At 56.4% G+C, this 58,689-nt stretch overlaps 2 protein-coding genes across 2 annotated transcripts; both read right to left on the bottom strand.

The window, feature by feature from the left end:
• Positions 1 to 2,078: 2,078 nt before the first annotated feature.
• On the bottom strand, positions 2,079 to 32,959 carry LOC137307722 (maestro heat-like repeat-containing protein family member 1; the record flags this gene model as incomplete). Its single annotated transcript, XM_067976902.1, has 6 exons — positions 32,857 to 32,959; positions 29,048 to 29,167; positions 15,426 to 15,548; positions 11,834 to 11,980; positions 5,724 to 5,846; positions 2,079 to 2,192 (listed from the first exon to the last, which is right to left on the bottom strand). Coding segments are annotated over exons 1-6 (672 nt in total), but the record flags the coding sequence as incomplete, so codon positions are not given.
• Positions 32,960 to 37,588: 4,629 nt separating this feature from the next.
• Positions 37,589 to 55,308, bottom strand: LOC137307723 (maestro heat-like repeat-containing protein family member 1). The gene is made up of 6 exons (XM_067976903.1): positions 55,240 to 55,308; positions 45,750 to 45,872; positions 44,927 to 45,037; positions 44,156 to 44,300; positions 39,690 to 39,727; positions 37,589 to 37,723 (listed from the first exon to the last, which is right to left on the bottom strand). Exons 1-6 carry the CDS (start codon positions 55,270 to 55,272, stop codon positions 37,673 to 37,675), a joined length of 501 nt encoding a protein of 166 aa, XP_067833004.1. The 5' UTR covers positions 55,273 to 55,308; the 3' UTR covers positions 37,589 to 37,672.
• Between the last annotated feature and the right edge of the window lie 3,381 nt (positions 55,309 to 58,689).

Below are 58,689 nucleotides of genomic sequence, written 5' to 3'. Positions count from 1 at the left end.
TGGGGGGGGGAAGAGAGAGAGACGCGGGGGGGGGGGGAAGAGAGAGAGACGCGGGGGGGGGGGGAAGAGAGAGAGACGCGGGGGGGGGGAAGAGAGAGAGACGCGGGGGGGGGGGAAGAGAGAGAGACGCGGGGGGGGGGGGAAGAGAGAGAGACGCGGGGGGGGGGAAGAGAGAGAGACGCGGGGGGGGGAAGAGAGAGAGACGCGGGGGGGGGGAAGAGAGAGAGACGCGGGGGGGGGGAAGAGAGATAGACGCGGGGGGGGGGAAGAGAGAGAGACGCGGGGGGGGGAAGAGAGAGAGACGCGGGGGGGGGGGGGGGAGAGAGAGACGCGGGGGGGGGGGGGGAAGAGAGAGAGACGCGGGGGGGGGGGGAGAGAGAGAGACGCGGGGGGGGGAGAGAGAGACGCGGGGGGGGGGGGGAGAGAGAGACGCGGGGGGGGGGAAGAGAGAGAGACGCGGGGGGGGGGGGGAGAGAGAGAGACGCGGGGGGGGGAGAGAGAGACGCGGGGGGGGGGGGGAGAGAGAGACGCGGGGGGGGGGAAGAGAGAGAGACGCGGGGGGGGGGGGGAGAGAGAGAGACGCGGGGGGGGGGGGAAGAGAGAGAACGCGGGGGGGGGGGGAAGAGAGAGAGACGCGGGGGGGGGGGAAGAGAGAGAGACGCGGGGGGGGGGGAAGAGAGAGAGACGCGGGGGGGGGGGGAAGAGAGAGAGACGCGGGGGGGGGGGAAGAGAGAGAGACGCGGGGGGGGGGGAAGAGAGAGACGCGGGGGGGGGGGGGGGAGAGAGAGACGCGGGGGGGGGGAAGAGAGAGAGACGCGGGGGGGGGGGGAGAGAGAGAGACGCGGGGGGGGGGGGGGAGAGAGACGCGGGGGGGGGGGGGAAGAGAGAGAGACGCGGGGGGGGGGGGGGAAGAGAGAGAGACGCGGGGGGGGGGGGAAGAGAGAGAGACGCGGGGGGGGGAAGAGAGAGAGACGCGGGGGGGGGAAGAGAGAGAGACGCGGGGGGGGGGAAGAGAGAGAGACGCGGGGGGGGGAAGAGAGAGAGACGCGGGGGGGGGAAAAGAGAGAGACGCGGGGGGGGGGGGGGGAAGAGAGAGAGACGCGGGGGGGGGGGGAGGAGAGAGAGACGCGGGGGGGGGGGGAGGAGAGAGAGACGCGGGGGGGGGGGAGAGGAGAGAGAGACGCGGGGGGGGGGAGAGGAGAGAGAGACGCGGGGGGGGGGGGGGGAGGAGAGAGAGACGCGGGGGGGGGGGAGGAGAGAGAGACGCGGGGGGGGGGGGAGGAGAGAGAGACGCGGGGGGGGGGGGGGGGGAGGAGAGAGAGACGCGGGGGGGGGGGGGAGGGAGAGAGACGCGGGGGGGGGGGGAAGAGAGAGAGACGCGGGGGGGGGGGAAGAGAGAGAGACGCGGGGGGGGGGGAGGAGAGAGAGACGCGGGGGGGGGGGGGGGGGGGAAGAGAGAGAGACGCGGGGGGGGGGGGGGGGGGGAAGAGAGAGAGAGACGCGGGGGGGGGGGGGGGGGGGGGGGAGTGCCCCCCCTCCGTTCCCGGAACCGGGGAGGGGGAGTGCCCCCAATCCCGGATCCAGTGGGGAGGGGGGGGGGGGGGGTGGGCTGGGGCGGGGCGGGGAGAGAAACAGTCCAGTGGAGACCGGGCAATGGACGGGGCACCTCACGCTGTGGGGGGCTGTCTGGGAGCCAGCCTGGAACACAGCCAAGAAAAAAGGGCCAATGGGATCCAGTCAGAGAACTGAAACCCGGCACATCGTTCCAGGGTATCGGTCTAGAGGAATGCTCCATCCTGCCCACGGCACCCAGGACGGCATGAACCAAGACTCCTCACCCCCATCTGCCGTCGTCTTAAACACCAAGTCAATCGCAGAGCACGAGGAGATTCTCTCCCCTTCCCCGGACTGACTGCCCTCCCCTCCAGGCCAGAGACCAGGCTCTTTCTGCACTCACCAATCTGGGAGGGCGTCAAATCCACGTCCCATTCTCCAAACCACCATCTGCATTTCAACGCAAGAGGAAACTACCTTCCACTCGCTGGGGTTCGGTTGGGTTTCACACACCCCCCACCCACCCCCCTCCCGGACAGGACTGGATTGAAAGGATACAGCAGGTGAGTGCAGGTATTCATGGCGTGCTGCCTGATGGGAGTCCTCAGCATGTCCATCGGCTCGGACTTGATCACGTCCTGCATTGCAAACAAATTGGGAAGATTAAAGGCCATTGAATAACGGAAAAATCGGTTGAGTCCGTTTTTACTGCGGGGAAAAATTGCACCACAGGGATCGGTGCTGGGACCACTGCTGTTCACCATTTACATACACGATTGGACTCGGGAATCGGAAGGACAATTTCAAATTTTGTGGATGACACAAAATTGGGGGGTAATACCGAGGAGGACTGTGACAAAATACAGGAAAACATTAATAAACTTCAGAATGGGCGTGTAATTGGCAAATGAATTTCGATATAGATAAGTGTGAGGTATTACATTTTGGTAGGAAAAATAAGGGGGTCACTTACTGCTTGGATAATAAGAGTCCAAATGGGGGAGAGGAGCAGAGGGATCTGGGGATACAGATACACAAATCACTAAAAGTAGTGACGCAGGTTAATAAGGCCATAAAAAAACAAACCAAACACTGGGGTTCATTTCTAGAGGGATAGAATTGAAAAGCAGAGAAGTTATGTTAAACTTGTATAGAATCTTGGTTAGACCACACTTGGAGTATTGTGAACAGTTCTGGTCTCCATATTATAAAAAGGATGTAGAGGCATTGGAGAAGGTGCAAAAAAGATTTTTACTAGGATGATACCAGACCTGAGAGATTATACCTATCAGGAAAGACTGAGCAGGCTGGGGCTCTTTTCTCTAGAAAAGACTGAGAGGTGACCTGATAGAGGTCTTTAAGATTATGAAAGGGTTTGATAGGGTAAACGTAGAGATGATATTTCTAATTGTGGGAGAGACCAGAACTAGAGGTCATAAATATAAGATAGTCACCAATAAATCCAATTGGGAATTCAGGAGAAACTTCTTTACCCAGACAGTGGTGAGAATGTGGAACTCACTAACACAAAGAGTAGTTGAGGCGAATAGTATAGATACATTTAAGGGGAAGCTAGATAAACACGAGGGAGAAAAGAATAGAAGGATATGCTGATAGGGTGAGATGAAGTAGGGAGGGAGGAGGCTCGTGTGGAGCATAAACACCAGCATGGACCTGTTGGGCCGAATGGCCTGTTTTTGTGCTGTACATTCTATGTAATGCAAGCACAGCACTGAGTCCGGTTTGTACAGTATAACCCAGACCCAGAGAGTCCGGTTTGTACAGTATAACCCAGACCCAGTGAGTCCAGTTTGTACAGTATAACCCAGACCCGAGTCCGGTTTGTACAGTATAACCCAGACCCACTGAGTCCGGTTTGTACAGTATAACCCAGACCCAGTGAGTCCGGTTTGTACAGTATAACCCAGACCCAGTGAGTCCGGTTTGTACAGTATAACCCAGACCCACTGAGTCCGGTTTGTACAGTATAACCCAGACCCACTGAGTCCGGTTTGTACAGTATAACCCAGACCCAGTGAGTCCGGTTTGTACAGTATAACCCAGACCCAGTGAGTCCGGTTTGTACAGTATAACCCAGACCCCAGCACTGAGTCCGGTTTGTACAGTATAACCCAGACCCAGCACTGAGTCCGGTTTGTACAGTATAACCCAGACCCACCGAGTCCGGTTTGTACAGTATAACCCAGACCCACCGAGTCCGGTTTGTACAGTATAACCCAGACCCACCGAGTCCGGTTTGTACAGTATAACCCAGACCCAGTGAGTCCGGTTTGTACAGTATAACCCAGACCCACCGAGTCCAGTTTGTACAGTATAACCCAGACCCAGTGAGTCCGGTTTGTACAGTATAACCCAGACCCCAGCACTGAGTCCGGTTTGTACAGTATAACCCAGACCCCAGCACTGAGTCCGGTTTGTACAGTATTACCCAGACCCCAGCACTGAGTCCGGTTTATACAGTATAACCCAGACCCCAGCACTGAGTCCGGTTTGTACAGTATAACCCAGACCCACCGAGTCCGGTTTGTACAGTATAACCCAGACCCCAGCACTGAGTCCGGTTTGTACAGTATAACCCAGACCCCAGCACTGAGTCCGGTTTGTACAGTATAACCCAGACCCAGTGAGTCCGGTTTGTACAGTATAACCCAGACCCACCGAGTCCGGTTTGTACAGTATAACCCAGACCCCAGCACTGAGTCCGGTTTGTACAGTATAACCTAGACCCCAGCACTGAGTCCGGTTTGTACAGTATAACCCAGACCCACCGAGTCCGGTTTGTGCAGAATAACCCAGACCCAGTGAGTCCGGTTTGTACAGTATAACCCAGACCCACCGAGTCCGGTTTGTACAGTATAACCCAGACCCCAGCACTGTGTCCGGTTTGTACAGTATAACCCAGACCCCAGCACTGAGTCCGGTTTGTACAGTATAACCCAGACCCCAGCACTGAGTCCGGTTTGTACAGTATAACCCAGACCCCAGCACTGAGTCCGGTTTGTACAGTATAACCCAGACCCAGAGAGTCCGGTTTGTACAGTATAACCCAGACCCACTGAGTCTGGTTTGTACAGTATAACCCAGACCCACCGAGTCCGGTTTGTACAGTATAACCCAGACCCACTGAGTCCGGTTTGTACAGTATAACCCAGACCCCAGCACTGAGTCCGGTTTGTACAGTATAACCCAGACCCCAGCACTGAGTCCGGTTTGTACAGTATAACCCAGACCCCAGCACTGTGTCCGGTTTGTACAGTATAACCCAGACCCACTGAGTCCGGTTTGTACAGTATAACCCAGACCCAGCACTGAGTCCGGTTTGTACAGTATAACAGACCCCAGCACTGAGTCCGGTTTGTACAGTATAATCCAGACCCACCGAGTCCGGTTTGTACAGTATAATCCAGACCCACCGAGTCCGGTTTGTACAGTATAACCCAGACCCAGCACTGAGTCCGGTTTGTACAGTATAACCCAGACCCACTGAGTCCGGTTTGTACAGTATAACCCAGACCCCAGCACTGAGTCCGGTTTGTACAGTATAACCCAGACCCAGCACTGAGTCTGGTTTGTACAGTATAACCCAGACCCACTGAGTCCGGTTTGTACAGTATAACCCAGACCCACTGTGTCCGGTTTGTACAGTATAACCCAGACCCACTGTGTCCGGTTTGTTCAGTATAACAGACCCAGCACTGAGTCTGGTTTGTACTGTACAACCCAGACCCCAGCACTGTGTCCGGTTTGTACAGTATAATCCAGACCCACCGAGTCCGGTTTGTACAGTATAATCCAGACCCACCGAGTCCGGTTTGTACAGTATAACAGACCCAGCACTGTGTCCGGTTTGTACAGTATAATCCAGACCCACCGAGTCTGGTTTGTACAGTATAATCCAGACCCACCGAGTCCAGTTTGTACAGTATAACCCAGACCCAGCACTGAGTCCGGTTTGTACAGTATAACAGACCCAGCACTGAGTCTGGTTTGTACTGTATAACCCAGACCCCAGCACTGTGTCCGGTTTGCACAGTATAACCCAGACCCACTGAGTCCGGTTTGTACAGTGTAACCCAGACCCAGCTCCGTGTTAGCCTGACATTACCCCACTATACTTAGAATGGCTGTTGACTGTGTTTATTACTGACCTGCATGTATGTCAGCAGCTCTCCCTTTCGAGCGAAGTTGTAGGAATGGTTCTTTTCATTGGCGTAGATGGCCCTGGCAATCAGGGTGACAGTCTTCATCAGACTGATCTTCATCGTCAAATCCTGGGGAGGGAGATAAATCACAACCCAGGAACTAAACAAACACGAGCAAACGGCTACAGCGGCAGGATTAGCGAGAAGGAGAGGTGTTACCAGCAGGAAGTACACAAGATACAACCTGCCAAGACAAGGAGGAGAGTCAGTGCACACGGAGCATGGCAGATAAGACAGATACCGGAGTCACACGTCAACAGGGAGTCGGCCGTGGCCCAGCGGGTCGCACTCTCGCCTCGGAGTCAGGAGGCCGTGGGTTCGAGCCCCACTCCAGCGACTTGAGCCCCACAACCCAGGCAGACGCTCCCAGTGCAGTGCTGAGGGGGTGCTGCACTGTCGGAGGTGCCGTCCTTTCGGATGAGATGTTAAACCGAGGCCCCGTCTGCCCCCTCAGGTGGTAGTAAAAGATCCCACGGCCACTATTTCGAAGAAGAGCAGGGGAGTTCTCCCCGGTGTCCTGGACCATTATTTACCCCTCAACCAATATCACTAAAAACAGATTATTTGGTCATTTATCTCATTGCTGTTTGTGGGATCTTGCTGTGCGTGAATTGGCTGTCGCATTTCCTACATTCCAACAGTCACTATACTTCAAAAGTACTTTGGGATGTCCTGAGGTCCTGAAAGGCGCTGTATAAATGCAAGTATTTCTTTCTTTACCCACTCCATCAAAACCTCTCATAATTTTGAATGCCTCTATAAGTACCTTTTGTAAAAAAATTTGGAGAGCTATGGGGAAAGGGCGGGAGAGTGGGACTAGCTGGATTGCTCTTGCACAGAGCTGGCCCGGACTCGATGGGCCGAATGGCCTCCTTCCGCGCTGTAACCTTTCGACGATTCTATTAAATCTCCCCTGAGCCTTCTCTGCTCCAAGGAGAACAATCCCAGCTTCTCCAATCTCTCCACGCAACTGAATTTCGCACGGGACACTGAGCCAGCAAACAAAGCAGACTTCCCAGCCTGGGCCGGATTAGGTCCCAGAAGAGAAAGGTCAGAGTGTCTAAACCCACCCAGGCCCCCCAGGCATGTCAGGTCAGAGTGTCTAAACCCACCCAGGCCCCCCAGGCATGTCAGGTCAGAGTTTAATCCAACACACTACCTGTTCAGGTTTACCTTCTAACACAGGCTTCACTGAGCCAGACTCATTACAAGCGCCAGGAGAGCCGGACTCGGGGGGGGGTGGGGAGGGGTTAGTCAGAGAGGCAGCACCACCACGAGCTTCAGGACAAAAAAGGACATCAGCCGACACTCGGAACGGGTTTCAATCCCCGGTCGCGACCCCTTCAGGGGCATCTCAACCTCGAATCGAAGAGGGATCTGAACAGCTCTGCCGCAACGCCGGAATTAAAAAAACGGAAGCTGCTGGAAACGCACAGCGAGTCCGCCGGGATCTGAGAGCGGGTTCATCCTGCAAGCTCAAGTCTTCAGAGGGGGGTCTCCGGCCAAACGATTAACCTGGCGCCTTCAGAGGTTTTATTCGTTCTCGGGGTGTGGGCGATGCTGGCTAGGCCCATCCCTCCCCTCCCTCGAGTTTAGTTGGTTGAGGAGTGATCTGGTCGAGATGATTATAGGAGTTTTATAGGGTCGATACGGAGAAACTATTTCCCTCTGGTGGGGGGGGGTCCAGAACAAGGTGGGGGGGCAGAACCTTAAAATTAGAGCCGGGCCGTTCGGGGGTGATGTCAGGAAACACTTCTTCACACAAAGGGGAGTGGGAATCTGGAACTCTCTCCCCCCCAAAAAAAGCTGTGGATGCTGGGGATCGATTGGAGCTCCCAAGACAGAGGTGGATAGATTTTTGTTGGGTAAGGGTATCGGGGGACGTGGAGCAAAGGCGGGTAAATGGGGTCAAGATACCGATCAGCCGTGATCTGACTGAATAGCGGGCCAGACTCGAGGGGCTGAACGGCCTTCCTCCTCGAGAGTGGGGTAGTGGGCCGTATCCTCGCGGTCCCCGCGGCGACGGCTCTCCCACCGTGCTGGTGGGTACGGGACTGACGCGGACACACTTGCCGTGTAATTCCAGAATGTTCTGTTATGAATCGGGAGGGGTGGGGGGGGTGGGTACAGGTCGTGCGGGGGTCGGGGGTCAGACCACGACTCACGCTACAGTGACCGAGAGGATGATCCAGGCCTAGCCGCCCAATGCCAAGCTTCGCGAGTTCCCATCGGGAGCAGAGCGACCGGAATTTTAGACAGTGCGACCGGATTAGCTGGATTTTTAAAAAAAGAGTGAAAGAACGAGCCCCTCCACCAAGAGACAGACGGAGAGGGAGAGCAGGCTAAGCAAACCAGTTGGTTCGGGTCACACTGTACCTTGGTCTCAACTTTAATCCCAGAACCTGTGAGACAAGCGAAAGCAAATCAGAAAATCCCACGGAAACATCAACTCAACAAGACAACATTCTGCACTCACCTCCGTAACAGAATGGGCCACCCAGGGCAGGTACAGCACGGGTTAGATACAGAGTAAAGCTCCCTCTACACTGTCCCATCAAACACTCCCAGGGCAGGTACAGCACGGGTTAGATACAGAGTAAAGCTCCCTCTACACTGTCCCATCAAACACTCCAGGGCAGGTACAGCACGGGTTAGATACAGAGTAAAGCTCCCTCTACACTGTCCCCATCAAACACTCCCAGGGCAGGTACAGGGTTAGATACAGAGTAAAGCTCCCTCTACACTGTCCCATCAAACACTCCCAGGGCAGGTACAGCACGGGTTAGATACAGAGTAAAGCTCCCTCTACACTGTCCCATCAAACACTCCCAGGGCAGGTACAGCACGGGTTAGATACAGAGTAAAGCTCCCTCTACACTGTCCCATCAAACACTCCCAGGACAGGTACAGCACGGGTTAGATACAGAGTAAAGCTCCCTCTACACTGTCCCATCAAACACTCCCAGGGCAGGTGCAGCACAGGTTAGATATTTATTTTAATCGTTCACGGGATGTGGGCGTCGCTGGCGAGGCCAGCATTTATTGCCCATCCCTAATTGCCCTTGAGAAGGTGGTGGTGAGCCGCCTTCTTGAACCGCTGCAGTCCGTGTGGTGACGGTTCTCCCACAGTGCTGTTGGGAAGGGAGTTCCAGGATTTTGACCCAGCGACGATGAAGGAATGGCGATATATTTCCAAGTCGGGATGGTGTGTGACTTGGAGGGGAACGTGCAGGTGGTGTTGTTCCCATGTGCCTGCTGCTCTTGTCCTTCTAGGTGGTAGAGGTCGCGGGTTTGGGAGGTGCTGTTGAAGAAGCCTTGGCGAGTTGCTGCAGTGCATCCTGTGGATGGTACACACTGCAGCCACTGTGCGCCAGTGGTGAAGGGAGTGAATGTTTAGGGTGGTGGATGGGGTGCCAATCAAGCAGCTGCCTTGTCCTGGATGGTGTCGAGCTTCTTGAGTGTTGTTGGAGCTGCAATCATCCAGGCAAGTGGAGAGTATTCCATCACACTCCTGACTTGTGCCTTGTAGATGGTGGAAAGGCTTTGGGGAGTCAGGAGGTGAGTCACTCGCCGCAGAATACCCAGCCTCTGACCTGCTCTTGTAGCCACAGTATTTATACGGCTGGTCCAGTTAAGTTTCTGGTCAATGGTGACCCCCAGGATGTTGATGGTGGGGGATTCGGCGATGGTAATGCCGTTGAATGTCAAGGGGAGGTGGTTAGACTCTCTCTTGTTGGAGATGGGTCATTGCCTGGCACTTGTGTGGCATGAATGTTACTTGCCACTTATCAGCCCAAGCCTGGGGTAACATCTACTGATCATGTCCATTAAACACCTCCCCACAGGCAGATAATGCAACCAGTACACGGTATGCATGATCTGAGAGTGGGGGAGACACGATGCTGTCTATATATAGGAATATTAGTGAGGTTTGAGCCTGGACAGAGTGGACAGGCTATTTGACCATGGGTGCTATCGGGTGGGTGGTGTCGAGGCAGATCCGCTCCTCAGACAAGAATGTTATTTCGGGCGAGGTTTGTTGGAGACCCTGCTTTACACCAATCCCCCACCTCCTTCACCTCGCTAGCCCAGGGGCGCTCAGGCCAGTAGCAGCTCCTGCGTCGCTGAGATCAGCTGACACGGCCCACCAAAGGGACTGACCCCGGGGCCTCCCTGGTGAGTAACACACCGGGAGGTGCCAGTACCACCGTGGGGGGAGAACCGGGGGAGCGTGTTTCAGAGCAAGTCTCACTCGCAGGCACAGACAAGGGCTGACGGCAGCTTTTAGCCCTTGAGGTAATGAAGCACATTTTGGGGGGTGGGGAAAGAGGGACGTGGGGGGGGAAAGAGGGACGTGGGGGGGGGAAAGAGGGACGTGGGGGGGGGAAAGAGGGACGTGGGGGGGGAAAGAGGGACGTGGGGGGGGGAAAGAGGGACGTGGGGGGGGGAAAGAGGGACGTGGGGGGGGGAAAGAGGGACGTGGGGGGGGGAAAGAGGGACGTGGGGGGGGGAAAGAGGGACGTGGGGGGGGGAAAGAGGGACGTGGGGGGGGGAAAGAGGGACGTGGGGGGGGGGAAAGAGGGACGTGGGGGGGGGAAAGAGGGACGTGGGGGGGGGAAAGAGAGACGTGGGGGGGGGAAAGAGAGACGTGGGGGGGGGAAAGAGAGACGTGGGGGGGGGAAAGAGAGACGTGGGGGGGGGAAAGAGAGACGTGGGGGGGGGAAAGAGAGACGTGGGGGGGGGAAAGAGAGACGTGGGGGGGGGAAAGAGAGACGTGGGGGGGGGAAAGAGAGACGTGGGGGGGGGAAAGAGAGACGTGGGGGGGGAAAGAGAGACGTGGGGGGGGAAAGAGAGACGTGGGGGGGGAAAGAGAGACGTGGGGGAGGAAAGAGAGACGTGGGGGGGGGAAAGAGAGACGTGGGGGGGGGAAAGAGAGACGTGGGGGGGGAAAGAGAGACGTGGGGGGGGGAAAGAGAGACGTGGGGGGGGAAAGAGGGACGTGGGGGGGGAAAGAGGGACGTGGGGGGGGAAAGAGGGACGTGGGGGGGGGAAAGTGGGACGTGGGGGGGGGAAAGTGGGACGTGGGGGGGGGAAAGTGGGACGTGGGGGGGGGAAAGAGGGACGTGGGGGGGGGAAAGAGGGACGTGGGGGGGGGAAAGAGGGACGTGGGGGGGGGAAAGAGAGACGTGGGGGGGGGAAAGAGAGACGTGGGGGGGGGAAAGAGAGACGTGGGGGGGGGGAAAGAGAGACGTGGGGGGGGGAAAGAGAGACGTGGGGGGGGGGAAAGAGAGACGTGGGGGGGGGGAAAGAGAGACGTGGGGGGGGGAAAGAGAGACGTGGGGGGGGGAAAGAGAGACGTGGGGGGGGGAAAGAGAGACGTGGGGGGGGGAAAGAGAGACGTGGGGGGGGGAAAGAGAGACGTGGGGGGGGGAAAGAGAGACGTGGGGGGGGGAAAGAGAGACGTGGGGGGGGGGAAAGAGAGACGTGGGGGGGGGAAAGAGAGACGTGGGGGGGGGAAAGAGAGACGTGGGGGGGGGAAAGAGAGACGTGGGGGGGGAAAGAGAGACGTGGGGGGGGGAAAGAGAGACGTGGGGGGGGGAAAGAGAGACGTGGGGGGGGGAAAGAGAGACGTGGGGGGGGGAAAGAGAGACGTGGGGGGGGGGAAAGAGAGACGTGGGGGGGGGAAAGAGAGACGTGGGGGGGGGAAAGAGAGACGTGGGGGGGGAAAGAGAGACGTGGGGGGGGGAAAGAGAGACGTGGGGGGGGGAAAGAGAGACGTGGGGGGGGGGAAGAGGGAGTAGGGAGTGTCTAGTCAGGATGCTCCAGGCATCGTAGGGGGCAGACTAGATGGACGGACCAGCTGGTCTTCCCCTGCCCCTCATTTTCGAACGATCCTGAGACAGCAGGTCCCGTGTTTCCCCGGGACATGTCTGCACGGCAAGTGGAGCGCGATCCAGCCCAATGGCGGCGGTGCAGCCCCCGTTATCTGCGAGTGGGTTGGGGAGGAGGGGATGCGCGAGAGGTGGTCTCCCGCCTCTGTGGTCCTGGCTTCCTACCTTTGTGTTGAAGTGGCTAAGGACCTGCCTGATGACGTCCTTCTCGATCTTGGCCAGGATCAGCTCCGCAGGTGCGTGCAGCGTCACGTACCCGTAACACAGGATCAGAGTGCTCTTCACCTTCTCCACATCCACATCCGACTTGTCCTGGGGTGGGGGGGGGGGGGAATACAAGCAATTGTGTCAGCCGTGGCTCAGTGGGTAACACTCTCACCTCCGAGTCAGAAGGTCGCAGGGTCGAGCCCCACTCCAGAGACCGATACCTCCCAACGCAGTAACGAGGGAGTGCTGCACTGTTGGAGGTGCCGTCTTTCGGATCAGACTTCGCACCGAGGCCCCATCTGTCCTCCCAGGCGGACGTAAAAGATCCCTCGGCCACTATTTTGAAGAAGAGCTGGAGGAGTTCTCACCGGTGTCCTGACCTCAGGTACTGTCCCCCTCCCCTTCAAATCTGCCGTCATCACCCCACTCCTCAAAAAACCCACCCCGACCTTGCAAACTACCGCCAACTCCAACCTCCATTTCCAAAGTCCTTGAACGTGTTGTAGCCTCCCAAATCCGTGCCCATCTTTCCCGCAACTCCATGTTTGAATCCCTCCAATCGGGTTTCCGCCCTGCCACAGTACTGAATCAGCCCCTATCACAGTCACAAATGACATCCTGTGTGACTGTGACCGTGGTAAACTATCCCTCCTCATCCTGCTCCACCTGTCTGCAGCCTTTGACACGTTGACCACACCATCCGCCTCCAACGCCTCCTCCGTTGTCCAGCTGGGTGGGACTGCGCTCGCCTGGCTCCATTCTTATCCAGTCGTAGCCAGAGAATCACCTGCAATGGCTTCTCTTCCCTCTCCCGCACCATTACCTCTGGAGTCCCCCAAGGATCTATCCTTGGCCCCCTCCCATTTCTCATCTACAGGCTGCCCATTGGCGACATCATCCGAAAACACAACGTCAGATTCCACGTGTACGCTGACGACACCCAGCTCTACCTCACCGCCACCTCCCTCGACCCCTCCACTGCCTTTGATTTGTCACTGCTTGTCCGACTGGATAAGCAAAAATTTCCTCCAACTAAATATTGGGAAGACCGAAGCAATTTTCTTCGGTCCCCGCCACAAACTCCGTTCCCTCGCCACCGACTCCATCCCTCTCCCTGGCCACTGTCTGAGGCTGAACCAGACTGTTCACAACCTCGGTGTCCTATTTGACCCTGAGATGAGCTTCCAACCACATATCCGCTCAATCACCAAGACCGCCTACTTCCACCTCCGTCACATCGCCCGTCTCCGCCCTGCCTCATCTCATCTGCTGCTGAAACCCTCATCCATGCCTTTGTTACCTCTAGGCTGGACTATTCCATCGCTCTCCCGGCCTCCTATCTTCCACCCTCCATAAACTTGAGCTCATCCAAAACTCTGCTGCCCGTATCGAAACTCGCACCAAGTCCCGTTCACCCATCACCCCTGTGCGCGCTGACCTACACTGGCTCCAGGTCTGGGAACGCCTCGATTTTAAAATTCTCATCCTTGTTTTCAAATCCCTCCATGGCCTCTCCCCCTCCCTATCTTTGTAACCTCCTCCAGCCCTACAACCCTCCGAGATCTCTGCGCTCCTCCAATTCTGGCCTCTCACGGTTCCCAGATATTAATCACTCCACCTTCAGCTGCCCAGGCCTTAAGTTCTGGAATTCCCTCCCTAAACCTCTCCCCCTCTCTCCCCTCCTTTAAGACCCTTCTTAAAGCCTACCTCTTTGACCAAGCTTTTGGTCACCTGTCCTAATATCTCCTTATGGGGCTCGGTGTCAAATTTTGTTTGATAATCGCTCCTGTGAAACACCTTGGGACAAAGGCACGAAATAAATACAAGTTGTTGTTGAAAGTCAGCACGGATTTGTTAAAGGAAAATCATGTTTGACTAACTTGATTGAGTTCTTTGATGAAGTAACGGAGAGGGTTGATGAGGGTAGTACGGTTGATGTTGTGTATATGGACTTTCAAAAGGCGTTTGATAAAGTGCCACATAATAGACTTGTTAGCAAAATTAAAGGCCATGGGATTAAAGGGACAGTGGCAGCGTGGATACAAAATTGGCTAAGGGACAGAAAACAGAGAGCAGTGGTGAATGGTGGTTTTTCAGACTGGAGGGAAGTTTACAGTGGCGTCCCCCAGGGGTCAGTATTAGGACCACTGCTCTTTTTGATATATATTAATGACCTGGACTTGGGGATAGAGGGTATAATTTCAAAGTTTGCAGATGGCACAAAACTCAAATATAATAAACAATATGGAGGATAGTAACAGACTTCAGGAGGACAGAGACAGACTGGCGAAATGGGCAGACACATGGCAGAGGAAATTTAACGCAGAGAAGTGTAAAGTGATGTATTTTGGTAGGAAGAATGAGGAGAGGCAATATAAACTAAATGGTACAATTCTAAAGGGGGTGCAGGAACAGAGAGACCTGGGGGTGAATGTACACAAATCTTTGAAGGGGGCAGGAGAAGTTGAGAAAGCGGTTAAAAAAGCATATGGGATCCTGGGCTTTAATAAGAGGCATAGGGTACAAAAGCAAGGAAGTTATGCTAAACATTTATCAAACACTGGTTCGGCCGCAGCTGGAGTATTGTATCTAATTTTGTGCACCACGTTTTAAGGAAGATGTTAAGGCCTTAAGAAAGGGCACAGAAAGAGATTTACTAGAATGATTCCAGGGATGAGGGACTTCAGTTATGTGGAGAGACTGGAGAAGCTGGGGTTGTTCTCCTTAGAACAGAGAAGGTTAAGGGGAGATTTGATAGAGGTTTTCAAAATCAAATGGTTTTGATAGAGTAAATAAGGAGAAACTGTTTCCAGTGGCAGAAGAGTTGGTAACCAGAGGACACGGATTTAAGGTGAGCGGCAAAAGAGCCAGAGGGGGGAGATGAGGAAACATTTTTTTTAACGCAGCGAGTTGTAATGATCTGGAATTCACTGCCTGAAAGGGAAGCAGATTCAATAGTAACTTTCAAAAGGGAATTGGATAAATACTTGAAGGGAAAAAAAATTACAGGGCTAGGGACTAATTGGATAACTCTTTCAAAGAGCTGGCACAGGCACAATGGGACGAATGGCCTCCTCCTGTGCTGTACCTACGTGGTGAAAAGCTGAGGCCCCAGTACAGATCCCTGGGGGACACCACCAGTCACATCCTGCCAATTGCAGCACGTACCCATTTTGTCGACTCTCTGTCTCCTGCCCGAGAGCCAATTACCTCCCATTGGCCTATTGTTGGGGAAGGGGAGAACAGAGATGAGCCAGGAGTCCCACACATGATCACTAGCCAGTGACTCCCGCCCGAAACTGCACGTTCACGTCGGACTTGGTTGTGGGTCCTGCTATCCCCCTCCCCACCCCCACGGTCAAATAGCCGGTCAAAACTCCCTGTCCGGGCTCACGTGTGAAGAACGACCCAGTCGTGGGAGGGGGACGGGGTCAGCTCTCCCGCACGAATCAGCGCCTTCCAGAAAGGGGGGGGGAGGGGGGGGAAACACTAGGGAACGACAATGATGAGAAGACCCCAGCGAACCAGGAGGGGCTCTGGCAGCGCTTACCTTAAGAATGTGGAAGAGGCTTGGTGACTTCTTCAGGATATCCGACTTGCCAAAGTCCTCCAGTTTAGAGAGAGTCTTGTCCAGGTGAGTCGTGGCACAGAAACCAACGCCAACTGCAACACCCTACAAGGGAGAACCAAACTCCATTTAGCACCAAGAGCCAGCGAGCCAGCCAGCCAGCCTGCATTTATATGGCACCTTTCACATCCTCAGGACTTCCCAAAACGCTTCACAGCCAATGAAGTACTTTTTGAAGTGTAATCACTGTTGTCATGCAGGGAAACACGGCAGCCAGTTTGCGCACAGCAAGATCCCACAGACAGCAATGTGATAATGACCAGATAATCTGTTTTCGTGACGTTGGTCGAGGGGTAAATACTGACCCCAGGACACTGGGGGAGAACTCCCCTGCTCTCCTTCGAAATTATGGCCGTGGGATCTTTTACGTCCACCTGAGACGGGGCCTTGATTTAACGTCTGATCTAAGAGATAGCACCTCCATCAGTGCAGCACTCCCTCTTGAAGGGGAAAAATTTGCAGGGCTATGGGGAAAGGGCAGGGGTGCAGGACTAATCAGATAGCTCTTTCAAAGAGCCGGCACAGGGACGGTGAGTCGAATTGTCTCCTTCTGTGCTGTATCATTCGATAAATCGAAGATTCAGTACTGCACTGGAGCGTCAGTCTGATGATGTGTTAAGTCTCCACGCGTCCCTCACTTACGTCAGTGTCAGTCACGGCTCAGTGGGAAGCACTTTCGCCTCAGTGTCAGAAAGTTGCATCTTCAAGCCCCACTCTGGGACCAGAGTGACTCACCTCCTGACTCCCCAAAGCCTTTCCACCATCCACAAGGCACAAGTCAGGAGTGTGATGGAATACTCTCCACTTGCCTGGATGAGTGCAGCTCCAACAACACTCAAGAAGCTCGACTCCATCCAGGACAAAGCAGTTTCTTTGATCAGTACCCCTACCACTGGACTCAATATCCATTCCCTTCACCACCGGTGCACAGTGGCTGCAGTGTGCACCATCCACAGGATGCACTGCAGCAACTCGCCAAGGCTTCTTCAACAGCACCTCCCAAACCCGCGACCTCTACCATCTAGAAGGACAAGGGCAGCAGGCACATGGGAACAACACCACCTGCACGTTCCCCTCCAAGTCACACACCATCCCGACTTGGAAATATATCGCCGTTCCTTCATCGTCGCTGGGTCAAAATCCTGGAACTCCCTTCCTAACAGCACTGTGGGAGAACCTTCACCACACGGACTGCAGCGGTTCAAGAAGGCGGCTCACCACCACCTTCTCAAGAGCAATTAGGGATGGGCAATAAATGCCGGCCTCGCCAGCGACGCCCACATCCGTCAACACCTCCCTCAACCCGCACCCCCACTTCACCTTCATTACCCTGGACCTGATCTCAAGGGTTTGATCCCCGATCTCAGCCTGGGCTCCTGCCAGGCATCTGCACTGTCGCAGAGAAGCCTCTCTCTCCCCCGCACACCGCACACTCGCGGGAACACGACACTGCCCCGGGGACTCACCTCTCTCTCTCTCCCGCACACCGTACACTCGCGGGAACACGACACTGCCCCGGGGACTCACCTCTCTCTCTCCCCGCACACCGTACACTCGCGGGAACGCGACACTGCCCCGGGGACTCACCTCTCTCTCTCACACACCGTACACTCGCGGGAACGCTACACTGCCCCGGGGACTCACCTCTCTCCCCCACACCGTACACTCGCGGGAACGCTACACTGCCCCGGGGACTCACCTCTCTCTCCCCCACACACCGTACACTCGCGGGAACGCTACACTGCCCCGGGGACTCACCTCTCTCTCCCCCACACACCGCACACTCGCGGGAACGTTACACTGCCCCGGGGACTCACCTCTCTCTCTCCCGCACACCGTACACTCGCGGGAACGCTACACTGCCCCGGGGACTCACCTCTCTCTCTCACACACCGTACACTCGCGGGAACGCTACACTGCCCCGGGGACTCACCTCTCTCTCCCCCGCACACCGTACACTCGCGGGAACGCTACACTGCCCCGGGGACTCACCTCTCTCTCTCTCACACACACCGTACACTCGCGGGAACGCTACACTGCCCCGGGGACTCACCTCTCTCTCTCTCCCGCACACCGTACACTCGCGGGAACACGACACTGCCCCGGGGACTCACCTCTCTCTCTCTCCCCGCACACCGTACACTCGCGGGAACGCTACACTGCCCCGGGGACTCACCTCTCTCTCTCCCCCACACACCGCACACTCGCGGGAACGCTACACTGCCCCGGGGACTCACCTCTCTCTCCCCCGCACACCGTACACTCGCGGGAACGCGACACTGCCCCGGGGACTCACCTCTCTCTCTCCCCCGCACACCGTACACTCGCGGGAACGCTACACTGCCCCGGGGACTCACCTCTCTCTCCCCGCACACACCGTACACTCGCGGGAACGCGACACTGCCCCGGGGACTCACCTCTCTCTCTCCCCCGCACACCGTACACTCGCGGGAACGCTGCACTGCCCCGGGGACTCACCTCTCTCTCTCCCCCACACACCGCACACTCGCGGGAACGTTACACTGCCCCGGGGACTCACCTCTCTCTCTCTCCCCCACACAGTACACTCGCGGGAACGCAACACTGCCCCGGGGACTCACCTCTCTCTCTCCCCCGCACACCGTACACTCGCGGGAACGCTACACTGCCCCGGGGACTCACCTCTCTCTCTCCCCCCGCACACCGTACACTCGCGGGAACGCTACACTGCCCCGGGGACTCACCTCTCTCTCTCTCCCCACACACCGTACACTCGCGGGAACGCTACACTGCCCCGGGGACTCACCTCTCTCTCTCCCCGCACACCGTACACTCGCGGGAACGCTACACTGCCCCGGGGACTCACCTCTCTCTCTCCCCCGCACACCGTACACTCGCGGGAACACTACACTGCCCCGGGGACTCACCTCTCTCTCCCCCACACACCGTACACTCGCGGGAACGCTACACTGCCCCGGGGACTCACCTCTCTCTCTCCCCCGCACACCGTACACTCGCGGGAACGCTACACTGCCCCGGGGACTCACCTCTCTCTCTCCCCCACACACCGTACACTCGCGGGAACGCTACACTGCCCCGGGGACTCACCTCTCTCTCTCCCCCCACACACCGTACACTCGCGGGAACACGACACTGCCCCGGGGACTCACCTCTCTCTCTCCCCCACACACCGTACACTCGCGGGAACGCTACACTGCCCCGGGGACTCACCTCTCTCTCTCTCCCCCGCACACCGTACACTCGCGGGAACGCTACACTGCCCCGGGGACTCACCTCTCTCTCTCCCCCGCACACCGTACACTCGCGGGAACGCTACACTGCCCCGGGGACTCACCTCTCTCCCCCGCACACCGTACACTCGCGGGAACGCTACACTGCCCCGGGGACTCACCTCTCTCTCTCTCCCCCGCACACCGTACACTCGCGGGAACGCTACACTGCCCCGGGGACTCACCTCTCTCCCCTCCGCACACCGTACACTCGCGGGAACGCTACACTGCCCCGGGGACTCACCTCTCTCTCCCCACACACCGTACACTCGCGGGAACGCTACACTGCCCCGGGGACTCACCTCTCTCTCTCCCCCCGCACACCGTACACTCGCGGGAACGCGACACTGCCCCGGGGACTCACCTCTCTCTCCCCCGCACACCGTACACTCGCGGGAACGCTACACTGCCCCGGGGACTCACCTCTCTCTCCCCGCACACCGTACACTCGCGGGAACGCTGCACTGCCCCGGGGACTCACCTCTCTCTCCCCGCACACCGTACACTCGCGGGAACGCTACACTGCCCCGGGGACTCACCTCTCTCTCCCCCCGCACACCGTACACTCGCGGGAACGCTACACTGCCCCGGGGAATCACCTCTCTCTCCCCCGCACACCGTACACTCGCGGGAACGCTACACTGCCCCGGGGACTCACCTCTCTCTCTCCCCCACACACCGTACACTCGCGGGAACGCTACACTGCCCCGGGGACTCACCTCTCTCCCCCCGCACACCGTACACTCGCGGGAACGCTACACTGCCCCGGGGACTCACCTCTCTCTCTCTCCCCGCACACCGTACACTCGCGGGAACGCTACACTGCCCCGGGGACTCACCTCTCTCTCCCCCACACACCGTACACTCGCGGGAACGCTACACTGCCCCGGGGACTCACCTCTCTCTCTCCCACACACACCGCACACTCGCGGGAACGCTACACTGCCCCGGGGACTCACCTCTCTCTCCCCCCCCGCACACACCGTACACTCGCGGGAACGCTACACTGCCCCGGGGACTCACCTCTCTCTCCCCCACACACCGTACACTCGCGGGAACACTACACTGCCCCGGGGACTCACCTCTCTCTCCCCCACACACCGTACACTCGCGGGAACGCTACACTGCCCCGGGGACTCACCTCTCTCCCCCCGCACACCGTACACTCGCGGGAACACTACACTGCCCCGGGGACTCACCTCTCTCTCTCCCCCACACACCGTACACTCGCGGGAACGCTACACTGCCCCGGGGACTCACCTCTCTCTCCCCCCGCACACCGTACACTCGCGGGAACGCTACACTGCCCCGGGGAATCACCTCTCTCTCCCCCCGCACACCGTACACTCGCGGGAACGCTACACTGCCCCGGGGACTCACCTCTCTCTCTCCCCCACACACCGTACACTCGCGGGAACGCTACACTGCCCCGGGGACTCACCCTCTCTCCCCCCGCACACCGTACACTCGCGGGAACGCTACACTGCCCCGGGGACTCACCTCTCTCTCTCTCCCCGCACACCGTACACTCGCGGGAACGCTACACTGCCCCGGGGACTCACCTCTCTCTCTCCCACACACACCGCACACTCGCGGGGAACGCTACACTGCCCCGGGGACTCACCTCTCTCCCCCCGCACACCGTACACTCGCGGGAACGCTACACTGCCCCGGGGACTCACCTCTCTCTCTCTCCCCCGCACACCGTACACTCGCGGGAACGCTACACTGCCCCGGGGACTCACCTCTCTCTCCCCCACACACCGTACACTCGCGGGAACGCTACACTGCCCCGGGGACTCACCTCTCTCTCTCCCCGCACACCGTACACTCGCGGGAACGCTACACTGCCCCGGGGACTCACCTCTCTCTCTCCCCCACACACCGTACACTCGCGGGAACGCTACACTGCCCCGGGGACTCACCTCTCTCTCTCTCCCCTCACACCGTACACTCGCGGGAACGCTACACTGCCCCGGGGACTCACCTCTCTCTCTCTCCCCTCACACCGTACACTCGCGGGAACGCTACACTGCCCCGGGGACTCACCTCTCTCTCTCCCCCGCACACCGTACACTCGCGGGAACGCTACACTGCCCCGGGGACTCACCTCTCTCTCTCCCCCGCACACCGTACACTCGCGGGAACGCTACACTGCCCCGGGGACTCACCTCTCTCTCTCCCCCGCACACCGTACACTCGCGGGAACGCTACACTGCCCCGGGGACTCACCTCTCTCTCTCCCCCACACCGTACACTCGCGGGAACGCTACACTGCCCCCGGGGACTCACCTCTCTCTCCCCCACACACCGTACACTCGCGGGAACGCTACACTGCCCCGGGGACTCACCTCTCTCTCCCCCGCACACCGTACACTCGCGGGAACGCTACACTGCCCCGGGGACTCACCTCTCTCTCTCTCCCCCACACACCGTACACTCGCGGGAACGCTACACTGCCCCGGGGACTCACCTCTCTCTCCCCCGCACACCGTACACTCGCGGGAACGCGACACTGCCCCGGGGACTCACCTCTCTCTCTCCCACACACCGTACACTCGCGGGAACGCTACACTGCCCCGGGGACTCACCTCTCTCTCCCCCACACACCGTACACTCGCGGGAACGCTACACTGCCCCGGGGACTCACCTCTCTCTCCCCCGCACACCGTACACTCGCGGGAACGCGACACTGCCCCCGGGGACTCACCTCTCTCTCCCCAGCACACCGTACACTCGCGGGAACGCTACACTGCCCCGGGGACTCACCTCTCTCTCTCCCACACACCGTACACTCGCGGGAACGCTACACTGCCCCGGGGACTCACCTCTCTCTCCCCCACACACCGTACACTCGCGGGAACGCTACACTGCCCCGGGGACTCACCTCTCTCTCCCCCGCACACCGTACACTCGCGGGAACGCTACACTGCCCCGGGGACTCACCTCTCTCTCCCCCCACACACCGTACACTCGCGGGAACGCTACACTGCCCCGGGGACTCACCTCTCTCTCCCCCGCACACCGCACACTCGCGGGAACGCTACACTGCCCCGGGGACTCACCTCTCTCTCCCCCGCACACCGTACACTCGCGGGAACGCTACACTGCCCCGGGGACTCAGCTCTCTCTCTCCCCCGCACACCGTACACTCGCGGGAACGCTACACTGCCCCGGGGACTCACCTCTCTCTCTCCCCCACACACCGTACACTCGCGGGAACGCTACACTGCCCCGGGGACTCACCTCTCTCTCTCCCCCACACACCGTACACTCGCGGGAACGCTACACTGCCCCGGGGACTCACCTCTCTCCCCCGCACACCGTACACTCGCGGGAACGCTACACTGCCCCGGGGACTCACCTCTCTCTCTCCCCCGCACACCGTACACTCGCGGGAACGCTACACTGCCCCGGAGACTCACCTCTCTCTCTCCCCCACACACCGTACACTCGCGGGAACGCTACACTGCCCCGGGGACTCACCTCTCTCTCCCCCACACACCGTACACTCGCGGGAACGCTACACTGCCCCGGGGACTCACCTCTCTCTCCCCCGCACACCGTACACTCGCGGGAACGCTACACTGCCCCGGGGACTCACCTCTCTCTCCCCACACACCGTACACTCGCGGGAACGCGACACTGCCCCGGGGACTCACCTCTCTCTCTCCCCCACACACCGTACACTCGCGGGAACGCGACACTGCCCCGGGGACTCACCTCTCTCTCCCCCGCACACCGTACACTCACGGGAACGCTACACTGCCCCGGGGACTCACCTCTCTCCCCCACACACCGTACACTCGCGGGAACGCGACACTGCCCCGGGGACTCACCTCTCTCTCTCCCCCACACACCGTACACTCGCGGGAACGCGACACTGCCCCGGGGACTCACCTCTCTCTCCCCCGCACACCGTACACTCACGGGAACGCTACACTGCCCCGGGGACTCACCTCTCTCTCCCCCACACACCGTACACTCGCGGGAACGCTACACTGCCCCGGGGACTCACCTCTCTCTCCCCCACACACCGTACACTCGCGGGAACGCTACACTGCCCCGGAGACTCACCTCTCTCTCTCCCCCACACACCGTACACTCGCGGGAACGCTACACTGCCCCGGGGACTCACCTCTCTCTCCCCCACACACCGTACACTCGCGGGAACGCTACACTGCCCCGGGGACTCACCTCTCTCTCCCCCGCACACCGTACACTCGCGGGAACGCTACACTGCCCCGGGGACTCACCTCTCTCCCCCACACACCGTACACTCGCGGGAACGCGACACTGCCCCGGGGACTCACCTCTCTCTCTCCCCCACACACCGTACACTCGCGGGAACGCGACACTGCCCCGGGGACTCACCTCTCTCTCCCCCGCACACCGTACACTCACGGGAACGCTACACTGCCCCGGGGACTCACCTCTCTCTCCCCCACACACCGTACACTCGCGGGAACGCTACACTGCCCCGGGGACTCACCTCTCTCTCCCCCACACACCGTACACTCGCGGGAACGCTACACTGCCCCGGGGACGCACCTCCCTCTCCCCCACACACCGTACACTCGCGGGAACGCTACACTGCCCCGGGGACTCACCACTCTCTCTCCCCCCACACCGTACACTCGCGGGAACGCTACACTGCCCCGGGGACTCACCTCTCTCTCTCCCCCGCACACCGTACACTCACGGGAACGCTACACTGCCCCGGGGACTCACCTCTCTCTCCCCCACACACCGTACACTCGCGGGAACGCTACACTGCCCCGGGGACTCACCTCTCTCTCCCCCACACACCGTACACTCGCGGGAACGCTACACTGCCCCGGGGACTCACCTCTCTCTCTCCCCCACACCGTACACTCGCGGGAACGCTACACTGCCCCGGGGACTCACCTCTCTCTCCCCGCACACCGTACACTCGCGGGAACGCTGCACTGCCCCGGGGACTCACCTCTCTCTCTCTCCCCCACACACCGTACACTCGCGGGAACGCTACACTGCCCCGGGGACTCACCTCTCTCTCTCTCCCCCACACACCGTACACTCGCGGGAACGCTACACTGCCCCGGGGACTCACCTCTCTCTCCCCCCACACACCGTACACTCGCGGGAACGCTACACTGCCCCGGGGACTCACCTCTCTCTCTCCCCCGCACACCGTACACTCGCGGGAACGCTACACTGCCCCGGGGACTCACCTCTCTCTCCCCCCCCGCACACACCGTACACTCGCGGGAACGCTACACTGCCCCGGGGACTCACCTCTCTCCCCCCGCACACCGTACACTCGCGGGAACGCTACACTGCCCCGGGGACTCACCTCTCTCCCCCCGCACACCGTACACTCGCGGGAACGCTACACTGCCCCGGGGACTCACCTCTCTCTCCCCGCACACACCGTACACTCGCGGGAACGCTACACTGCCCCGGGGACTCACCTCTCTCCCCCCGCACACCGTACACTCACGGGAACGCTACACTGCCCCGGGGACTCACCTCTCTCTCTCCCCCACACCGTACACTCGCGGGAACGCTACACTGCCCCGGGGACTCACCTCTCTCTCTCCCCCACACACCGTACACTCGCGGGAACGCTACACTGCCCCGGGGACTCACCTCTCTCTCTCCCCCACACCGTACACTCGCGGGAACGCGACACTGCCCCGGGGACTCACCTCTCTCTCTCCCCCACACACCGTACACTCGCGGGAACGCGACACTGCCCCGGGGACTCACCTCTCTCTCTCCCCCACACACCGTACACTCGCGGGAACGCAACACTGCCCCGGGGACTCACCTCTCTCTCTCCCCCGCACACCGTACACTCGCGGGAACGCTACACTGCCCCGGGGACTCACCTCTCTCTCCCCCACACACCGTACACTCGCGGGAACGCTACACTGCCCCGGGGACTCACCTCTCTCTCCCCCACACACCGTACACTCGCGGGAACGCTACACTGCCCCGGGGACTCACCTCTCTCTCTCCCCCACACCGTACACTCGCGGGAACGCTACACTGCCCCGGGGACTCACCTCTCTCTCTCCCACACACCGTACACTCGCGGGAACGCCACACTGCCCCGGGGACTCACCTCTCTCTCCCCCACACACCGTACACTCGCGGGAACGCTACACTGCCCCGGGGACTCACCTCTCTCTCCCCAGCACACCGTACACTCGCGGGAACGCTGCACTGCCCCGGGGACTCACCTCTCTCTCTCCCCCGCACACCGTACACTCGCGGGAACGCTGCACTGCCCCGGGGACTCACCTCTCTCTCTCTCCCCGCACACCGTACACTCGCGGGAACGCGACACTGCCCCGGGGACTCACCTCTCTCTCTCTCCCCGCACACCGTACACTCGCGGGAACGCTACACTGCCCCGGGGACTCACCTCTCTCTCTCCCCCCACACACCGTACACTCGCGGGAACGCTACACTGCCCCGGGGACTCACCTCTCTCTCTCTCCCCGCACACCGTACACTCGCGGGAACGCGACACTGCCCCGGGGACTCACCTCTCTCTCTCTCCCCGCACACCGTACACTCGCGGGAACGCGACACTGCCCCGGGGACTCACCTCTCTCTCCCCCACACACCGTACACTCGCGGGAACGCTACACTGCCCCGGGGACTCACCTCTCTCTCTCCCCCGCACACCGTACACTCGCGGGAACGCTACACTGCCCCGGGGACTCACCTCTCTCTCTCTCCCCGCACACCGTACACTCGCGGGAACGCTACACTGCCCCGGGGACTCACCTCTCTCTCTCCCCCCGCACACCGTACACTCGCGGGAACGCTACACTGCCCCGGGGACTCACCTCTCTCTCTCCCCCCGCACACCGTACACTCGCGGGAACGCTGCACTGCCCCGGGGACTCACCTCTCTCTCTCTCCCCGCACACCGTACACTCGCGGGAACGCTACACTGCCCCGGGGACTCACCTCTCTCTCTCTCCCCCGCACACCGTACACTCGCGGGAACGCTACACTGCCCCGGGGACTCACCTCTCTCTCTCCCCCGCACACCGTACACTCGCGGGAACGCTACACTGCCCCGGGGACTCACCTCTCTCTCTCCCCGCACACCGTACACTCGCGGGAACGCTACACTGCCCCGGGGACTCACCTCTCTCTCTCTCCCACACACCGTACACTCGCGGGAACGCTACACTGCCCCGGGGACTCACCTCTCTCTCTCCCCCGCACACCGTACACTCGCGGGAACGCTACACTGCCCCGGGGACTCACCTCTCTCTCTCCCCCACACACCGTACACTCGCGGGAACGCTACACTGCCCCGGGGACTCACCTCTCTCTCTCCCCCACACCGTACACTCGCGGGAACGCTACACTGCCCCGGGGACTCACCTCTCTCTCTCCCCCACACCGTACACTCGCGGGAACGCTACACTGCCCCGGGGACTCACCTCTCTCTCTCCCCCACACCGTACACTCGCGGGAACGCTACACTGCCCCGGGGACTCACCTCTCTCTCTCCCCCACACACCGTACACTCGCGGGAACGCTACACTGCCCCGGGGACTCACCTCTCTCTCTCCCCCCACACCGTACACTCGCGGGAACCGCTACACTGCCCCGGGGACTCACCTCTCTCTCTCCCCGCACACCGTACACTCGCGGGAACGCTACACTGCCCCGGGGACTCACCTCTCTCTCTCCCCCCACACACCGTACACTCGCGGGAACGCTACACTGCCCCGGGGACTCACCTCTCTCTCTCCCCACACCGTACACTCGCGGGAACGCTACACTGCCCCGGGGACTCACCTCTCTCTCCCTCACACACCGTACACTCGCGGGAACGCTACACTGCCCCGGGGACTCACCTCTCTCTCTCCCCCACACACCGTACACTCGCGGGAACGCTACACTGCCCCGGGGACTCACCTCTCTCTCTCCCCCGACACACCGTACACTCGCGCGGGAACGCTACACTGCCCCGGGGACTCACCTCTCTCTCTCCCCACACACCGTACACTCGCGGGAACGCTACACTGCCCCGGGGACTCACCTCTCTCTCTCCCCACACACCGTACACTCGCGGGAACGCTACACTGCCCCGGGGACTCACCTCTCTCTCTCCCCCACACCGTACACTCGCGGGAACGCTACACTGCCCCGGGGACTCACCTCTCTCTCCCCCGCACACCGTACACTCGCGGGAACGCTACACTGCCCCGGGGACTCACCTCTCTCTCCCCCACACACCGTACACTCGCGGGAACGCTACACTGCCCCGGGGACTCACCTCTCTCTCTCCCCCCACACACCGTACACTCGCGGGAACGCTACACTGCCCCGGGGACTCACCTCTCTCTCCCCCGCACACCGTACACTCGCGGGAACGCTACACTGCCCCGGGGACTCACCTCTCTCTCCCCCCACACCGTACACTCGCGGGAACGCTACACTGCCCCGGGGACTCACCTCTCTCTCTCCCCCACACACCGTACACTCGCGGGAACGCTACACTGCCCCGGGGACTCACCTCTCTCTCTCCCCCGCACACCGTACACTCGCGGGAACGCTACACTGCCCCGGGGACTCACCTCTCTCTCTCTCCCACACACCGTACACTCGCGGGAACGCTACACTGCCCCGGGGACTCACCTCTCTCTCTCCCCCACACACCGTACACTCGCGGGAACGCTACACTGCCCCGGGGACTCACCTCTCTCTCCCCCACACACCGTACACTCGCGGGAACGCTACACTGCCCCGGGGACTCACCTCTCTCTCCCCCGCACACCGTACACTCGCGGGAACGCTACACTGCCCCGGGGACTCACCTCTCTCTCCCCCCCGCACACCGTACACTCGCGGGAACGCTACACTGCTCCGGGGACTCACCTCTCTCTCTCTCCCCGCACACCGTACACTCGCGGGAACGCTACACTGCCCCGGGGACTCACCTCTCTCTCTCCCCCGTACACCGTACACTCGCGGGAACGCGACACTGCCCCGGGGACTCACCTCTCTCTCCCCCACACACCGTACACTCGCGGGAACGCTACACTGCCCCGGGGACTCACCTCTCTCTCTCCCCACACACCGTACACTCGCGGGAACGCTACACTGCCCCGGGGACTCACCTCTCTCTCCCCCACACACCGTACACTCGCGGGAACGCTACACTGCCCCGGGGACTCACCTCTCTCTCCCCCACACACCGTACACTCGCGGGAACGCTACACTGCCCCGGGGACTCACCTCTCTCTCTCCCCCGCACACCGTACACTCGCGGGAACGCTACACTGCCCCGGGGACTCACCTCTCTCCCCCACACACCGTACACTCGCGGGAACGCTACACTGCCCCGGGGACTCACCTCTCTCCCCCACACACCGTACACTCGCGGGAACGCTACACTGCCCCGGGGACTCACCTCTCTCTCCCCCACACACCGTACACTCGCGGGAACGCTACACTGCCCCGGGGGACTCACCTCTCTCTCTCCCCCACACACCGTACACTCGCGGGAACGCTACACTGCCCCGGGGACTCACCTCTCTCTCTCCCGCACACCGTACACTCGCGGGAACGCTACACTGCCCCGGGGACTCACCTCTCTCTCCCCCGCACACCGTACACTCGCGGGAACGCTACACTGCCCCGGGGACTCACCTCTCTCTCTCCCCGCACACCGTACACTCGCGGGAACGCTACACTGCCCCGGGGACTCACCTCTCTCTCTCTCCCCGCACACCGTACACTCGCGGGAACGCGACACTGCCCCGGGGACTCACCTCTCTCTCTCCCCCGCACACCGTACACTCGCGGGAACGCTACACTGCCCCGGGGACTCACCTCTCTCTCCCTCACACACCGTACACTCGCGGGAACGCGACACTGCCCCGGGGACTCACCTCTCTCTCCCCCGCACACCGTACACTCGCGGGAACGCTACACTGCCCCGGGGACTCACCTCTCTCTCCCCCGCACACCGTACACTCGCGGGGAACGCTACACTGCCCCGGGGACTCACCTCTCTCTCTCCCCCTCACACCGTACACTCGCGGGAACGCTACACTGCCCCGGGGACTCACCTCTCTCTCTCTCCCCGCACACCGTACACTCGCGGGAACGCTACACTGCCCCGGGGACTCACCTCTCTCTCTCTCCCACACACCGTACACTCGCGGGAACGCTACACTGCCCCGGGGACTCACCTCTCTCTCTCCCCCACACACCGTACACTCGCGGGAACGCTACACTGCCCCGGGGACTCACCTCTCTCTCCAGGGCCTCAGCATGCCGCACGGTCTGCAGCATCTCCATCAGCTGCTTCCTCACCACATCTCCGCTCTGGGTCTGCCGCAGCACCACACCCACACACTTGTACAGGAAGCCCTGGGTGACGGGGAGGGGGGGGGGAAAAAGAGAGAGCCATTAATAACCAACCGTCACCATGACAACGCCCCCAACACACAGCACTGTCCGAAGAGGAGCAGGGGAGTTCTCCCGTTCCGATTAAACAGAGGCCCCTGCTCTGAGGGTTCAGGTAAATAGTCAGCAAAAGAACCGAAGGGGAGATGAGGAGAATTTTTTTCAAGCAGCGTGTTGTGATCTGGAATTCACTGCCTGAAAGGGCGGTGGAAGCAGATTCAATGGTAACTTTCAAAAGGGAATTGGATAAATACTTGAAGGGGGAGCATTTGCAGGGCTATCGGGGAAAGAGCAGAGGGAGGGGTACTAATTGGATAGCTCTTTCAAAGAGCCAGCACAGGCGCGATGGGCCGAATGGGGTCCTGATATAACCTCCCGTGGGTGGGGAAATTCACACCCTTGATTTGTTCCCCCTCGCTCACCCTCCACATACACGAAGAGGCTTGACGTTTATATACAGGGCGTCCCATGTCGATTGACCGGGAGTCTCTACAAGTGGGAAGAGGAGGGTAGCAAGTAGGAGATAGGGAAAGGTCAAAGGTTTGTTGCAAAGGACTTGGCTTGTATTCCCTTGACTGCTGGAGATTAAGGGGAGATCTGATCGAGGTGATTAAAATATTGAAGGATTTGATAGGGTAGATGCAGAGAAACCATTTCCTCTGGTGGGGGGAATCCAGAACAAAGGGGGCGTATAACCTTAAAATTAGAGCCAGGCCGTTCAGGAGCGAAATCAGGAAGCACTTCTTCACACAAATCTGGAACACTCTTCCCCCATAAAGGCCGCAGAGGCTGGGGGTCAATTGGAGCTTTCAAGGCTGAGATCGGTAGATTATTGCCAGCCAAGGGTATCAAGGGTCATGGAACCAAGGCGGGGTAAATGGAGTTAGGATACAGATCGGCCATGATCTCATTGGATGGCGGGGGAGCGGGCTCGAGGGGCTGAATGGCCTCCTCCTGTCGCTGAGTTAGTGAGTTAATAGCCAATGAGTTCGGGTTCCAGGCGGCTTTCGGAGGGTGGGAGAGGTGGGCCTGGGGCAGAGTCCCAAGGAGCGGGGAGGGGCAAAGTGACTGAAAGGACGACCTCAGGCGGTGAATCAGACCGTCACCGGCAGGCGAGGGGGAGAGTGGGGGCTGAGAGAGACGGCTCTACCGATTCAGTGTGTCACTGGACCGGGGGGTTGGGCACAGAACGAACGCTCGGGGCCCCCCGAAGGGTTTATAAATAGAGAAGATTGTAAGAAAAAGAAAAAGTAAAAAGAAAGTTTTGCATTTCTATAGTGCCTTTCACAACCTCAGGATGTCCCAAAGCGCTTTACAGCCAATAAAGTACTTTTGAAGCGTGGTCACTGTTGTAATGTAGGAAACTCGGCAGCAATTGGCGCACAGCAAGATCCCACAAACAGGAACACGATGATAACCAGATAGTCTGTTTTAGCAAAGTGGTTGAGGGATAAATGTTGGCCAGGACACTGAGGATAACTGCCCCGCTCTTCTTCGAAATAGTATCCGTGGGATCTACTGCGTCCTCCTGTGGGGGCAGACGGGGCCTTGATTTAACGTCTCATCCGAGAGATGACAACTCCAACAGTGCGGCGCTCCCTCAGTACTGCACTGGGAGTGTCAGCCTGGATTATGGGCTCAAGGCTCTGGAGAGGGACTTGAACCCACAACCTTCTGACTCAGAGGCGAGAGTGCTGCCCACTGATCCACGGCCACATGTCTGTGTGCGGCAGGAGTTTGGAGAGAGACACTCATAGAATGGTTATAGCACAGAAGGAGGCCGTTTGGCCCATCCAGCCTGTGCCAACGCTTTGTAAGAGCAATCCAGTTAGTCCATTTCCCCGCAGCCCTGAAAATTTTTTCCCTTCAAATATTTATCCAATTCCTTTTTGAAAGCCACGATTGAATCTGCCTCCACCGCCCTTAAGGCAGTGCATTCCAGGCCATAAACCACTCGCTGCGTAAAAAAGTTTTTCCTCGTGTCGCCTCTGGTTCTTTTGCCAATCACCTTAAATCTGTGTCCTCTGGTTCTTGACCCTTCCGCCAATGGGAACAGTTTCTCTTTATTTACTTTATCTAAACCAGTCCATGATTTTGAATACCTCTATCAAATCTCCTCTCAACCTTCTCTGCTCCAAGGCGAACAACCCCAGCTTCTCCAGTCTATCCATGTAACTGAAGTCCCTCATCCCTGGAATCATTCTAGTAAATCTCTTCTGCACCCTCTCTAAGGCCTTCACATCTTTCCTAAAGTGCGGTGCCCAGAACTGGACACAATACTCCAGTTGTGGTCGAACCAGTGTTTTATAAAGTTTCATTATGACTTCCTTGCTTTTGTACCCTATGCTTCTATTTATAAAGCCCAGGATCCTGTATGCTTTTTTAACCACTTTCTCAACCTGCCCTGCCACCTTCAACGATTTGAACACATACACCCCCAGATCTCTCTGTTCCTTTACCCCATTTAGAGTTGTGACCTTGAGTTTATATCGCCTCTCCTCGTTCTTCCTGCCAAAACGTATCACATTCCTGGAAAACTGTCGCCACGTGGTGGAGGGTGGAGGAAAGAGAAGAGGAACGGCCAATCTCACACCCCAGGGACCCAGGCCCACCCCCTCACACCCCCACCCACCAGGGACCCAGGCCCACACCGTCACCCCCCCCCACCCGCCAGGGACCCAGGCCCACACCCTCACCCCCCCCACCCGCCAGGGACCCAGGCCCACACCGTCACCCCCCCCACCCGCCAGGGACCCAGGCCCACCCCCTCACCCCCCCCACCCGCCAGGGACCCAGGCCCACACCGTCACCCCCCCCCACCCGCCAGGGACCCAGGCCCACACCCTCACCCCCCCCACCCGCCAGGGACCCAGGCCCACACCCTCACCCCCCCCACCCGCCAGGGACCCAGGCCCACACCCTCACCCCCCCCCACCCGCCAGGGACCCAGGCCCACACCGTCACCCCCCCCACCCGCCAGGGACCCAGGCCCACACCCTCACCCCCCCCCCCCCCCCAGGAACCCAGGCCCACACCCTCACCCCCCCCCCCCCAGGAACCCAGGCCCACACCCTCACTCCCCCCCCCCAGGAACCCAGGCCCACACCCTCACTCCCCCCCCCCAGGAACCCAGGCCCACACCCTCACCCCCCCCCCAGGAACCCAGGCCCACACCCTCACTCCCCCCCCCCAGGAACCCAGGCCCACACCCTCACTCCCCCCCCCCAGGAACCCAGGCCCACACCCTCACCCCCCCCCCCAGGAACCCAGGCCCACACCCTCACCCCCCCCCCCCCAGGAACCCAGGCCCACACCCTCACCCCCCCCCCAGGAACCCAGGCCCACACCCTCACCCCCCCCCCAGGAACCCAGGCCCACACCCTCACCCCCCCCCCAGGAACCCAGGCCCACACCCTCACCCCCCCCCAGGAACCCAGGCCCACACCCTCACCCCCCCCCCCAGGAACCCAGGCCCACACCCTCACCCCCCCCCCCGCCAGGGACCCAGGCCCACACCCTCACCCCCCCCACCCCCCAGGGACCCAGGCCCACACCTCACCCCCCCCCACCCGCCAGGGACCCAGTCCACACCCTCACCCCCCCCCCCCAGGGACCCAGGCCCACACCGTCACCGCCCCCCCCCGGGGACTCACCTTCTCCTGGGGGTGGCTGTTGTAGCCATTGAGGTGTTTGGTCATCTCTTCGCTGAGCCGACAGGTCCACGTTTCATCTCCAGGCCCGAGCGCCTCCAGGCTTTTGAAAGCAGCTGTGTGGGGGAGGGGCGGGGGGGGGGGGGGGGGGGGAGAAAGAGAATGGTCACTAACAATAACAACTTGCATTTATTCCACGCCTTTTAATGTAGTAAAAACGTTCCAAGGCGCTTCACAGGAGCGATCAGTCAAAATTTGACACCGAGCCCCATAAGGAGATATTAGGACAGGTGGCCAAAAGCTTGGTCAAAGAGGTAGGTTTTAAGGAGCGTCTTAAAGGAGGAGAGAGAGGGGGAGGGGTTTAGGGAGTGAATTCCAGAGCTCAGGGCCCAGGCGGCTGAAGGCACGGCCGCCAACGATGGAGCGATTAAAATCGGGGATGCACAAGAGGCCAGAATTGGAGGAGCGCAGAGATCTCGGGGGGGTTGTAGGGCTGGAGGAGGTTACAGAGTTAGGGAGGGGGAGAGGGCATGGAGGGATTTGAAAAACAAGGATGAGAATTTTAAAATCAAGGCGTTCCCGGACCGGGAGCCAATGTAGGTCAGTGAGCACAGGGGGGTGAAGGAATTTAACGATCTGCGAGGGATCAAACCCTGAGGGCAGGCAGGGTAACAACACACACAAAATGGAAGCTGCAGAGCCCAACAGTCGGAGACTACGAACTATTTCCAATTCCCTCCCCTCCCAGTCATCTTACACAGCTCCCCCGGGGAGGGGCTGGCACGAGACCTCCATCCTCGACTGGGCCTGAATCCTCCCTCAGTTATTCACAGGGGCCCCGCCGTACCCCGGGGGGGCGGGCCAGCAGGGGCCCGCCGTACCCCGGGGGCAGGGGGCACAGGGGCCCCGCCGTACCCCGGGGGCAGGGGGCACAGGGGCCCCGCCGTACCCCGGGGGGAGGGGGCACAGGGGGCCCCGCCGTACCCCGGGGGGAGGGGGCACAGGGGGCCCCGCCGTACCCCGGGGGGAGGGGGCACAGGGGGCCCCGCCGTACCCGGGGGGAGGGGGCACAGGGGGGGCCCGCCGTTACCCGAGGGGAGGGGGCACAGGGGCCCCGCCGTACCCCGGGGGGAGGGGGCACAGGGGCCCCGCCGTACCCCGGGGGGAGGGGGCACAGGGGCCCCCGCCGTACCCCGGGGGGGAGGGGGCACAGGGGCCCCGCCGTACCCCGGGGGGAGGGGGCACAGGGGCCCCCGCCGTACCCCGGGGGGAGGGGGCACAGGGGCCCCGCCGTACCCCGGGGGGAGGGGGCACAGGGGCCCCGCCGTACCCCGGGGGGAGGGGGCACAGGGGCCCCGCCCGTACCCCGGGGGGAGGGGGCACAGGGGGCCCCGCCGTACCCCGGGGGGGAGGGAGGGCACAGGGGCCCCGCCGTACCCCGGGGGGAGGGGGGCACAGGGGGCCGCCGTACCCCGGGGGGCAGGGGGCACAGGGGCCCCGCCGTACCCCGGGGGGGGAGGAGACACAGGGGGTCCCACCGTACCCCGGGGGGAGGAGACACAGGGGGTCCCACCGTACCCCGGGGGGAGGAGACACAGGGGGCCCCACCGTACCCCGGGGGGGGAGGAGACACAGGGGGCCCCACCGTACTCCGGGGGGAGGAGGACACAGGGGGCCCCACCGTACCCCGGGGGGAGGAGACACAGGGGGCCCCACCGTACCCCGGGGGGAGGAGACACAGGGGGCCCCACCGTACCCCGGGGGGAGGAGACACAGGGGGCCCCACCGTACCCCGGGGGGAGGAGACACAGGGGGCCCCACCGTACCCCGGGGGGAGGAGACACAGGGGGCCCCACCGTACCCCGGGGGGAGGAGACACAGGGGACCCCACCGTACCCCGGGGGGAGGAGACACAGGGGGCCCCACCGTACCCCGGGGGGGAGGAGACACAGGGGGGCCCCACCGTACCCCGGGGGGAGGAGACACAGGGGGCCCCGCCGTACCCCGGGGGGAGGAGACACAGGGGGCCCCACCGTACCCCGGGGGGAGGAGACACAGGGGGCCCCGCCGTACCCGGGGGGAGGAGACACAGGGGCCCCACCGTACCCCGGGGGGAGGAGACACAGGGGGTCCCACCGTACCCCGGGGGGAGGAGACACAGGGGGCCCGCCGTACCCCGGGGGGAGGAGACACAGGGGGCCCCGCCGTACCCCGGGGGGAGGAGACACAGGGGCCCCGCCGTACCCCGGGGGGAGACAGAAACCTCTCCACGACGTGCTGCCGTAACTCTTCGCTGCCCCGACATCTGATCATTTTTTTTTTGTAAATGAACGAATTTACGGCGTTTAGTATTTCTCCCCAGAGGCTGGTTTTGAGAACTAACAGACTCACCAGCAGCAGCTTGTCTTCCCACTGCCGTTGGGGTAAGGAATCCTCAGAATTCTCTGCAAGAAAGAACGAAGAGCAGCAAAGTGTTACCACGCTCCCCCTGAACGTGCTTTAGACCATTTCATTATCGGGCGTGGGTTCGGTGTGGAGGGAGGGTGGGCGGGGGGGGGGGGAGAAGTGTGAAATGCCCGGTGAGGAAGCCCGAGTATTCGACAGTCCACTGCCCCCCTCCTCTCAATCCACCCAGCCTTGCGCTTACTTACCCCCAAGATCGCTCCTCCCACACTCGGCAACTCTCTCCCCCCCCCCCCCCCCCCCCAAAACCCCTTCCCCCCTCGTCGTCTCGCTTCCCTTTCGGATGCTCCGTGTAACCTGCCGTCCCTCGTCTCCCGCCCTAAACTATTCCCTCACTGCCGCTCCCCAACCCCCCCCACACACTCTTTTTTGTGAAATGCTATGAGTGAGTGCGGTCGACCGCTCTCTCAGGGCTGCACAGGGATGCTGCAGCGTCAGACTCCGGAGCCCCTCAGCGGTTCATGGAAACCGTCACAGGACGGACAGACCTGGCCTCGAATTCAGGGGCCGGGTTAAGGCTCAGAGACAAATATCGGGTCCCTGCCAATATGGGGACCAGTGTATTGAGATATGATTTGCACCATGGGCCTATTTGTTCATGCATTTTATTGCACGTTTGTGTTTTAATGGACACTGGGTAGGGCAGTGGTTATGTTACTGGTCTAGTAACCCAAAGGTCTGGATTAATAATCGAGTAGAACGGGAGTTCAAATCCCACCGTGGCTAATTTGAGAATTTAAATTCAGTTTTTAAAAAAAAACGGAAATAAAAAGCCGGTGTCAGTGAAAGTGACCACGAAGCTGTCGGATTGTCGTAAAAACCCGACTGGTTCACTAATGCCCCTGGGGGAAGGAAACCTGCCGTCCTTACCCGGCCTGGGCCGATATGTGACTCCAGTCCCACACCAACGCAGGTGACACTTAACTGCCCTCTGAAGTGGCCCAGCAAGTCACTCGGTTGTGTCAAACTGCAAGAAGGCAGCTCACCACCACCACCTCAAGGGCATCTAGGCATGGGCAATAAATGCTGGCCTCGTCAACGATGCCCACATCCGAGAATGAAGATAGATCTGGGGGGGGGGGGATGTTTATAGGGGGGGGGGGCGGAACTTCCCCGAACATCTCACAACATTTCGAATACAAGAACTTGCTTTAAAATGCTGTCACTGTTATGTAACTGTCACAGGACGGCCTCAACCGGGATCTTGGGGGTTCATGTCACGCTACACGTAACCCCACCAGCGAACAAATGTTATCTGTTTATAATATAACGGGTCATTTGCTGTCTTTCTCTTCCTTCCGGATGTTTCTACCTCTTTTTTTTTTTGGGTGTTTGTATATTCGGTGGCCTTGTAGGCAACACCTCTCTGTCTGCACACTGTGATTGCCTTGGCAACGGGCAGTTGAAAGACTTTCTGTAATCACCAGGTATTGTTCTGTGATTTATAAATGCGAAGGGTTCGAGGAGTTCATTTCCACAACATTCACCTGAGGAAGGAGGAAGCCTCCGAAAGCTTGTGAATTTCAAATAAAATTGTTGGACTGTAACTTGGCGTTGTAAAATTGTTTACAATTGTCACAGGACAGACAGCCGTGGCTCAGTGGGCTGCACCCTCGCCTCGGAGTCAGGAGGTCGAGGGGTCGAGTCCCACTCCAGAGACTTGAGCACATCATCCGGGGCTAACACTCCCAGCGCAGCAGTGACGGAGGATCTACACCCAGAACGCTGGCCCGTCCCTTTCCAGACTGACCAGCCGTGTGCCTCCCGCATTTTCCGTGTTTTGCTTCTGCCCGGGAAGGTCGATTCCCAACTCCGGGCCGAGTGAGCTGGTCTTGGACCAGAGAAGGCTGAGAGGGTGACCTGATCGAGGTCTTTAAGATTATGAAAGGGTTCGAAAGGGTAGACGTGGAGAAGGTGTTTCCAGTTGTGGGGGAGACCAGAAGAAGGGGCCATAAATATAAGATAGTCACTAATAAATCCAATAGGGAATTCGGGAGAAACTTCTTTACCCAGAGAGTGGTGAGAATGTGGAACTCGCTCCACAAGGATAGTTGAGGCGATTAACAGATATATTTAATGGGAAGTTAGATAAACACATGAGGGAGAAAGGAATAGAAGGATATGTTGATAGGGTTAGATGAAGTAGGGAGGGAGGAGGCTCGTGTGGAGCATGAGCACCAGCATGGACCTGTGGGGCCGAATGGCCTGTTTCTGTGCTGTATTCTTAAATGCCGGTGCGTCGCAGCGCTGAACTGAGTCTCGGTACCTTCCAAGTGCTGAATGAGAGGCGGCAGCTCCTCGTCCCAAGTTTTCACCACTCCGGGGTGGATGATGGGACCCAAGACTTGCAGCAACCTCAGCGCAGGGACACCTCGGCCCCTGCACCGTACGGGAACGAAGACACAACCTGGGAAAGGCAGGGGGGAGACCAGAATTAGAGCAACCCAGACTGCGGTACCCACCACTCAGCAAAAACACTACTAGCCCTCTCCTCGGGGCGAGGGGAGGGGGAAGAGAGAGCGCCCCGAGGGGGGTGGGGAGGGAGCGCGCCCGGGGGGGGGGGGGTGGGGGGGAGAGAGAGCGCGCCCGAGGGGGGGGGGTGGGAGGAGAGAGAGCGCGCCCGAGGGGGGGGGGGGAGAGAGCGAGGGGGGGAGAGAGAGCGCGCCCGAGGGGGGGAGAGAGAGAGCGCCCGAGGGGGGGGAGAGAGAGAGCGCCCGAGGGGGGGAGAGAGAGAGCGCCCGACGGGGGGGGAGAGAGAGAGCGCCCGAGGGGGGGGAGAGAGAGAGCGCCCGAGGGGGGGGAGAGAGAGAGCGCCCGAGGGGGAGGGAGAGAGAGAGCGCCCGAGGGGGGGAGAGAGAGAGCGCCCGAGGGGGGGGGAGAGAGAGAGCGCCCGAGGGGGGGGAGAGAGAGAGCGCCCGAGGGGGGGTGGGAGAGAGAGAGCGCCCGAGGGGGGGAGAGAGAGAGCGCCCGAGGGGGGGAGAGAGAGAGCGCCCGAGGGGGGGGGAGAGAGAGAGCGCCCGAGGGGGGGGAGAGAGAGAGCGCCCGAGGGGGGGAGAGAGAGAGCGCCCGAGGGGGGGGAGAGAGAGAGCGCCCGAGGGGGGGGGAGAGAGAGAGCGCCCGAGGGGGGGGAGAGAGAGAGCGCCGAGGGGGGGGAGAGAGAGAGCGCCCGAGGGGGGGGAGAGAGAGAGCGCCCGAGGGGGGGGAGAGAGAGAGCGCCCGAGGGGGGGAGAGAGAGAGCGCCCGAGGGGGGGAGAGAGAGAGCGCCCGAGGGGGGGGGAGAGAGAGAGCGCCCGAGGGGGGGGGAGAGAGAGCGCCCGAGGGGGGGGAGAGAGAGAGCGCCCGAGGGGGGGGAGAGAGAGAGCGCCCGAGGGGGGGAGAGAGAGCGCGCCCGAGGGGGGGAGAGGAGAGAGAGCGCCCGAGGGGGGGGAGAGAGAGAGCGCCCGAGGGGGGGGAGAGAGAGAGCGCCCGAGGGGGGGGAGAGAGAGAGCGCCCGAGGGGGGGAGAGAGCGCGCCCGAGGGGGGGGAGAGAGAGCGCCCGAGGGGGGGAGAGAGAGCGCGCCCGAGGGGGGGGAGAGAGAGCGCCCGAGGGGGGGGAGAGAGAGCGCGCCCCGAGGGGGGGGAGAGAGAGAGCGCCCGAGGGGGGGGGAGAGAGCGCGCCCGAGGGGGGGAGAGAGAGAGCGCCCGAGGGGGGGAGAGAGCGCGCCCGAGGGGGGGGAGAGAGCGCGCCCGAGGGGGGGGAGAGAGAGCGCCCGAGGGGGGAGAGAGAGAGCGCCCGAGGGGGGGGAGAGAGAGAGCGCCCGAGGGGGGGGGAGAGAGCGCGCCCGAGGGGGGGGGAGAGAGCGCGCCCGAGGGGGGGGGTGGGGGGGGAGAGAGAGCGCCCGAGGGGGGGGAGAGAGCGCGCCCGAGGGGGGGGGGTGGGGTGGGGGGGGAGAGAGCGCGCCGAGGGGGGGGGGGGGTGGGGGGGGAGAGAGCGCGCCCGAGGGGGGGGGGTGGGGGGGGAGAGCGCCCGAGAGGGGGGGGGGGGGTACACGACACGACGTGAGAGCGCAAATGAGGAGGGGGAGACACGAGAGCACACCCCAGGGGGGGGGGATGGGGAGCGCGCTCGGGGGTGCGGGGAAGAGAGAGCGCGCGCCCGGGGGGGGGGGGGGGGGGGGGAGACTGGCCTGTGAGCTGAGACACCGGATCCTGGCAAGACACTCAACCATGGGGGGAATCACAGCCGACCACGAACCCCGCCCTATCGGAGGGCTCGGGTTCCCCAAGTTGACTGCGGAGGTGACCCCGACACCGGAACAAGACACAATCGGCAGAAAACACAGAAACAAGCAGCTTACAGTGGCTGTCTATAGAAAAGAGCGAGGTCGACTCACCACCAGCCGGGTCAGCAAGGCCTGTGGTTTGGGGAGATCTACAGTTGAAGGAATAAAAAGAATATATAAAAATGGAGGTTTGCACTTTTTCACGTTAAAAAGTTTGTCCTTATTTCCACTCCCAGCACAAACTATTCCACAAAGAGCTACTGAACAACTGAATCCCCAAAAGGTGACTCCCATTCACTTTGCATCAATTCTGCTACTCTGCGGGTTGGCACATTGATCCCTGCCTGTCACTTTAAGGCTGAGATTTCCCTGGGGTTTCATTACTATCAGTTTCTAAAGTTTACGTGTTCATCGCGGAGAGATGCTGAGAAACGGAGCACAATCCCACTCCATCAAACACCCCCAGGGTAGGTACAGCACGGGTTAGATACAGAGTAAAGCTCCCTCCACACTGTCCCATCAAACACTCCCAGGGCAGGTACAGCACGGGTTAGATACAGAGTAAAGCTCCCTCTGCACCGTCCCATCAAACACTCCCAGGGCAGGTAAGAACATAAGAACATAAGAAATTGGAGCAGGAGTAGGCAATCGGCCCCTCGAGCCTGCTCCGCCATTCAATAAGATCATGGCTGATCTGATCCCAACCACAAATCTAAAGAACACAAGAAGTCGGAGCAGGACCCGGCCACATAGCCCCTGGGCCCTCTCCGCCACCCACAGGGCATTGACCGATCCGAACTCAGCTTCATGTCCAATTTCCTGCCCGCTCCCATAACCCCTAATTCCCTTTACTTCTAGGAAACTGTCTATTTCTGTTTTAAATTTATCTAATGATGTAGCTTCCACAGCTTCCTGGGGCAGCAAATTCCACAGACCTACCACCCTCTGAGTGAAGAAGTTTCTCCTCATCTCAGTTTTGAAAGAGCAGCCCCTTATTCTAAGATTATGCCCCCTAGTTCTAGTTTCACCCATCTTTGGGAACATCCTTACTGCATCCACCCGATCAAGATCCTTCACAATCTTATATGTTTCAATAAGATCGCCTCTCATTCTTCTGAACTCCAATGAGTAGAGTCCCAATCTACTCAACCTCTCCTCATATGTCCGCCCCCTCATCCCCGGGATTAACCGAGTGAACCTTCTTTGTACTTCCTCGAGAGCAAGTATGTCTTTTCTTAAGTATGGAGACCAAAACTGTATGCAGTATTCCAGGTGCGGTCTCACCAATACCTTATATAACTGCAGCAATACCTCCTTGTTTTTATATTCTATCCCCCTAGCAATAAAAGCCAACATTCCGTTGGCTTTCTTGATCACCTGCTGCACCTGCATACTAACTTTTTGATTTTCTTGCACTAGGACCCCCAGATCCCTTTGTACTGCAGTACTTTCCAGTCTCTCGCCATTAAGAAAATAACTTGCTCTCTGATTTTTCCTGCCAAAGTGCATAACCTCACATTTTCCAATATTATATTGCATCTGCCAAATCTCCGCCCACTCACCCAGCCTGTCTATATCCCCTTGCAGGTTTTTTATGTCCTCCTCACTCTCTACTTTCCCTCCCATCTTTGTATCATCTGCAAATTTTGATATGTTGCACTCGGTCCCCTCCTCCAAATCGTTAATATAGATTGTAAAGAGTTGGGGACCAGCACCGACCCCTGTGGAACACCACTGGTTACTGGTTGCCAGTCCGAAAATGAACCATTTATCCCAACTCTCTGCTTCCTGTTCGATAACCAATCCTCCACCCATGCCAGAATATTACCCCCAATCCCGTAATTTTTTATCTTAAGTAATAATCTTTTATGTGGCACCTTGTCGAATGCCTTCTGGAAGTCTAAATACACTACGTCCACTGGTTCCCCTTTATCCACCCTATACGTTATATCCTCGAAGAACTCAAGCAAATTTGTCAGACATGACTTCCCCTTCATAAAGCCATGCTGACTTTGTCCTATTAAATTATGCTTATCTAAATGTTCCGTTACTGTCTACTTAATAATAGACTCCAAAATTTTACCCACCACAGATGTTAAGCTAACTGGCCTATAATTTCCAGCCTTCTGCCTACTACCCTTTTTAAATAACGGTGTTACATTAGCAGTTTTCCAATCTGCCGGGACCTCTCCTGAGTCCAGGAATTTTGGAAAACTATCACCAAAGCATCCACAATCCCTACTGCCACTTCCCTCAAGACCCTAGGATGGAAGCCATCAGGTCCAGGGGATTTATCCGCCTTGAGTCCCATTATTTTACTGAGTACCATCTCTTGAGTGATTTTAATCGTATTTAGCTCCTCCCCCCCGAGAGTCCCCTGTTTGTCCAGTGTTGGGATATTCTTAGTGTCCTCTACTGTAAAGACTGAAACAAAATATTTGTTCAGCATTTTTGCCATCTCCATGTTTCCCACCATTAATTTCCGGTCTCATCCTCTAAGGGACCTATGTTTGCCTTAGCCACCCTTTTTCTTTTTATATAACTATAGAAACTCTTGCTATCTGTTTTTATATTTTTTGCTAATTTCTTTTCATAATCTAACTTCCTTTCTTAATCAATCCTTTAGTTACTTTTTGCTGTCTTTGAAGAATTCCCAATCTTCTATCCTCCCACTAAGTTTGGCTACCTTATATGTCCTTGTTTTTAGTCGGATACTATCCTTGATTTCTTTACTTAGCCACGGGTGGCTGTCATTTCTTTTACACCCTTTTTTCCTCAGTGGAATATATTTATTTTGAAAGTTGTAAAATAACTCCCTAAATGAACACCACTGCTCATGTACCGTCTTACCCTTTAATCTATTTTCCCAGTCCACTTTAATCAATTCCGCTCTCATACCATCATAGTCTCCTTTATTCAAGCTCAGTACGCTTGTTTGAGAATCAACCTTCTCACCCTCTAATTGGATATGGAATTCAACCATGTTGTGGTCGCTCGTTCCAAGGGGATCCTTAACTAGGACATTATTAATTAATCCTGACTCATTACACAGGACCAGGTCCAAGGTTGCCTGCCCCCTTGTAGGATCAGTTACATACTGCTCAAGAAATCCATCCCTGATGCACTCAATGAACTCGTCCTCAAGGCTGCTCTGCCCAATTTGATTTGTCCAGTTAATATGATAATTAAAATCCCCCATAATTATGGCTGTTCCCTTATTACATGCCCGACTATCTCCTGATTAATACTTCTTCAGCAGAGTTGCAACTATTAGGAGGCATATATACTACGCCCACTAATGTTTTTTTTCCCCTTATTATTCCTTATCTCCACCCAAACTGTTTCATTATCTTGATGCTTTGTCCCAATATCATTTCTCTGTATTACAGTGATTCCTTCCTTTATTAACATAGCCACCCCACCTCCCCTTCCTTCCTGCCTGTCCTTCCTGATTGTTAAATACCCTGGCATATTTAATTCCCAGTCGTTGTCACCCTGCAGCCATGTTTCTGTAATGGCCACAAGATCATACCCATACGTAGTTATTTGTGCCGTTAACTCGTCCATTTTATTACGAATGCTACGTGCATTCAGATAAAGAACTTTCAAATCTGTTTTGTGACGCTTAGTTCCTGCTTTTTCCTTTTTTAACACTTTACCTATTACTCCATACCTTCTGTCCCTTCCTGTTACGCTTTCCTCTCTCTCCCTGCTCAGGTTCCCAACCCAGCACGGGTTAGATACAGAGTAAAGCTCCCTCTACACTGTCCCATCAAACACTCCCAGGGCAGGTACAGCACAGGTTAGATACAGAGTAAAGCTCCCTCCACACTGTCCCATCAAACACTCCCAGGGCAGGTACAGCACGGGTTAGATACAGAGTAAAGCTCCCTCTACATTGTCCCATCAAACACTCCCAGGCAGGTACAGCACAGGTTAGATACAGAGTAAAGCTCCCTCCACACTGTCCCATCAAACACTCCCAGGGCAGGTACAGCACGGGTTAGATACAGAGTAAAGCTCCCTCTACATTGTCCCATCAAACACTCCCAGGGCAGGTACAGCACGGGTTAGATACAGAGTAAATCTCCCTCTACACTGTCCATCAAACACTCCCAGGGCAGGTACAGCACGGGTTGGATACAGAGTAAAGCTCCCTCTACACTGTCCCATCAAACACTCCCGGGGCAGGTACAGCACAGGTTAGATACAGAGTAAAGCTCCCTCTACACATGTCCCATCAAACACTCCCGGGGCAGGTACAGCACAGGTTGGATACAGAGTAAAGCTCCCTCTACACTGTCCCATCAACACTCCCAGGGCAGGTACAGCACGGGTTAGATACAGAGTAAAGCTCCCTCTACACTGTCCCATCAAACACTCCCAGGACAGGTACAGGGTTAGATACAGAGTAAAGCTCCCTCTACACTGTCCCGTCAAACACTCCCAGGGCAGGTAAGGAATCAGTTGTGAGAATTAACAGGTAACAAATTAGAATCTGGGTGAAAGAACTGAAGAGCAGGACGATACCGCGTCTGATGTGGATATAGTCCTCCGACAATCTCTGATGCACGAACCTCTTTCCTCGTAGTTGAGCACGAACCCTCTGCTGTTGGCTTGCTGTTTCTTTGATCCCAGGTATGCCAGACTCCGACAGACGGGAGCGAGGGCGTTCAGGTACTGCGGTGGGGTCGTGAACTCCAGCAGGAACGGCCACAGAACCTGCGTGAGAAAAGGTCCAGCGGGGAGTGAGCAAAAGGTCCACCGACCTCTGTCAAGTTCTGTAGGTGGCGGAGCGCGCGGGGAGTGGGGAGAGCAACGGCAGTGATGGGTTTGGCCAACAGTGTCAGCCATAACTTAGTGGGTAACACGCCCGCCTCCGAGTCAGAAGGTCGTGGGTTCGAGCCCCACACCAGAGACTTGAGCACAAAACCTAGGCTGACACTCCCAGTGCAGTACTGTGGGAGTGCCGCACTGTCGGAGGTGCCGTCTTTCAGACGAGAAGTTAAACCGAGACCCTGTCTGTTGCCTCAGGTGGATGTAAAAGATCCCACGGCCATTATTTTGAAGAAGAGCTGGGGAGTTCTCTCCGGTGTCCTGGCCAATATTTATCCTTCAACAGGTTATCTGGTAATTTATCGCATTTGCCGTTTGTGGGATCTTGCTGTGCGCAAATTGGCTGTCCCGTTTCCTACATTAAAACAGTGACTTATAGTTCAAGAAAGTAGTCAATTGGCTGTAAAGCGCTTTGGGACATGCTGAGGTGGTGAAAGGTGCTGTATAAATGTAAGTCCTTCCTTTTTGTTTTATAAAAACAATTAACTAAAGTAACAGAGCGAGTTACTGACATCCTCCATCTTCTTCACAGTGGTGGTCAGCAGGTTCAGGATGTTGTCGCACATGCTCCTCAGGTTCTCGTCTGTAACCTCGTCTGGGTCGTAGCTGCGGGGTTTGGGCGTCTGGATAAAAGGCAAGGAGGTTTCTGATTAATAAATGAACCACTGGGAGCGATGCATCAATTGCAAAAGAAAGTACTCCCACAGATTCATCACCCCGCAGAGAGAGAGAGAGAAAAAAAAAGAGTGGGGGACACACGACAGCCGAACCTGACGCAGTTCTCACTCCGTGTCCAGCAGGGTTCACCAGACAACGATTTGGGGGGACGGGGAACCCTGGGTGAGCTTACCCCCAAACTCCCATCTCATGCCCAAAAGAGCTGAGGCTAATCTTTGAACCCTTCAGCCAACCCCCCCACCATGAGATCAGTCAGCTCAGCACCGACCGGGCGATCGTTCCTGGGACCTTCCTGAGCCCGGGGCCTGGCGACAGGCACCCTCTATACCCGCCGAGCTCCGGGACGAATTTCACCACTTAGCGCCGCGCTTCCTGTGACAAGACCGCACGGCAGGGAAACCCGTCTCCCGGACGCACGCTGCCGTCGCCCTGGAGAGCTCGAATTCCCCCTTAGGATCCACCTCTCCAGTCGCTGATGTTTGTGGGATCTTGCTCTGCGCAAATTGGCTGCTGCGATTCCCTAGATCGCAACAGTGACTGGACTTCAAAAGTATTTCGAGGGCCGTAAAGAGCTTTGGGGACATCCTGAGATGGTGAAAGGCGCTGCAGAGATGCAAGGTCTTCGTTCTTCCAGCAGGAGTTTGGAGAAGTTCGTACCCCGGGCTCGCAGGGCAGGGCGCACTGTTGGATGATGAAATCCACCATCACCTCCCCTCCCTCCAGCTCCAGGTAGTCGTGATGGGCCATGGCGCTGATGACCTGTGCCACCATCCTCTTGACCTGAGGAGACAGAAACGGCAGTCGCTTATTTTTGTTTGAAAACTCGTCCAAATGCTGCAGCCGTCGAGGGTCGTCACGGCAATCGACGGAGGGGGCGAGGTCTCCGACAGGGAGACGTCGAACTGGGAGTCGGGGGGCGGGGGGGGGGGGGGGGTGGTGGTAACGGAGGAGAGGAAACTGGGGTTGGGGACTGGAGGCAAATTCACCCCTCAACCATTGGGCTTGAAAGGAGGCTTTGAAAATGGGCGAGGGAGGTAACAATGCGGAGGGATCTTGGGAGAGGGGGTTCTACGGGACAAGGGGGTATAGTGGGTGAAGGAAAGGCCAGCAGAGAGGACGATGTCTAAGGAGCAAAGGACCATTGGGAGAGATCGCCAAGGGTCTGGATGGGGCAAGGCCACGGAGAGAGGAGATCACAAGATCAAGGGCCTTACAGTCAATCCATTGGATGAGGGGCTTCAGTTGTGTGGAGAGACTGGAGAAGCTGGGGTTGTTCTCTTTAGAACAGAGAAGGTTAGGGGGAGATTTGATAGAGGTGGTCAAAATCATGAAGGGCTTTGATAAGAGTAGATAGGGAGAAACTGTTTCCAGTGGCAGAAGGGTCAGTAAGCAAAGGACACAGATTTAAGATAATTGGCAAAAGAACTGGAGGGGAGATGAGGAGAAATGTTTTTATGCATCGAGTTGTGATGATCTGGAACGGGCTGCCTGAAAGGGCGGTGGAAGGAGATTCAAAAGTAACTTTCAAAAGGGAATTAGATAAATACTTGAAAGAGAAAAATTTGCAGGGCTTTGGGTAGAGGGTCTAATTGGACAGCTCTTTCGAAGAGCCGGCACAGGCCGAACGGCCTCCTTCTGTGCTGTAAGATTCTATGAATGTGGGACTGGAAGTCAACAGCTTGGCAAGAACAGCGATGACGGGGGGGCGGGGAGTGCGGGGCTTTGTTTGGGGGAGGGAGGCGGGCGGGCTGCTGTGTTCTGGCCAAATTCAGGAGATAGAAAGTTCGGCAAGGAGCACATTGGAGAAGTCCAGCATTGAGGTGACGGTGGCACGGATGAGGGTCTCGGCAGCAGCGAGGGAGGGAGGGGCAATACACACACACACATACAAATAGCAGTAAATGGGTATGATCTAATTGCCATTACGGAGACGTGGCTGCAGGGTGACCAAGGCTGGGAACTGAATGTTCAAGGATATTCGACATTTAGGAAGGACAGGCAAAAAGGAAAAGGAGGTGGGGTAGGGCTGTTAATAAAGGATGAGATCAGTACAAGAGTGAGAAAGGATCTTGGCTCAGAAGATCAAGATATAGAATCAGTTTGGGTGGAGCTAAGAAACAGCAAGGGGCAGAAAACATTGGTTGGAGTTGTTTATAGGCCAAACAGTAGTAGTAATGCAGGGCACGGTATAAAGCAGGAAATTAGAAGTGCCTGTAATACAGTAATCATGGGGGACTTTAATCTACAGATAGATTGAGCAAACCAAATTAGCACTAATACTGTGGAGGATGAATTCCTGGAATGTGTAAGAGATGGTTTTTCAGATCAGTATGTTGAGGAACAACTAGGGAACAGGCTATTTTAGATCTAGTATTGTGCAATGAGAAAGGGTTAATTAATAATCTTGTTGTAAAGGAGCCCTTAGGGAAGAGTGACCATAATATGATAGAATTCTTCATTAAGTTTGAAAGTGATGAAGTTCAATCCAAAACTAAGGTCTTAAATCTAAAGAAAGGAAACTATGAAGGTATGAGGCGCAAGTTGGCTGTGGTTGATTGGGGAACCACATTAAAAGGTATGACGGTAGAGAGGCAATGGCTAGCATTTAAAGAACTAATACTTAATTTGCAACAAATATATATTCCTTAAAAGGCACAAAAACCCAACAGGAAAAGTTGTCGAACCGTGGCTAACAAAAGAAATTAAAGATAGTATTAAATCATAGAAAGAAGCATATAAAGTTGCCAGAAAAACAGACATAGAAAATAGGAGCAGGAGTAGGCCATTCGGCCCTTCGAGCCTGCTCCACCATTCAATATGATCATGGCTGATCCTCTATCTCAATACCATATTCCCGCTCTCTCCCCATATCCCTTGATGCCTTTTGTGTCTAGAAATCTATCTAGCTCCTTCTTAAATATATTCAGTGACTTGGCCTCCACTGCCTTCTGTGGGTAGAGAATTCCACAGGTTCACCACCCTCTGAGTGAAGACATTTCTCATCTCAGTCCTAAATGTCCTATCCTATATCCTGATACTGAGACCCCTCGTTCTAGACCCCCCTAGCCAGGGGAAACATCCAGTCTGTCTAGCCCTGTCAGAATTTTATATGTTTCAATAAGATCCCCTCTCATTCTTCTAAACTCAGGCCGAGTCGACCCAATCTGTCCTCATACGACAGTCCTGCCATCCCAGGAATCAGTCTGGTGAACCTTCGTTGCACTCCCTCTATGGCAAGTATATCCTTTCTTAGGTGAAGAGACCAAAACGGCACACAATACTCCAGGTGTGGTCTCACCAAGGCCTTGTATAACTGCAGTAAGACATCCTTGCTCCTATACTCTCATCCTCTTGCAATGAAGGCCAACATACCATTTGCCTTCCTAACTGCTTGCTGCACCTGTATGTTTGCTTTCAGTGACTGGTGTACAAGGACACCCAGGTCCCTTTGTACATCAATATTCCCCAATCTATCACCATTTAAATAATACTCTGCCTTTCTGTTATTCCTTTTGAAGTAGATAACTTCACATTTATCCGCATTAAACTGCATCTGCCATGTATTTGCCCACTCACTCAACTTGTCTAAATCGCCTTGAAGCCTCTTTGCATCCTCCTCACAACTCACGATCCCACCTAGTTTTGTGTCGTCAGCAAACTTGGAAATATTACATTTGGTTCCCTCATCCAAATCATTGATATATATTGTGAATAGCTGGGGCCCAAGCACTGATCCCTGCGGTACCCCACTAGTCACCGCCTGCCACCCCGAAAAAGACCCATTTATTCCTACTGTTAACCAATTTTCAATCCATGCCAGTATATTACCACCAATCCCATGTGCTTTAATTTTGCACACTAACCTCTTGTTTGGGACTTTATCAAAGGCCTTCTGAAAATCCAAATACACCACATCCACTGGTTCTCCCTTATCTAGTCTAACAGTTACATCCTCAAAAAAAAGCCGCAAGCCAGAGGATTGGGAGCATTTTAGAATTCAGCAAAGGAAGACCAAGAAATTGATAAAGAAAGGGAAAATAGAATGAGGGTAAACTAGCGAGAAACATAAAAATGGACTGTAAAAGCTTCTATAGGTATGTAAAAAGGAAAAGACTGGCAAAGGCACATGTGGGTCCCTTATAGACAGAGACGGGAGAATTTATAATGGGGAATAAGGAAATGGCAGAGAAATTAAACAAATATTTTGTATCTGTCTTCACGGAAGACGACACAAAAAACCTCCCGGAAATACTAGAGAACCAAGGGTCTGGTGAGAATGAGGAACTGAAGGAAATTAGTATTAGTAAAAAAATAGTACTAGAGAAATTAATGGGACTGAAAATCGATAAATCCCAAGGACCTGATGATCTGCATCCCAGGGTTTTGAAAGAGGTGGCTATAGAGATAGTGGATGCATTGGTCGTCATCTTCCAAAATTCTACAGATACCTGCAGATTGGAGGGTGGAAAACGTAACCCCTCTATTTAAGAAAAGAGGGAAGAGAAAAAACAGGGAACTACAGACCAGTTAGCCTAACATCAGTAGTGGGGAAAATGCTAGAATCTATTATAAACCCATGCTGACTTTGTCCAATCCCATTAATGCCTTCCAAGTGTACTGATAACAGTACATTTGGAGGGCATTAACGGGATTGGACAAAGTCAGCATGGGTTTATGAAAGGGAAATCATGCTTAACAAATCTACTGGAGTTTTTTGAGGATGTAACTAGTAGAATAGATCAGGGGGAACCAGTGGATGTGGTGTACTTGGATTTTCAGAAGGCTTTTGATAAAGTTCTACACAGGTTAGTGAACAAAGTTAGAGCACATGGGATTGGCATGGATTGAGAATTGGTTAACAGACAAAACAGAGAGTAGGAACGAACGGGTCTTTTTCAGGCTGGCAGACTGTGACTACCAAATACCAAAACAACAACTTTGTTTTGGAGAGGAACTTCTTGAGTAAGTTTTTCTTTGCATGCCGCAGCCAGTAGTCTGCACGTACCTGGACCGCCCCTCACTCACAAGCAGGTCCTTTAATTTGCACCAGTCACCACACCCCAGGTACCGCAGGGATCAGTGCTTGGGCCCCAGCTATTCACAATCTGTATCAATGATTTGGACGAGGGCACCAAATGCAATATTTCCAAGTTTGCTGATGACACAAAACTAGGTGGGAATGTGAGTTGTAACACGGATGCAAAGAGGCTTCAAGGGGATATAGACAGGCTCAGTGAGTGAGCAAGAACACTGTAGATAGAATATAATGTGGAAAAATGTGAAGTTATCCACTTTGGTAGGAAAAACAGAAATGTAGAGTATTTTTTAAAATGGTGAGAGATTGGGAAATGTTGATGTTCAAAGGGACCTGGGTGCTCCATGTACATGAGTCACTGAAAGCAAACATGCAGGTGCAGCAAGCAATTAGGAAGGCAAATGGTATGTCGGCCTACATTACAAGAGGATTTGAGTACAGGAGTAAAGATATCTTACTGCAATTATATAGGGCCTTGGTGAGATTGTACCTGGAGTATTGTGTACAATTTTGGTCTCCTTATCTAAGAAAGGATATACTTGCCATAGAGGGAGTGCAACGAAGGTTCACCAGACTGATTCCTGGGATGGCAGGATTGTCATATGAGGAGATTGAGTAGACTAGTCCTGTATTCAGTTTAGAAGAATGAGAGATGATCTCAATGAAACATACAAAATTCTTACAGGGCTCGACAGGGTAGATGCAGGGAGGATGATTCCCCTGGCTGGGGAATCTAGAACCAGGGGTCACGGTCTCAAGAATAAAGGGTAGGCCATTTAGGACTGAGATGAGGAGAAATTTCTTCACTCAGAGGGTGGTGAATCTTTGGAATTCTCTGCCCCTGAGGGCTGTGGAGGCTCAGTCATTGAGTACATTCAAAACAGAGATCAATAGATTTCTAGATATTAAAGGCATCGAGGGATATGGGAATGGTGCAGGAAAATGGGGTTAAGGTAAAAGATCAGCCATGATCTTGTTGAATGGCGGATCGAGGGGTCGGATGCCTACTCCTGCTCCTATTTCTTATAATGGCGAAGAGGGGCAATATTCCAGAAGTGGAAGGGGTTGTCTATGGGGTGATTCAGCTCGGGGGGGGGGGGGGGTGGGGCAAACAGGACTAAGCTTGAGGGAGGTCGAGGTGGTAAAGATCCAAAGAGAATGTCTGTCATTTCACAGACGTTAACTTGGAAGGAGTCACGTATCCTCCGGAAAGGGCGGTTCATGATTGGAAGGTGGGGTCAGAGGGGCAAACCTGGGGGTCACTGGTGTACACATGGAAATAGAAGTTAAAACTCGGAAGCAGGCCGTTCGGCCCAACTGGTCCACGTCAATGTTTACCCTCCATGCAAGCAATAATCCGAATCACATTTACCTCCCCCCACCCCCCCCCGGTCCCATATCCCTTTATCCCCTTTTCCTTCATCCCCCTCTCCAATCTAATCTCGAATGTTGACATTGTTTCTGCCTCAACCATTAACCCTGGGAGTGAATCCCACGGCCTCACAAACTCTCTGTGTGAAGAGGTTTCTCCTGCCCTCTGTTCCAAATCTCTCACATTTCATCTTGTGTCTATGGTCCCCTCGTTCCTGACCCCTCGAACTGCTGGGAATCGTCTGCTTCCATCTACCCTGTCCCATCCGGTCAGAATTTTAAACATTTCTATCATTTCGTCCCATAATCTGCATTGTTCTAATGAAAAACGGCCCAATTTTTCAAGTGTTTTTGTATTTCCTCACACCAGGAATCCTGTTAAATCTACCTTGTACCCTCTCTAATGTCTCAATATCCTTCCTGTAATGTGAAGCCCAATACTGCGCACAGTGCTTTGAGGTATTGCTAAGGTTTTCTATAAGGTTATCATCTCTTGGCTTTTATATTCCATACTTTGTGGTTAGACCGCACCTGGAGTACTGTGAGCAGTTCTGGGCACCGCACCTTCGGAAGGACATATTGGCCTTGGAGGGAGTGCAGCGTAGGTTTACTAGAATGATACCCGGACTTCAAGGGTTAAGTTACAAGGAGAGATTACACAAATTGGGGTTGTATTCGCTCGAGTTTCGAAGGTTAAGGGGTGACCTGATCGAAGTTTATAAGATATTAAGGGGAACGGATAGGGTGGATAGAGAGAAACTATTTCCGCTGGTTGGGGATTCTAGGGGTAGGGGGCACAGTCTAAAAATTAGAGCCAGACCTTTCAGGAGCGAGATTAGAAAACATTTCTACACACAAAGTGTTGTAGAAGTTTGGAACTCTCTTCCGCAAACGGCAATTGATACGAGCTCAATTGCTAAATTTAAATCTGAGATAGCGAGCTTTTTGGCAACCAAAGGTATTAAGGGATATGGGCCAAAGGCAGGTATATGGAGTTAGATCACAGATCAGCCATGATCTTATCAAATGGCGGAGCAGGCACGAGGGGCTGAATGGCCTACTCCTGTTCCTATGTTCCCATAAAATCTAGAATTCCATTAGTTCTTTTTGCAGCCTTAACAGCCTTTAATGCCCTGTGAAGCTGTACCCCCAAATCCCTTTGCTCTCCCACAGTGCCTCCATTCACAGTATAATCTGTCATTTAAAAAAATTAAAATGACTCAATGATGTCACCATGGGGCAGCATATAAATGAAGAGGAGGGGGAGGAGGGGCTATAGATGGACCTGGGTTTGGGGGGGGGGGGTGGGGAACCATATGAACAGCCTCGACTTTAAAATTCCCTTCTTAGTTTTCAAATCCCTCCGTGGCCTCGCCCCCTCCCTAACTCTGTAACCTCCTCCAGCCCAACAACCCTCCGAGATCTCAGCTCTCCTCCAATTCCGGCCTCTTGCGCATCCCCGATTTCCTTCGCTCCGCCATTGGCGGCCGTGTCTTCAGCTGCCTGGGCCCTGAGCTCTGGAATTCCCTCCCTAAACCTCTCCGCCTCTCTCTCCTCCTTTAAGCCGCTCCTTAAAACCTACCTCTTTGACCGAGCTTTCGGTCACCTGTCCTAACTGTTAAAATTGGATAGCCATGTGGTGAAGAATAGAATACCAGAGCCTGGTCTTTAGTTGCTTCCAAGCAGAGATTCCCCTTACACACACACACACACACACCACACCCTAGATAAGCTCTCCTATCAAAAGGATACAAGAGAGAGTCCCCAGGCAGTGAAACCCACCACCTGAATACAATCAACACTAATTGCTATAACTCACACAATTAACACTAACATCTCTATGTGGCTCGGTTTCAAATGTTGTCTGATAATCGCTCCTGTGAAGCGCCTTGGGATGTTTTACTACTTTAAAGGCGCTATATAAATGCAAGTTGTTGTGAGGAGGAATTGCTGGAGGAGGCGTAGTGACTTTGCAGTGATGGGCGGGATTGGAACAGTGCAAGAGCAGCGCCCAGAGGCAGACTGCGGAGGGGCACGGGCCGGATAATAATCGAAATACTTTCCATTTCAGGGGTGCAAGGGTCAGTATCGAGCACTCCCAGGCCAGGCCAGATGGAAAGTGGGATTGGTGCCAAACTCAGGGCGATTTTGTGCCCAGGCCGTGCCCGCTGGGAGCTGGGTGCAGACTGCCCAAGCTCACTTCCATCCGGACACCAACGCCCGGTGACCTTTCGTCCCATCAGTCCGGGATGGAGGTTGCCCAGGATGGAAAGGCCAGCGTCAGAGCTACTGAACCATCCATCCATCCATCAACTGGGAACTCCGGCAAATCGTTCGGGAAAGTCGGCCTTGGGCTTGAACATTAGATTTCAAATACCTGAAGGGAAAAAATTTGCAGGGCTGTGGGGAAAGGGCCAGGGTATGGGACTAACTGGATTGCTCTTACAAAGAGCCGGCACGGGCGCAATGGGCCGAATGGCCTCATCCCGCGCTGTAACCATTCTACGATTTCACTCTCCGGTCCGTATGTGTAACTCGGTTCAGCTTAGTTCACCTCTATCAGAAAGTGTTTTTTTTTCCTCTCTCCCAGGAGAGTGGGCGGGCAGTGGGTTTAACGCGGATGCAGGCTGCCCCCCTGTCCAGAAGGGGCAGGCTAGATGGGCCAATTGGTCTTCACCCGTCCTCTTCCATATGCTTGAAGAGAAACATGCAGCAGCTTTGGTTTGTATCGCCTCGAGTTTAGAAGGTTGAGGGGTGATCCAATCCAGGTGTTTAAAGTGATAAAGGGGTTCGATCGGGGAGCGAGAGAGAAACTATTTCCTCTGGGGGGGAAATTCAGAACAAGAGGGCACAATTAGAGCAAGGCCATATGGGAATGAAATCAGGAAACTCTTCCATACTGGGAGTAGTGGAAATCTGGAATCCCCCCCACGCCCCCCCCACAAAATGCTATGGATGATGTGCCAACTGAAGCTTTCAAGGCTGAGATCAACAGACTTTTGTTGGGTAAAGGTATCAAGGGATATGGAGCAAAGGCGGTTAAATGGAGTTCAGCTGCAGATCTGCCAGGAACTAATTGAACAGGCTTGAGGGACTGAATGGCCTCCTTCTGCTCCCCGTGTATCACAGAATCACAAAAAATTTACGGCACAGAAGGAGGCCATCTGGCCCATCGAGACCGCGCTGGCTGAAAATGAGCCCCCAGCCTAATCCCACTTTCCAGCACTCGGTCCGTAGCCCTGCGGGTCACGGCTCTTCAGGTGCACATCCAGGTACTTTTTAAATGAGTTGGGGGTTTCTGCCTCTACCACCCTCTCAGGCAGTGAGTTCCAGACCCCCACCACCCTCTGGGTGAAAACATTTCTCCTCAGCTCCCCTCTAATCCTTCTACCAATCACTTTAAATCTATGCCCCCTGGTTATTGACCTCTCCGCTAAGGGAAATAGGCCCCTCATAATTTTGTACACCTCAATTAAATCACCCATCAGCCTCCTCTGTTCCAAAGAGAACAACCCCAGCCGATCCAATCTTTCCTCATTACTAAAATTCTCCAGTCCTGGCAACATCCTCGTAAATCTCCCCTGTAGCCTCTCTAGTGCAATCACATCCTTCCTGTAATGTGGTGACCAGAACTGTACACAGTACTCAAGCTGTGGCCTAACCAGTGTTTTATACTTTACAGGCAAAGTAATTTTCAGGCAAAGGCTGCTCAGCACTCGAGGGGTTAAGTACGCTGGTTACCTTGTTATTGTTGTCCTGGATTGTGAGCTTCATGCCGGCCAGTATCAGAGGCTTCTTACCCTCCAGCTGTGTCGCTGCAAAAATGGACATGTGAAATAATAAATATCCTGCCTGTGTCCGTCATATTTCAAAGTTTCAAAAGTATTTTTTTTATATATAAAGAGAGGAAGCCAGCCATTTCCTGCTGGTATTTCTGACATGGATTGGACAGGGGCAGGAGCCGGAGACTTATAAGCATCCGCCACTCTACAGTAACTCCCTGCAGCAGTTAGCCTCCAACTGACCACAGGACATGCCGATTTAAACTACTTCTCCAGCTCTCTCCTCCATCCTAAGGGCATGCCTGGGCCGCAGCCTTAAAGGGGCAGGCCAGGTTAAACGCAGCCCGATCTTTACAGATAAAAATCACCGACCTGTTCCAAACCCCAAACTACCCATGAACAATGCCACAGAGGATCAGCTAGTACGGCAATCATAGAATAGTTACAGCACGGAAGGAGGCCATTCGGCCCATTCAGTCCATGCCTGCTCTCTGCAAGGGCAATCCAGCTAGTCCCACTCTCCGCCCTATCCCCGTAGCCCTGCAAATTTTTTCCTTTCAAGTACTTATCCACTTCCCTTTTGAAGGCCATGATTGAATCTGCCTCCACCACCCCCTCGGGCAGTGCATTCCAGATCCTAACCACTCGCTTTGTAAAAAACTTTTCACTCATGTCACCTATAGTTCTTTTGCCAATCACCTTAAATCTATGCCCGCTGGTTCTTGACCCTTCTGCCAGTGGAAACAGTTTCCCTCTATCTACTCTGTCTCGACCCTTCATGATTTTGAATACCTCTATCAAATCTCTTCTACCATTACCAACAAGCCAGGGGATCAACCCTGGTTCAATGAGGAGTGTAGAAGAGCATGCCAGGAGCAGCACCAGGCGTACCTAAAAATGAGGTGCCAACCTGGTGAAGCTACAACTCAGGACTACATGCATGCTAAACAGCGGAAGCAACATGCTATAGACAGAGCTAAGCGATTCCACAACCAACGGATCAGATCAAAGCTCTGCAGTCCTGCCACATCCAGTCGTGAATGGTGGTGGACAATTAAACAACTAACGGGAGGAGAAGGCTCTGTGAACATCCCCATCCTCAATGATGGCGGAGTCCAGCACGTGAGTGCAAAATACAAGGCTGAAGCGTTTGCAACCATCTTCAGCCAGAAGTGCCGAGTGGATGATCCATCTCGGCCTCCTCCCGATATCCCCACCATCACAGAAGCCAGACTTCAGCCAATTTGATTCACTCCACGTGATATCAAGAAACGGCTGAGTGCACTGGATACAGCAAAGGCTATGGGTCCTGACAACATCCCGGCTGCAGTGCTGAAGACTTGTGCTCCAGAACTAGGCTGCGCCTCTAGTCAAGCTGTTCCAGTACAGCTATAACACTGGCATCTACCCGACAATGTGGAAAATTGCCCAGGTATGTCCTGTCCACAAAAAGCAGGACAAATCCAATCCGGCCAATTACCGTCCCATCAGTCTACTCTCAATCATCAGCAAAGTGATGGAAGTTGTCATTGACAGTGCTATCAAGCGGCACTTACTCACCAATAACCTGCTCACCGATGCTCAGTTTGGGTTCTGCCAGGACCACTCGGCTCCAGACCTCATTACAGCCTTGGTCAAAACATGGACAAAAGAGCTGAATTCCAGAGGTGAGGTGAGAGTGACTGCCCTTGACATCAAGACAGCATTTGACCGAGTGTGGCACCAAGGAGCCCTAGTAAAATTGAAGTCAATGGGAATCAGGGGGAAATTTCTCCAGTGGCTGGAGTCATACCTAGAACAAGGGAAGTTGGTAGTGGTTGTTGGAGGCCAATCATCTCAGCCCCAGGACATTGCTGCAGGAGTTCCTCAGGGCAGTGTCCCGGGCCCAACCATCTTCAGCTGCTTCATCAATGACCTTCCCTCCATCATAAGGTCAGAAATGGGGATGTTCGCTGATGATTGCACAGTGTTCAGTTCCATTCGCAACCCCTCAGATAATGAAGCAGTCCGAGCCCGCATGCAGCAAGACCTGGACAACATCCAGGCTTGGGCTGGTAAGTGGCAAGTAACATTCGTGCCAGACAAGTGCCAGGCAATGACCATCTCCAACAAGAGAGTCTAACTACCTCCCTTGGCATTCAACGGCATTACCATCGCCGAATCCCCCACAATCAACATCCTTGGGGTCACCATTGACCTGAAACTTAACTGGACCAGCCACATAAATACCGTGGCTACAAGAGCAGGTCAGAGGCTGGGTATTCTGCGGCGAGTGACTCACCTCCTGACTCCCCAAAGCCTTTCCACCATCTACAAGGCACAAGTCAGGAGTGTGATGGAATACTTTCCACTTGCCTGGATGAGTGCAACTCCAACAACACTCAAGAAGCTCAACAACATCCAAAACAAAGCAGCCCGCTTGATTGGCACCCCATCCACCACCCTAAACATTCACTCCTTTCACCACCGGCGCACTGTGGCTGCTGTGTACCATCTATAGGATGCACTGCAGCAACTCGCCAAGGCTTCTTTGACAGCACCTCCCAAACCCGCGACCTCTACCATCTAGATGGACAAGAGCAGCAGGCACATGGGAACAACACCACCTGCAAGTTCCCCTCCAAGTCACACACCATCCCGACTTGGAAATATATCGCCGTTCCTTCATCGTCGCTGGGTCAAAATCCTGGAACTCCCTTCCTAACAGCACTGTGGGAGAACCGTCACCACACGGACTGCAGCGGTTCAAGAAGGCGGTTCACCACCACCTTCTCAAGGGCAATTAGGGATGGGCAATAAATGCTGGCCTCGCCAGCGACGCCCACATCCCATGAACGAATAAAAAAAACCTCTATCAAATCTCCTGGCAACCGTCTCTGTTCTGAAGAGAAAAACCCCAGCTTCTCCAGTCTATCCTCGTAACTGAAGTCCCTCATCCCTGGAATCATTCTAGTAATTTCCCCTGCACTCTCTCTAAGGCCTTCACATCTTTCCTAAAGTGCGGTGCCCAGAACTGGACACAATACTCCTGCTGTGGCCGTACCAGTGTTTGATAAAGTTCATCATAACTTCCATACTTTTGTACTCTATGCCTCTATTTATAAAGCCCAGGATCCTGCTTTTTTAACCGTTTTCTCACCCTGCCCTGCCACCTTCACGATTTGTGCACGAATACTCCAGATCCCTCTGTTCCTTTACTCCTTTTAGAATTGTGCCCTCTAGTTTATATTGCCTCTCATTTTTCCTACCGAAATGCATCACCTTGCATTTTTCTGCGCTAAATTTCATCTGTCACGTGTCCACCCATGCCACCAGCCTGTCTATATCCTCTTGAAGTCTATCACTGTCCTCCTCACTGTCACCACCCTTCCAAGTTTTGTATCATATGCAATCGATGCACAATTTTAAA

The sequence above is a fragment of the Heptranchias perlo genome, unplaced genomic scaffold (genome assembly GCF_035084215.1).
Source record: "Heptranchias perlo isolate sHepPer1 unplaced genomic scaffold, sHepPer1.hap1 HAP1_SCAFFOLD_1098, whole genome shotgun sequence".
NCBI classification, from domain to species: domain Eukaryota; kingdom Metazoa; phylum Chordata; class Chondrichthyes; order Hexanchiformes; family Hexanchidae; genus Heptranchias; species Heptranchias perlo.
Note: the sequence above shows the minus strand (reverse complement) of the source record. Positions and strands in the feature narration are given on the sequence as shown.

Coding starts and splice junctions, on each gene's coding strand:
- LOC137307723 (XM_067976903.1), bottom strand. CDS start 55,272: ATGAAGCTCACAATCCAGGACAACAATAACAAG. Junction 45,038..45,749: donor CCCTGCCCTGCGAGCCCGGG/GTACGAACTTCT, acceptor CCTTTTATCCAG/ACGCCCAAACCCCGCAGCTA. Junction 39,728..44,155: donor GCTCAACTACGAGGAAAGAG/GTTCGTGCATCA, acceptor CTTCAACTGTAG/ATCTCCCCAAACCACAGGCC.